The sequence below is a fragment of the Aegilops tauschii genome, chromosome 5 (genome assembly GCF_002575655.3).
Source record: "Aegilops tauschii subsp. strangulata cultivar AL8/78 chromosome 5, Aet v6.0, whole genome shotgun sequence".
NCBI classification, from domain to species: domain Eukaryota; kingdom Viridiplantae; phylum Streptophyta; class Magnoliopsida; order Poales; family Poaceae; genus Aegilops; species Aegilops tauschii.
In genome coordinates, this window is record NC_053039.3 from 571,928,175 (window position 1) to 572,000,263 (window position 72,089).

At 47.4% G+C, this 72,089-nt stretch overlaps 2 protein-coding genes across 2 annotated transcripts; one reads left to right on the forward strand and one right to left on the reverse strand.

Moving 5' to 3' along the window:
* Positions 1–15,517: 15,517 nt before the first annotated feature.
* LOC109787171 (uncharacterized) lies at positions 15,518–28,466 on the forward strand. The gene is made up of 3 exons (XM_020345727.3): positions 15,518–16,709; positions 18,111–18,201; positions 27,987–28,466. The coding sequence occupies exons 1-2, from the start codon at positions 15,581–15,583 to the stop codon at positions 18,152–18,154; spliced, it is 1,173 nt and encodes a 390-aa protein (XP_020201316.1). The 5' UTR covers positions 15,518–15,580; the 3' UTR covers positions 18,155–18,201; positions 27,987–28,466.
* Positions 28,467–28,981: 515 nt separating this feature from the next.
* On the reverse strand, positions 28,982–31,571 carry LOC109787172 (uncharacterized). The gene is made up of 5 exons (XM_020345728.4): positions 31,357–31,571; positions 30,727–30,813; positions 29,835–30,111; positions 29,529–29,733; positions 28,982–29,347 (listed from the first exon to the last, which is right to left on the reverse strand). The coding sequence occupies exons 1-5, from the start codon at positions 31,569–31,571 to the stop codon at positions 29,223–29,225; spliced, it is 909 nt and encodes a 302-aa protein (XP_020201317.4). The 3' UTR covers positions 28,982–29,222.
* Between the last annotated feature and the right edge of the window lie 40,518 nt (positions 31,572–72,089).

Genomic DNA, 72,089 nt, shown 5'->3' on the forward strand with positions numbered 1-72,089 from the left:
TAGCGCTGCGTCGAGCCAGAGAAGGGTGTAGCAATCCTCAAGGATATCCACCAAGGCGAATGCGGCCACCACGTAGCCTCAAGATCACTTGTGGCCAAAGCTTTCCGCCATGGTATCTTCTGGCCGACTGCTTTGGAAGATGCCAAAGAGATAGTCAAACGCTTCAAAGGATGCCAAGTCTTCAGTTCCAAGCAACACCTGCCGGCTTCTGCACTCAAGACCATCCCCCTCACCTGGCCCTTTGCCGTCTGGGGGCTGGACATGGTGGGCCCATTCAAGACAGCCCGTGGCGGCCTGACACATCTGCTTGTCGCCGTGGACAAATTTACCAGGTGGATCGAAGCGAAGCCGATCAAGAAGCTGAACGGGCCGACTGCCGTGACATTCATTGCCGACATCATTACTCGGTATGGCGTGCCGCACAGCATCATCACCGACAATGGCACAAACTTTGCCAAGGGAGCACTGGCACGTTTCTGCGCGACACAGGGCATCCGACTGGACTTAGCGTCCGTTGCTCACCCGCAGTCAAACGGCCAGGTCGAGCGAGCAAACGGCCTCATCCTTTCCGGCATCAAGCCCCGACTGGTCGTACCACTGGAGCGTTCGGCCCGCTGCTGGCTCGACGAGCTGCCGGCTGTCCTTTGGAGTCTGCGTACTACCCCAAACAAGTCAACCGGCTTCACTCCGTTCTTCCTTGTATATGGTGCCGAGGCTGTCATCCCAACTGACATCGAGTTCGACTCGCCTCGGGTCACCATGTACACGGAGGCGGAGGCCAAGGAAGCGCGAGAAGACGGTGTCGACCTGCTGGAAGAAGGCCGGCTGTTAGCACTCAGCCGGTCCGCCATCTACCAGCAGGGTTTGCGCCGTTACCACAACCGGAAGGTCAAGCCAAGATCCTTCCAAGAGGGCGACCTTGTGCTTCGGCTGATCCAGCAAACAGCCGGCCAGCACAAGCTCTCGGCCCCTTGGGAAGGCCCTTTCGTCATCAGCAACGACTCCTACTACCTGATCGACGCACAAAAACCAAGAGCACGCAAGAGGGATGGTTCCGGCAAGGAGTCGGAACGACCATGGAACGCAAACCTCCTGAGAGGATTTTACAGTTGAAAGCAGTATGTATCAGGCTACCGCTTTTGTGTTAAATATGAGACAAACGGGCCCCCCGAGGCGCACTCGGGGACTGCCCTCCTTTATCTATGAATGACGAGTGTCATACTCACTGGCCGCCTTAAGTTATATTAAAAGTTCTACCTGAAGTCAGACAAGTAGTGTGCCGGCACCCGAGCCCTCTCTTGTTGAAAGTCGCAGCTCGAAGAACCGACTGTCCGACTGGCAAGAGCCAAAGGCAGAAAGGATGCCCACACGAAAAATGGTAAGGACTAACGAACTTATATAACGCAAAGACGGCCTCCAACCACGCCTACCGGCTGTCAAAACAGCCGGCTGGCCGGCCTCCCAGTCACTTCGCTATAATCCAACAAAGCTAGAGTACTTGCCCTCCAAACTGGCCAAGCACTTCTCCAGCCACAGATTGCAGAGCAGCTGCCCGGCTGGGAAGGCGGCAACCAAGGGAGGGCGGCAAAGGAAACAGACGAAGGATGAATAGCAAAGAACAAGGGAAAGCCAAACGCATGCATAATTATATTTACACATAAGGCCCCCAACAGGCCGGCAGTCAATATAGTTCGAATACACCCCCAGTGGGTGTGCAAACTTAACAAAATACTGTTCCAAGAGTGGTAAAACAGGAAAGTAGAGGCAGTAGACTAGACTAAGGGCGCAGCAGGGGAGCCGGGCTGGTCGGTGGAGACGGCGCCGCCGGCTGGAGGAGTGGCCGGCTGGCGGGTCTCGGCTTGATCATCGCCGGCTGCAGGCGGTGCACCCGCACGTGCCTTGTTGCTGGAGGCACGGTCAAGCTGAGGCTGACCGGCCGCTCCACCATCTGGCGCAGCGTCTTCACCCTCCTCCTCCTCCTCCTCCTCCTCCTCGCCCTCGTCGCTGGAGTCGATCTCCTCCGCCGAGTCCTCGCCATCTACCGGGTTCAGCCCGAACCACTCCTCCGGCTGGGCAACACCGTTGTCGTCCACCTCAGGAGCAAAGGCGCTAGTGTCGGTGTAGTCGGCAATCGCCGAAGCCCGCTGGATGATAGCCGGCCACGCCGGCTCCAGCTTCGTGTCGGCCTCCTGCCGCTAGGTGGCCAGCTGGTCCAAACTCAGCTCGGGATACCAGGCCTTGATGAACTCCAGCGCCCGCCTGGCGCCGGACCGAGCCGCAGAAGCCTTCCAGACCTCGAAGCGGCCGACCGCCACCTCGATCCAGTCGGCAGTTCGACTAGGGGTGCGGGGAATCACCTCACCAGGCCAGAGAGCGGCCAACACCTGCGCCCCAACACGCTGAAGCCGGCGGAGCATGCGGTGAGCCGGCTGGAGGCGGGCTTGAATCGCCAAGAGCTGCTCCTCCAGCGACCGGCGAGCGTTCGGCGCGATCTCGGCGCCAGCCTGCCTTCGTGCCTCGCGGTGGGCCTCGACGACCTGGTTGGCGGCAGTAGAGTAGCCAGGGAAGTACTCTGCGCAAGAAAGAAAGAGAAAAAAACACCAAGTCAGAAAATGAGCCAAACGGCAAGCGGCAAGCAAGGACGAAGAAGAGGGTGGCCTACCGTCAACCAAGTCTTCGATCTGGCCGTAGCCGTTGGTCAGCGACTGCCTCGCTTCGGCCCAGCTTGCCGCCTCTGTCTCATATTCGGCTTGGAGGGCGGCCTCGCTGTCCTGCATCGCCTTTAGGGCCGCCTTGTGGCTCTTCTCCTGGTCGGCCAACCTCTTGGCCAGGCGGTCTCGCTCCTGGGCCAAGGCGTCAAACTCGGCCTCCTTAGCACAGAGGGCGGCCTGAGTCCCACCCAGCTGCTCCCTCAGACTGGCGTTGGCCACTGCAGGGATGGCAGAAAAGAAAGAAGCAATAAGGAAGAAGTCGTCAAGGAAGATCCGACCTGACTGCTCAGCAGTCGGCCCGAATCTCGGGGACTACACCCAGTGGGTGCGCTGACACGCCCCCACGTGAGATAAAAGACGAAGCACTTACCCCGGCTCTCAGATAGATCAGCATTCTTCTGGGTCAGCTCCCGAGCCTGGGAGTTGAAGGCAGCAGTGCGGAGGTTGTGGTAGTCCTGCAAGTCAGGCAGAGGAGCGAATGAGAACAAGATAGCAAAACAAAGCCCGCTAAGAAGTTCCAAGCCGCCTGCTCAGCAGCCGACTCGGAACTCGGGGACTACACCCAGTGGGTGCGCTGACGCGCCCCCACGGAAGAAACCTAGATCAAAAATAAGCAAAATAGGAAGACTAACCCGAATGGCCGCTCGCGTCGCAAGGAACTCGTCATTATATTTCCTCAGCGCCGCAGCCTGGGACTGAAGCCGGTTCCGGACTTCTTGCGCCGCCATGTTCACCACGGCCGTCCCTCCACCCGGCGTCCACCCCGAGCTGATGCTGGCCGCCTCCACGTCCCAGGCCGACGAGCCGGAGCCCGCGGCCTTCTGCGGGTTCGATGCGGCCTTCCCCGTGCGCTGGCGCGATGGTGACTGGACCACCAGGTCAGTCTTCGCGGCCGGTTCGCCCCCGGCCGATTGCGCAGGCGGCACGATAGGCTGGCTGCCTTGAGCCGCCCCAGTCGGCAGGGCCGGTGCCGCCTCCCTTTCCGGGACGACGACGTCGTCCTCCCTCTCCAACCCCGACTAGTCGCTGCCGGCTTCCTCCGGCGGGGGCTCCGGGACCTCGGGCGCCGCGACACGCAGAGGGGTGACGAGCAAGGCCCCCTCTGCTGTTGCTGCGGCCGCAGCCTCCGCTTGGGCCTTGGTCACTGCGTCGGCACGCGCCTTCGCCGCCTCCTCCTCCTCCTTGGCCGTTTTGGCAGCAGCCGCCCTCAAATCCTCTGCCTTCCGCTCCTCCCGCGCGTTTCGCTCCGTCGCTGCCTGAAGCTCGGCGCGGGGGTCCACGCGGCGGGTGCTCCCGGATCCTCCCGGCGATCCAACGACGGAGGCGGCAGCAACCCGCTCAAGCGAAAGCGGAGCCCTGATTTTCGAGAAAGGACAAAGATTCAGAAATCACCAAGAAAAGAAGAAAGAATGTACAAAGGAATATACACTTACAACGACACCATCTGCGGCTGCTTCGCTGCCTTGCAGAAGCGGGCCGCCTTCGCGGCCGCCTCATCCCGCCTGGTCGCCGCCGCCCCGCCCTTGGGCTTCTTCGGCCGACTGCCGAACAAGCCCGACGCGGCACGGCACTTCTGCCCGCCGCCCCGAATAGGCGGCGCGGCGGAGGAACCCGCGCCGTGGCCGGACGCCGGCTGGCGGCGTGGGACGATTTCCGCCTCGTCGTCATCCGGCCAGTCGTCGAATCTGGCTCCAAGCCCGGAGCCGCCCGCTTCGCCGCCCGCTTCGCCACCACCCGCCTCGGTGTTTTCATCCATGGCGGCCGCCCCCAAGTCGTGGTCTTCCAGGTCATGCTCCGCCCGGTCGGGGAGGAATCGGCGCTCCGCCTCTGACCCGGCTGCAGTCCGAAGGAGAGGGCTCTGCCAAGACGTGCCGACTGGTCAGAGTCGGCCAAGAGGAACTCGGCGACAAAACTAAGAGAAGAAAGGGAAAAAGAGAACATACCGTGGGCGGAGGATGTGCACGGGAATATGGCTCCTTGCCGAACCGCCAGTCTGCGGAGAGCTTGCAGTTTGCAAGATAATTCACCATATGGGCCACCTCGTCGTGCGGCATGTCCTTGGTGCACATCCGACTCGGATCGAGTTGGCCGCTCATCTGACAGATCCGGTGAGGGCGGCTCTGAAGCGGAAGCACCCGGCGCGCGACGAAGGCGGCCAGCAAGTCGGACCCAGTCAGGCCCTCCGACTGGATCATCACCCATAGTCGGGCGACGGCCGCGGCTCCAGCCTGCGACAGCGTCACGGCCCGATAGGACCACTGGGGCCGCCTCCCAGCCGGCGGGTCGGCTACGTAAGCCGGCAAGTTGACATAGTCGCCTTGTGGGGCGACGTTCTTCACGTAGAAATATGACTTCTGCCAGAGCTTCACCAACTGGATTAACGTGATGACGGGGAAGGGGTTGTTAGCCGCCGGCCTCCGCATCGCGATGAAGGCGCCGCTCTGGGCCGGCACGCCCTGCATGCGGGTGCCCAGCTTAGATTGGAAGAACTCCCCCCAGAGCTCGAGGGTGGGGAGAACGCCAAGAAAGCCTTCGCACAAGGTGACGAAGGCGGACAACAGCACCACCGTGTTCGGGGTGAGGTGGTGCGGCTGGAGTTGATAGAAGTCGAGGAAGGAGCGGAAGAAAGCGCTCGCCGGCAAGCCGAGGCCGCGCAAGAAGTGCGAGCGGAAGATTACCCGCTCGCCTTCCTCCGGCGCCGGCGTGCTCTCCTTCGCAGCCGCGAGATGGACCCGCACCTGGTCTGCGCCGGGCAACCGCCGCGTCTTGCGGAGGAACTCGATGTGGTCCATATGGACGTTAGAGCCGTCCCAGTCCCCGCCGTACTGCATGGTGGCGAGAAGCTAACGAGGAAGAGTGCAGCAGCGGAGAAAGCACGGCCCTGCGGCGGCAAAGCTGCGGGGCAGAGTGAAGATTGGTGGGATGGCGCGGCGGCAAGGCGCTGCTGCGAGGGAAGGCAGGAAGAAGAAGATGGCGGAGAGGAGAGGAGCGTGCGAGCGTCTGCCGCTTCCCCTCCTCCCCCTACTTATAGCCTCGTGCGGTGAGGCCGAGGAGGCGAGGCGTGGGGAGGAACGTGGGATTAACTGCGCCCACTCCCCCACGTCCCGCGATTATTGCACCCTAACGGCGCGCAGAAACCGCCGCCGAAAGACGTGCGGACAGCTTTGGGCCACAAAGAATCCGCGCCTGGGCCTAGGCGTAGGAGTGGTGGGCCCTCGGCCTGCGGCGACGTCTTGTCGCGCGCGTGGGTTGGCAGGCTCCTTTCAGCCAAGGGACGCCACGTGGTTCGCAGGCGGCGAGCGGCCGGCCCGCGGCCCGGTGCACGCACCAACAGACTCCCGCCTTCCGACTTCAAAAATTTCGCCAAGACGGCGCGCCCAACCGAAGCCGGCTCCCAGCTGCTGGCTCGTCAAGATAAGAAGCTGACCGAGCTTCTCGACCTCCTCTCAGCCTCGAAGACCAACCAGCTTCGGGGACTACTGTCGGAGTAAATGGCCACGGGTAGCCAAACCGACTCCCCCTGGCTCTTCGAAAAATTATCAGGCCATTCAAGCCTTCAAGCATACAAAACATAGGGCCGCCTTCCCCAGGCCGACAATCCCCAGGGCCGACTCCCAGAAGGCGACCCAGCCTCAGAAATCTCCCCCAAGAAAGATACGAGATAGCCGACTCCAGGGAGCCGGCCCCAAGAGGACCAACTCCCAGAAGCCGGCCATGAAGAAAGCCGACTCCCAAAAGCCGGCCAAGACTGCACCCACTAAGACTGTACCCACATAACGGCGATAGGATGGGGCGTGGCCACAGTACAACCTACTACCCCCGAATCCCGGAACAGGCATGGCCACAGGGCACCGTACGGGCCAGCCATCCCCCGTCCGGTGCGGCACTGTAGCCGTGTTGGCCTCGATGTCACCCACGACAGGCGCCAGTACGGCCCGTAGGCGGCGGGCCCCTTTTGCCAGAGAGACTCCCGAAGGCGGCCTGGCCTCCTCTAATCGGCCAGGGATGTGGCCGGCTCCCAATAGCCAGCTACCTCCCTCCCTCGAAGCATGTGCCTCATTAAGGAGACAACACGAGGTAAGGCTACAGTGAGAGCCCGCAAGGCGGCGACACTGTAGCCACGCTTACCTCAACAAAGCTCTCGTCATCAGAGGCGAGGCAACAGTAACCAGCCGCCGACAAAGCCCCCAAGCGGTGGGGCCGGCCTGTCGGCCAAGAGGCCGGCAGCCGGCGGGACCCACTAGTCAGCGGGCCCCAATGACCGGCGGAGAAGCCGGCGAGTATAGAGGCTGACGGCTGGGACCCGCGCCCAGCCGGATTACCATTGTACCCCTGTGGGTAGGCCTATATAAACCCCCCGGGACACCCATGCAAAGGGTTGATCTCATAGAATTCCGCACACCACCTAGAGAGAAAGGGAGAGCTAGCCTCGCCCTTCTTCTTCCTCTAGCCAAACAGCTCAAGGAGCGCTTGTAGCTACTTGTATTGATCTAGTGATCATGCAGAGACCCCGCAGAGCAGGACTAGGGGTGTTATCTCCACGGAGAGCCCCGAACCTGGGTAAGATCCGCCGGCGTGCATGTCTTCGCCTCATCCCGTTTCCAGGCACCGGTGATGTTTACTGGCTCCCACAATGATAAGCCACCCGTTGGCATATGTCGCACCTACCACCCGACACCGACTAGGTGGAGGCCGGCCCCGGCAAATAGCCCTGGAGGCTGTCGGGCACGCATGCGTTCGTGACGCCGATTTTTACTACCAGCTCGTCAAGTGGGTTTCCCGCTTAGAAGCCGAAGCTTCGGTGGACCACGCCGGCATGGAAAGGGCCAACGCGCGCGAGCAACGCGCCCTATCGCACCTCTGGCAAGTCCGAGGCGAGGCGGAGGACGCCGGTGCCGGCGTTTAGCGTGTACCGCAGATGGCGGCCGGCATCGTCTAGTTAGCTAAGAGTAAGTTAGTACTTGTACGCTACTAGAGTATTAGTGGAAGTAGATAGTTAACTTGGCTATGATGGTTGTCAACGTGGAAGTTCAGTACTCTATATGTGGATCAGACCTGTTACTTTGCTCTGAATGTTGAACTTTCCGTTTGAACATATGGAATGGGCTGTTATTTTTTTAAATGGGTTGTATTTGTCCTCCACGGGTTTAGAGGCTGACTTGTGGGCCTACCAAGTTGACGCGTACACAACCAGGAGATGATTGTACGTGGAGAGGATGACAGCAGGGACCCGCCAAGGTCATGGCGGTACGCAAGCAAAGTGCCCCCTTATTTCAATCCAATAAAAAAATGGCTCCTCGTAATGGATTTCTGACATCTAGGTCCCATGCCATTGTCAACGTAGTCAATAAACGAGAGAGTTGCACAACGAGCGGCTGACATCAGGGACCCAGCAGCTCGCCCAGTTATTTTTGTTTTGGGTTAATTTGATAAATGCCACTCCAAATCTGGTGTTTCTAAGAAATACCATTGCAATTTCCAAACTTTGAAAAATGCCATTTCATGCCATCCCAAGTGGCATTTTTCGAAGTCTGGAGTGGCGTTTTTCAAAGTTTGCAAATTGCAGTGGCGTTTTCCAAAGTTTGCAAAAATTGCAGTGGCATTTTTCAAAGTTTGGTAATTGTAGTGGCATTTCTATGAATCGCCATATTTGTTGTGGCATTTATCTAATTTGTTTTTGAGACGGAAGCAGGGTGTCAACTGGGCTGTGCGGGGCACTCTGGCATGTCTAGACAACCTTCTCTTTTATGTTTACCACAGACCAGCCCAGTAGTTTTTTTTCTTTCTGAAAATGGCTAGCCAGTTTTTTTGTCATTGGTCAAGTAAGTCGCTTTGTCAGGCCTATTGGGCTGCAAATCTTTCAAGACGAGGAGAGCTTCATTCGGCTGGACGAGAAAATGGCCTATCAGTAATGAGAAATGGGCTGTACATTTTTAAAACACATCAAACCGGCAATTACTTTCAAATTTCTTTTTTTCATTTCAAGATTTTAAATTGCATTAATTTTTATGCGTGGAAAATTTGTTGGATTTTATATTGATATACATTTATTTTTAAAATCAGTTTGAATGTGACTCGAAATTTCGGGATTAAAAACAGTTCAAATCGCACCGAAATATGCAACATTTCATATAATATTTTAACCGTGGCCACAATATGGGCTGTAATGCTAACAAAAAGAATATGGGCTCCAAAAAAACCTTCAGAATTAGCAAATGGGCTGTAAATTATTAGAAATAATGGCAGATGGGTTGTATGCTGTTTTCCACAGATTTGAGGCTTTCCTAAAAAAAGGTTGACGCACAAGCAGTGACTGTTGGATGTCCATCCAACGGCCGTCGTGCTTCTTCAATCTCTGCTCTCCCTGCTCCAGCCGCTCAAACAAGCGCCGGCGGGACTGCCTGCTCCCTCCTCCCCGCGGTCGGCTGTGCTGCCGCGCAGGCTTCACCGCCCCACCGTACTCCCATTGCTGGCCTAGCCATCCCTCTACTCACCCACACCTGTTGTTATTCTCCGGCGACGGCAGACGAACCAGTAAACCCTCGTATAGTCGTACTCCCCTCCGCGTGGGAAACAACTGCCGAGTCTTCCCTGCCTCCGTGTCGTTCCCTTCCTAGGCCTCGCCGTCGTCCACCGCCCTGGTGCTCCCGGCGCGGCCTGGTCAACGTGGTCAACGACCGACATGCATATGAAGTGGACTGTACGTGGAGAGGCTGACAGCTGGGTCCACGGCCGCACGCAAGGAAATGCCTCCTTATTACGCGCAAAATAATAATTCCTCCACCTGACATCTGGGACCCACCGAAAGGGCCTCTGTATTTCGCGAAAAAACGTTACCACCGCTGACAGCTCGAACCCACCAGCTATATCTTCGCACGCAAGGAAGTGCGTCCTTATTACGCACGAAAAAATGAATACTCCCCCTGCTAGCTGGGACCCAGTATAGTGGCAGGCTGACTTGTGGGCCTACTAAGTTGACGGGGACGGAGGGCTTTGTCAACTTAGTCAATATGCACGATTCTAGCTCCAGTGACCGTATGATGTCCATCCAACGGCCGTAGTGCTTCTTCAACCTCTGGTCTTGTTGCTCCAGCTGCCCAAAGCAGCGTCGGTCGTGCCGCATGCTCCTGCCTCCCGTGGCCGGCTGTGCTGCCGCGGAGAACTCACCGCCCCCTACTATTCCCGTCGATGGCCAGGCCCTGCGGCGACGGCAGCCTCACACCGCAGCCGAACCAGTGAACCCTCGTACTCCTTTCCGCGCGGGCTTCCACTGCCGCGTCTTCCCCGGCTCCGCGTCATCCCCTTCCTAGGCCTCGCCGTCGTCCACCGCCCTGGTGCTCTCGGCGCGGCGTGGTCAACATGGTCAAGGAACGGCTTCCATCGGACGTGGACTATATATGGAAAGGCTGACAGCTGGGTCCACAGCCGCAGCAAGGAAGTGCCTCCTTATTACGCACAAAATAATTATTCCTCCAGCTCACAGCGGGGACCCACCGGACGGGCCACCGTATTTCATGAAAAAAACATTCCCCCCTGACTGCGGGGACCCACCAGCTACATCTTCGCACGCAAGGAAGTGCGTCCGGGCAAAAAAAATGATTCGCCCCCCTGACTGCTGGGACCCACCAGCTACATCTTCGTAGGCAAGGAAGTGCCTGACAGTCGGGACCCACCTGGTCGAAGCGTACGTAGCATTGTCATTCTGGTCGCGAACGTGTACGTACATACTGGTCGATGTAGAGGCACGCACGTGTCGTCGTAGAGGCGCACGCGTAGCATGTACACGTACGTACAGCGGCCAGTGTGCAAGAAAGAAAATACGGCCACGTACGTACATACGGGCAGGGTCTCGAACGCCTACTCGCGCATACGTATGGCCAGGGCTCGTGTACATGGCTGGGTCGGAACGGAGAAACAGCGTCGTCGTCGTGTTCATGGGGAGCCAACCGGCTGGGTCGGAACAGAATGCGTCGTCGTGTTCATCGGGAGGGCTTGGATGGAACAGCCGATGGAAACGAGGCCTGGCGTACCGCAGAACGGAGGAAACGGCCTTGTGTTCGACCGGCTACGTTTGAAACGGGATCATGTTCATCGGGAGGGGTCTGGCGTACCGCAAAATGGAGGAAACGGACCTCCTACGGTCGAAACGGGGGTCCTGTTGATTGGGAGGGGTGTGGCGTACCGCAAAACGGAGGAAACGGACTTGTGTTGGAGCGCTACGGTCGAAACGGGGGTCCTGTTCATTGGGAGGGGTGTGGCGTACCGCAAAACGGGACTCCACGGGATACTGTTCATCTCCACCGTCGACCCTTTCCAGCCTCCACAGGCTACTGTTCATCCACCGTCGACCTCCTCCAGCCTCCACCTACGACTGTTCATCCACGGGCTCCTGTTCATCTAGCCTCCACCACGCGCTACTCCACCGGCTATTGTTCAACCAGCCCTCTCCACGGGCTCCTGTTCAACCACCCCTCCACGGGCTACTGTTCATCCAGCCCTCCACCGTCTACTGTTCATTCTGCCCTCCACGGGGTGATCCTGTTCATCCTGCCCTCCACGGGATCCTGTTCATCCAGCCCCAACCAGCTCGATCGATCGGGGTCCTGTTCATCCAGAGGCAACACCACGGGGTCCTGTTCATCCACCCCCACCGGGAACTGTTCATCCAAACCCCCCCAGCAACGCTCACTATTCATCCAGAGGCAGCATCGATCGGCTTCAGTTAGCAGCAGTAGCGAAGGAATCGCTCGATCGGGTTCAGTTAACAGCCATCGATCGATCGCTCGGGTTCAGTAACGCGTAGCCTGCAGTGCAATCACTCGGGTTCAGTTAGAGCCCAACGCCTCGCTCGGGTTCAGTTAGAGCCCAACGCCACGCACCCACGCGCGTGCGTGTACGAGAGAAACGCGCATCGCTCGGCCCCGACCACCCACCGTAACCGGGAACACCCCGATATTTTCCTCGCCCTCGCTTCTACCACGGTTTTTTCCGTCATGGACGGCCGAAAGAATGTCATGCAGCTGCGTCTCCGGCCCGCCCAGGACGAAAAGCCCATTTTCTGTCATGATTTTTTGTCATAGAAGTAGGACCCCACCACGTCTATGATGATACCGGGTTTTGTCACAATTATCATCATAGAAGTGTCATAAGTATGACAGAAAAAATGTCGTTCGGCCCAAAATGTCACAGATGTGTCTTTTTTTGTAGTGTGGAGGTGACGACGAGCACACACTGGGAGAGGCCATACATCGTATCATCCTATGGAGAAAGGATTGCATCATCTTTCGAAGTCCACCAACACCGCGTCTGCCGACTCCTCCTCGAAGTCCGCCACCGAGTCAGCAGAGTCCCGCTCCTCCAAGTCCACGAACGCGTGAGTCGACTCCTCCTCGAAGTCCGCCACCGTGTCAGCAGACTCCCGCTCCTCCAAGTCCACGAACGCGTGAGCAGACTCCTGCTTCAAGTCCGGCACAGCGTCAGGCCACTCCTCCTGTTTCAAGTCCGACACCGTGTCAGGCCACACCTCCTGCTTCAAGTCCGGCACAGCCTCAGGCCACACCTCCTGCTTCAAGTCCGGCATAGCGTCAGGCCACTCCTCTTGCTCCAACTCAGCCACGTCAGCCGTTTCCACCGCCTGAGCAATCGCAGAAGAGACACGCCGCAGCTATGGTGCGTAGCGGTACGAGTCGAGGTAGTACAGGAAGTACAGACGGAGACAAGCGATATAAATATGGTCCAAGCCTCGCTCCTCTTCCTCAGAGACCTTACGACATGACCGAGGAGCAAAACGCAGCCATAGTGAAGGCCCAAGTGGACGCCCATTTTGGACCAAAACCGGCACCGTCGCCGAGGGAGAAAGTGCCTGAGGAAAAGATTGACCACTTCATTCGTATGGCTAGACCACCAGCTCCCAAGCCTGTTGACTCAAACTATGAGCGCCAAATCGGGAAGGCACATCGAGCACGACTACAGAAAGAAGCGAGCTCGAGCTCGAGCCAACAAGCAGCTGTCAAAAAATGCGGGAAAACCGTTCCCCAGCTGGGAGAACAGGCGGCGCAATCGACCCCCCCGCTTGTTGTGCCAACAACACATGAGAGTACGTGCGCCCAATATTATTGTGGGCAAACCGTTTACGTTCCCGAGCTGGGCAATGTGGTAATAACTGAGGATCATATAATGCAGGCTGAAATGCTCAAGATCACTATTGGACAACTCCTCGATATCGAGCCCATGTCTCCGCTTAAAGAGGAGGAAATAAAACGGAAATATGTCCGGGGCCAACCTTTGGTCGAGCCAGACGAGGTCAAGAACCTCCCAACGAGAATGTATGAATTGCATCAATGGTACATGAACATTACCAAGATTTCCAATCGAGAGTCCCTCATGGTGAATGTCAAGGAGGAGCATTACTTCCATGAGAAAGTTGTGTCCGTTGAGTATTCAGAACTATTTCAGTTATACAATCAAGACGCACTGGACAAATCTATCGTCAGTTGCTATTGTCTGTAAGTGATTTTTTTCTGTAACCTAAGTCTCAAGCTAGCTGTAGTGATCATTTTGATCAATCATTACCTGTAATTATCCTCATTATATTCTTTTCTGTGATATTATGCAGGATGAAGATCTATGAAATGAAAAAATCTGGACGCTATGGCATTGGGTTCATTGACCCAAATACCATTAATGAGTACACATGGAATATTCCAAGTTGTCGAGCAAGTTTAGAGGAAAGCATGCTAGAGTTCTTCAAGCGCCTCAATACCAATGAAGATATACTACTTCCTCACAACTTCCTGTGAGTCACACTGTCTTGTACTACAAATTCCGTTTTTGCTTACTAGATAGCTAGATGTTAATAATTAAGTGTATATGGTTTAGGATATAGTTGATTAGTGTTATGCACATGCCCGCTTAATTAAGACATGCAAACGTGTGCGCATGCAGTTTCCGCTGGATCTTGTTAGACATTAAAGTTGACAAAAGAAAAGTTGAAGTACTGGACTCACTACTTAAAAAGAAAGTGACTACACCATCTTGTTTGGGATAGTCAACAGGTAATTTCAATTATTATTAACTATATCTCGGCCTATTTAGTTCGTCATTTTCCTGATATGAACTATTTAATAACCCCTTTATTAATTTTCTTTGCCGGCGGGCAGGGCTTGGGCAAAGTTCATCAAGGTGACTCCAGGCAAATGGCCAAAAAAGCTGTTCTGGTATCGACCCAAGGTAAGTAATTAAGTAGTACTAGCTAGCTAGCTACCATCTCTTTAATTCCGGTTTCAATAGCATTAATTAAATATATCATGCTTGATTAATCATTATCTGATTCAATTCCATTCTTGTAAAGGCCCTGAAGCAGGCGTCGGGGACTGATCTGTGTGCATACTACGTTTGCGAGAACATTCGCATGATGGCGTCCGAAAGGAGCAGATCTGATAGACAGCAATGGGTACGTTTCACAAAACACTATTCACAATTTTTACATGATTATCGATATTGATCTCCTACCAACGGAGCGCATACGAGCACTTCAAGAGGAAATAACGGGATTTTTGCTCGACCGGGTCATAGATCTCAAAGGAGAATACTATTACCCGCTACCGCCCCCATGAACCACTTGTCATCGTGCTCCGAAGGCACCAAGGCAACATGTACGAGAAATTGTATATATATATACATGTGTATGTGTGAATAATTAATGGTGGTGGTTGTGAGACATTCGATGATATATATTTATATATATGCGGTTCTACAAGAAAATCTATTTATATATATGCATAACGTGTACAGTATGTAGTATCCTAAAATACCAGCAAACAAAAAAGAATTAAATGGAAAACACAAAATTAATGGAAAAATAAAAAATAAAACCAAAACCCCCAAACATTTAGTACCGGTTGGTGTTACCAACCCATACTAATGGTCTACCAGCACCCGGGCCTGGCTCGTGCCACGTGGTGGCACTTTAGCGCCGGTTCGTGCCGAACCTGTAGTAAGGGGGGGGGGGGGGCTTTAGTCTCCACTCTTTAGTGCCGGTTGTAGAACCGGACTAAAGGGTCTTACGAACCGGCGCTAAAGCCTGGTTCTGCACTAGTGTAGTGCCACTGGTCACCAGCTTTAGGTCTCTTTAGGTCACTAGAGAAGAGAATTATGACACCAACCGTCGAGAGCGATCTTTGGAATATTGTCTCATGGATGGCCTTCCTTTTCACAGAGATCAGGTGAGCAAAAATCTCCAGGCCTTTAGCGTCAGTCTGATTGTTTGATGTTCACTTCTATCAGATGATGATGATAGCTTGAAGCGTTCAACCTATGGGCACCACGCAACTACGGAGATCAAAAGTTTGATGGTTGGAAGAGAGTTTATTCCCTGGAAGCTTGGACGGGAACATAATAGAGTTGCATATCATTCGGCAAATCGCAGTCGCAACAAATGTAGCACCCATGTTTAGCTACACAGAGAAACCCATAAATAGATGAAATTTTACCTCTGGGTTATAATCCTCTAATTATGGAATAAAACTCTCATATTCCTCGCAAAAAGTAAAATAAAAAAAGGGACGGAGAGTTAAAGTGTCGATCAACTTTTTTTTAGAACTTATATTCTTCTTCTTTATTTTTTTAGGGGATTTTTTTTTGAGACAATTTAGGGGATTTTTTTTGAGACAATTTAGGGGAAAAATCCATCGTCGTGGGCTTTGTCGTCGCTTTCACGGCCCGCACTACGTTTCATTCACTAGGGCAAGACGAGCCTCAGGCCCTCAGCCCACCACACACACCCCGAAGCCGCATGAGTAGTAGGGCAAGACGAGCCTCAGGCCCTCAGCCCACCACACACACCCCCACAGCCGCACGAGTAGGGCGAGATGAGCAACGCCCGCTCGCCGTCGGCGGCGCCGGCGCCGCTGGACGACGACGACCTGCTGCCGGAGATCCTCCTCCGCCTCCCGCCGCAGCCGTCCTCCCTCCCCCGCGCATCCCTCGTCTCCAAGCGCTGGCGCAGCGTCGCCTCCGACTCAGCCTTCTCACGCCGCTTCCGCCGCCACCACCGCCGCAACCCTCCCCTCCTCGGTTTCTTCCGCATCGAGCTGAGGGGCCGCTTCGAGCCCCGCTTCGAGCCTTCCCTCGACGCCCCAAATCGGGTCCCACCCGAACGCCTCTCCTGGCGATGGAACGAGGGTGACGACTGCTACGACCTTGTTGGATGCCGCCATGGCCTCGTGCTAGTCCTCAACAGAGCGCACACGCAGGTCCTGGTCTGGGACCCTGTCACCGGCGACCGGCACCGCGTCGCCGTTCCCCCGGGGTTCAAAATTGCTGGAGCCCCGATCAGCGGGACGGTGCTTCCGGGTGCCGGAGACGACGACCACTTCCAGGTGGTCTTGGTAGGAACTGATGGTGAGGAGGGACAAATTACAGAAGCGATTGCCTACGTTTACTCGTCGGAAACTGGTGCGTGGGGCGATCCCATCTCGACACCGCTTCCATCCAAGCATGCCATAGTTTCTGTCAACAAGACTGCTGTGATGGTTGGGGATTTCATTTACTGGTTGCTCAAATCGGATGAGATTCTTGAGTTTGATCTTGATAGGAAGAGGCTATCCTTGATACCTGTGCCTGCGTGCTTGGATTTAGGGAGCGGCAGTTTCTTCTTCTCAGTTATACGGGCAGATGGCGGTGGGCTTGGTTTCATCTTTTTGTCAGGCTTCAATGCCCAATTGTGGAAGAGGAAGACCGATTCTGATGGTGTTACTTCATGGGTGCTGGAAAAAACTATTGAAATTGATAGGTTACTTCCTCCGGAGGATGTAGAGGCGAGACGGTCCCTAATGATACTAGCGTATGCCGAAGACAATGACACGGCTCTCATGTGGACAGGTGTTGGTCTCCGTGGTCGTATCTTCACGATGCAGCTTAAGTCATTGAAGTTTGAGGAACTCTTGCGAAACACCACCTTTGGTTACTTTCACTTATTCGAAAGTGTCTACGCTGCAGGTAATAGCATGCTTTACATCATGGGTATAAAAAACTAAGTTGATTTTCGATAATTGATTGAAGGAATTGCCATGCACACCCTTTCGTGTTAAGCTAACAATTTTAAGCAGTGACATATTACTTCTTTTTCTTTTGCTGCTTGATGACCTTTCAAAATATTGTGATGATGTTCTCTAGTGTTCTATTCTGATGCTTGCACGGTGCTGTTTATGTAATGATTATGATCTAGAAAATACATGTTAGTGCTATCTATTTTATTTTATGTTCAGGCGGTCAGCTCAATTGACCTACAGTTAGCCATTTTGTAATACTTGTGGTTCAAGTCAGAGCTAGCAAACTATATTTCACTTTACTACATGAACATTCTTTACTACAAGTATAGGTAGCTCAATCACTTTTGTTGCTAGGATTATTAGCTTGTTCCTTTCAGGCTAATCACTTTAGCCATTTTGTAATACTTGTGGTTCAAGTCAGAGCTAGCAAACTATATTTCACTTTATGACATGAATATCCATACAATAAAATAATGAATACACGGATTGGCAAACTCTTTTTGTAATAATCGAACTAAATTTGACTGTTGCATGCGTATTGACATATGCAAGAACTGTATAATGGTCGTTTAAGCGTATAGCTGCTGTGCAGTTTCTCTCTCAAGATAAGATACTACAACAGTGTGAAGTTGAAGACAACTCCATGAAAACTTGCTTGAACAAACTGAAATGTCAAGTAGGTAGCTCAATATGTACATTGGAAGCTTAAAGCTAGTTCTATTTCTTTCGTTCAATATTGTTATCTCTGACCATGCTACTAATCTTAAATTCATTATGATGCTTTTGTTTGAAATTTGCATATGATAGTTCATTTTATCACTTTTAGGGGAGTCCCTGCTTTGAGTAGCAAGGTACCTGGGAAAACTAATAATTTCATTTCATTTTTCAAGCCAAATTTACTCGAAAAAGATAATCTAAATCTGAATAATGAATAATCTCAATCACTTTTGTTGCTAGGATTTATTAGCTTGTTCTTTTCAGGCTAAATTTATTTGAAGATTAATTATATCTGAATAGTCTTGTTCACTTTTGTTACTAAGATTTATTGGCATAAATATTTTTTTTGTTTTTCCAATTTTGTGTGGAGTGAGCTTAATAAATTCTTGATAAGTTGTCTATCCACACAAGGTAATAGTTCGAGTGTGCATCTTCATTTTTACATAATCAGTTTGTTTTTGAAATATTCAGTAAATTTGTCAGTAGGTCTGGTTTTGTTTACCTTTTCGTAATATTGTCTCAAAGTTTTTTTTAAACTACAACTCTGAGTTACTGAGTTTATCTAAATATTGTGATGTCGTATCATGTATGTTTGGCTTTTCATTGATCATTTGAAAGTTTACGTTTGCAGAAACATGCATTGGTGGTGGAGCTGGTATTTTGCACAACACATAAGATGATTGCCCTGTTAGATATGCTATTGTGATGTACTAGTTGAGCAGGTAAGCCTATCTTCTACATGTAGGTTGGGGTAGTTGAGCTCTTAAGAAAAATGTATTAGTTTCCCTTTTATTGCCATTTCTCAAGTACATGAGAGGAGTCAAAGACTTTCTCTACAACTCTTTGCTTAGTTGTTGCCCACCCACTTGGCCACCTCTTGTCACGCTTTCATGGCAGACTGCATATTTGATCTTTTCTTGACACCCTGCTTCCTCACCCCTTCATAAGCAGCTCTCCATTCTCTTCCTCATGCCTTTGCCCACCTACCTTCTCTTTTATTTGCTGATGTTCTACCCCCACTCCAATGGATGTGCTCTTTCCTTACCTTCCATGTCCCTGTCCATCCAGCTACCTTGATTTTGGTTACCCCTTCCTTAGTACTCCCCCAGTTCCTTCTGTTAGTGCAGGTTCTTCTCCCTCCAGCCCCTCAGATGACTGATGCCTTAGGATCCTTACCCTTTCTAGGCATATGTTCATCTCTGCTCATAGATGAGAATGTTGTCATGTTACTGCGGATGCATCTGGTCCGCCCGATGGCCAGGCGCGCTCTATGAATGGGTCCGTAGGTGCAGATGGTGACGGCCGAGATGGCTCTCGTCGGGACCACTCCAGCTCGCCTGGTGCGAGGACGACGCCGACGAGTCCCCGGGGCCAGATGGGCTCCCAGTGGCTCGTCGCGGGGTGCGGGACCGGCGGCGCCCACAGAAGACCTAGGGGTGGATGACTTATCGCGATTACTGCACTCCTGGAGGAGGAGTCGGTCCTTCCTCTTTGGCGCCTCGGTCGCCTTGCTCCATGCCTCTCCCGAGCCCTCCGGCCCCATCGGCGATGTGGGTGGTTGCTTGGGGGCCGAGAGTGACACCAGCAGCGTCTGCCTCGACGTCTGCCCCCCGTCCTCGCCACAGCTGGCGTTGCCCGTGGCCGCGGCGGTCTCCTTGCCTGCCCCGCCGGTCCCTCCTTCGGCGGCTCTGGTGTCTACAGCGCCGGCGGCGGTGGCGCCGCCGAGTCGTCCTTCACGCGGCAAGGGGCGTCCATGCTCATCTTCGTCGCCTGCCATGCTGACGCGTAAGAGCGCTCGTCTGGTGGCTCGCCCAACGCGGTGGGGAAGGCTCTGTGGCGTGTCGCGACACGCAAGCTCGACCTAGGTCCGTCTCATTCGCTGTCTTCTGTTCCTGCTTTGACTGATGATGATGTGCCCGACTTCTCTGTCCTGGCGGGTGTGCCTCTCGGCCATTTAGCCAAAATTGCGGTGGACTCCGCCATTGTTTTTCGAGGGGAGAAAGGCCCTGCCCTGGAGTAGATCGCGGCCATCCAGGCCAAGGAGGTACTGGAGGGTTGCCTCGTGATGGCTAGAGCGAGGGCCACTTAGGAATCCTTGGAGGTGGCTCCCAACACGCCTTGGCCCCCGGTCCGTGGGATGCCCGACCCTCTTCCTCCGGACGAGGTCCGGGGCCACACTAGGTCTCGTACTGCCCAACTCCGTCGCGCGCTTAGCCGTCCACCACTGTGGGGGTCTAGGGAGGACCCCTTGGTCGACTAGATGCTTGCTCTCTTTTGGAACCTGCGGGGCTTCGGGAACGAGGGCCGCTGCAGGCAACTTGTCGAATACATGAGAGAGGAGAACATAGACATCGTTGCTGTTCAGGAGACTATGAGACTTGAGTTCTCCTTAGCAGAACTGGAAGGTCTAAGTAGGCACTTGTTTGCCTGGCACTGGCTGCCTTCTAGTGGAGTGGCTGGACACTCTGGGGGCATCCTTCTAGGTGTGAAGGATGCGACCTTCGAGGTTGGATCCATGGACTGGCGCGAGTTCCTCGTGGGCATGGAGGTCTGGGAAAGAACGATCAACTTCAAGTGGGAAGTGATCGTGGTGTATGGGCCCACGGACCATAGGCGATCCCAATCTTTCCTCAACAAGGTCCACACGGAAGTATCGGCCGCCTGTCTCCTGGTCATCATAGGAGGTGACTTCAACCTCATTAGAGCTTCGTCTGATAAGAATAATGCCCGGATCGACGGCCCGGGCATGCAGCGTTTCAATGATTTGATCGCTGATCTCAGTATACGAGAGTTGGATATGGTTGGGGCGAGGTTTACATGGACAAATCGTCAGTTGGACCCGACTCAGAGAGTCCTGGACCGAGTGTTAATGTCCCCGGAGTGGGAACTTCGGTTCCCACTTGCGTGCCTGCAGGCCATCACCCGCATCGGCTCGGACCATGTACCCCTACTTCTTTCCTCGAGTGATGACCGACCTCGGCCGCCCCCGCGGTTCCTCTTCGTGTCCTATTGGCTCCGGCAACCCGGGTTCATTGAGGCGGTGAATAGTCACTGTATGGCCGCGCGGTTGGAGCCACATCGTCAGATGTCGGTTGTGGACGAGTGGCACTTCTTGGCCAAGCGATCTAGACAGTTCATGAAGGGCTGGGGTGCCAATGTGGGACGGGACCTCAAGATCCAGAAGGGGGCCCTTCTCGAGGAGATTCGGGTTTTGGACCTGAAGGCCGACACTGCATGCCTCCCCCCGGAGGAATGGGCTCTCCGCTATAGCTTAGAAGACGACTTGCTGGAAATCTATCGCAAGGAGGAGGAATATTGGCGCTAACGAGGTTCCATTAATTGGATCCTATTCGGGGACGCAAACACATCGTACTTCCAGGCGATTGCCAATGGCTGGCGTCATAGATGTACCATTCCCCTTCTTTGGAAAGGGGATCGGTTGATCCAAGATCCGGACGAGATTCGGGACTCATGTGGATGGCTTTTATAAAGCCATGTTTGCCGCAAGAGATCGTGGCGGCACAGCGTTTGCTGACTCTATCTGGGAGGGGCCCCAACGAGTCTCGCAGGAACAGAATGGGATGTTGTTGGCGGAATTCTCAGAAAAAGAGGTGGCTTCCATAATAAAAGGGATGAATCCCGCGTCGGCCCAGGGACCGGATAGTCTCCCGGTCCGGTTCTTCCAGGTGTTCTGGCATGCTATTAAACACCAAATCCTTGCGTTTTTTAGGGAATTCGCTCAAGGCGTGCTCGACCTGACCCGGTTGAACTATGGTATCATCTCTCTGATCCCTAAGGTGCCTATCACAGTGATCAATGTGATATTTTCGGATTCTTGCTAAAGGGTACGCCAATAGGGCAACCCTTCTAGCTTCCAAAATCACCCACCTGAACCAGTCCGCGTTCATTAAGGTTTGGTATATCTTGGATGGGATCCTGGTACTCCATGGGGTTATTCATGAAGTGAAGAGGAAACATCTCAAAGAGGTCTTCTTCAAGATCGACTTCCATAAAGCCTCGATATGGTCCATTGGTCCTTCCGTCGGGAGGTGTTAGGAGGATGGGTTTTGACCCCCACTGGACCGGGAGGGTCATGCAGCTTGTGATGAGTGGCCGGTCGGCCGTTAACATCAATGGGGAAGTATGCCCTTACTTCCAAACGGCGCAAGGGGTGCGTCAAGGGGACCCGCTCTCCCCCTTTTTATTCAACTTGGTGGTTGATGCCCTCGCGGCAATTTTAGACTCGGCCAAGCGAGCAGGTCATATCAAGGGTATTTGCGTGCACCTGCTCGCGGGAGGGGGTCTCACCCACCTCCAATACGCGGATGACACGATCTTGATGGTGGAGAGGTCGGACGCAGACATCCAACACCTCAAGTTCTTGTTACTATGCTTTTAGGAGATGTCCGGCCTAACGGTCAACTTCAACAAGAGTGAGGTGATGGTCTTGGGATAACCCGAGGAGGAGAAATGGCGAATCGCCAACCGACTGGGCTCCTTCCCGACGACTTACCTTGGTATGCCCGTTAGTGACACCTGTATATTAGGAAAGGACCTTTGACCGACGGTGTCCAAGGTCCAATATCGGGTTAAGTCGTGGCAAGGGAGCTGGCTCTCCAAGGCAGCTCGGTTCATTCCAATCAACTCTTCGATGACCAGCTTGCTTATGTACCCCATGGGATTCTATAGTTTGAACGAATCCCTTCATCAAGATATAGCTAAGTACTAGTCGAGGTTCTTCTGGGCGGGAAAGGATAATAAGCAGAAGTACCACATGGTGAAATGGTCGGAGATTTGCAAACCAAAGGACCAGGGTGGCTTGGGCATTATCTCATCCAAGCAGATGAACATTGCACTCCTTTCCAAGTGGCTATGGAGGATTACTTCAGGGGAGGGCGGGCTCTGGTTGGATATCATCAACGCAAAATACTTGCGTGGCCAGGGCCTAGCGTTTGCGCAGAAATCGGGGGCTCCCAGTTCTGGCAAACGATCATTCAGCTATTGCCGGTCCTCCGCATCGACTCTTCCATTTCGGTTGGTGCTGGTACCACCACCCTCTTTTGGTTAGACCGATGGTCCGGCCCCCAACCTTTCGCCATCCGATTTCAACCACCGTTCAACATATGTGTGGATCCTAACCTCACCGTCGTGGCTGCCCTGCATGATCTAGGCTGCATCGCATTCCGGCATACCTTCGGTCCCATAGAACGGGACCTCTGGGATGACCTTATCGCCTGTGTGGCTCTCCACACCCCGACGCTTGGGCCGGATTCGACGCAGTGGGACCTCGAGCCGACATGTCGATTTTCCACTAAATCTCTTTATCGGGCGATCCTCACCACCCCAGGCCCGATAGAGCTTAATCTCCTTTGGGAGATTAAACTGCCACTGAAGATTAGGATCTTCATGTGGCAGTTAGTTAGGGGCTGCCTACCCTTCGGCACGGAGGTTCTTAAGCGCAACGGCCCTTCCGACGGGCTATGCCCCCTTTGTTCGGTCCCTGAGGACTCGAACCACATCTTCTTTGTGTGCCCCTCGGGAAGATTTTTGTGGAGCTGCCTTCGTGAGACGGTGGGTGGCGGTTGGTGCGATGACAACATCCCAGATATGTTTGCGGAGGTGCTCACATTTCCTAGTATTGAGCAACCCTCCTTATGGGTGTTGGTGGGGTCGCTCTTATGGACATTATGGAATGTCCGTAATAAGCTGGTGACTGGGCATATTATCCCGCTGCATGTGACTGACGCAATTTACAAATTGTGTGGCTTTCTACAGCTCTGGAGGCCGCTTAGCAAGCGCCATGACCGCATCTACATCGACAGGACAATCGCCGCGCTCCGCTCCTCCGCATCCTGGCTCACGCCACCGCTCCCACCGCTACTTCCGCCGCCTCCACCAAAGCCAGCCTAGATTTCGTTTATGCTTTTGGGGCTTCTTGTGCTGATCCGCCAGCAAGACCTTTGTCCCTCGTACTACTTTGTGTGTGTTTGCTGTGGTCCGCTGGACGTAACCTTGCTACCATGCTTTTGTCGTGGCCGTTGCTTTATAATATAAAGCAGGGGAACCCTTTTTCATCGAATGCTGTCATGTTTAGTGGTAGTATAACTAAATACATCCTTTTTCATGTGCTTTATGGAGCTCTCTACTGTTTAACTTGTACCATTTGCTAACATTGCCTTTGATTACTTTTCTTGGTTATGGATCTTTTGTTTCCTCTCATTTACTTTATAGTTTATTTATACGGGTTCATAGCTATGCCATTTTCTCAGCATGTCTCAGAATGTGTATGTGTAGGCATGTAGCTATGCTTTGTGGCAGTCTATTTTCTCACATTCGATCATGTTTCAACACTTCATATTAAATAGATGGTCAAAATGGCATATGGCTAGATTCACCCTAAATATTTCATCATGAATTGCATCTTTGACTAACCTATTATCATTAAAAGTGGAGAAAAGTCCACATTTCAATCCCGAACTAACCAGTCGGTTCGGTTTACAACCCTTATATTCAAAACCAGTCACATTACACCCTCAACTTATCACGTAGTTCAAAAGACAACCTTTGACTTAGTTTTAGGCTAGTCAAACCGGTTTTGACCGAGTGAAAACTGACTAGGCAGCCAAGTCAGCAGCCACACACACACATATTCTAACCTAGACCCCTCTCTACCTCTGTCTCTTTGTTCGTTCACCCCAGCCCCAACCCAATCTCGCTGCCGCTTGGGTCACCTAGTACGCTATGGTCCGCCGCTGCACCACCTCCGCCGCCGGTGACCGAAGACCAGCAGCGCTGCCACACCACCGCCAGGTCCCTTCTTTTCTCCCCCCTCTTCTCCTTAACCGCAACCCTGACAAGCTGCTACAGCTGCTGCCGCCGGTGAGCTGCTGCTACTGCTAACCTGGGTGAGCTGTTGTTCCTTCTTCTGTTGCCGCCGGCGAGATGCTGCTGCTGCTAACCTGGGCGAGCTGCTGCTACTTCTTTAGCTGCCCCCGGTGAGCTGTGGTTGCTACTGCTCCCGCCGCTGTTGAGGTACTGCTGCTGCTGCCCCCGTCGCCGTTGAGGTGCTGCTGCTGTCACCCCCCTGGGGTGGGCTTGTCCGGTTTGTCGAGGTGCGGAGATCGCATCCACGAGTGCTCATCGTAGTCGATGAAGACTGAGGGAGTCCTGGACTAAGGGGTCCTTGGGCTGCCGGCCTATCTCTTATGGGCCGGATAGGTGGGCCGCTCTGGATCCGTTGCTAAAGGGCCGAACTACAAACAACTCTGTATTCAAGAAGGAAGCCTCTAAAGCCTTGGCGTATCCTCCAAGTCAAGTTGGCGTGTTTATTCCGTAACGATATAACTGACCATGTGTAACCCTAGGCACCCTTGCTGTCTATATAAACCAGAGGGTTTAGTCCGTAGAGGCTAGAAGAACCATCATCCTACTCACCTAGGGTTTAGTTCATCTGATCTCGTGGTAGATCGACTCTGTAACCGTCATATACATATCAATACAATCAAGCAGGACGTAGGGTTTTACCTCTTCGAGAGGGCCCGAACCTGGGTAAATACCGTCTGTGTGTTCTCATGTTCCCATCGATCTAAGATCCACAACTCGGGACCCCCTACCTGAGATCCGCCGATTTTGACACCGACATTGGTGCTTTCATTGAGAGTTCCGCTGTGTGACCTCCGAAGGATCGATGGCTCGCCTAGTCATCAGCAATGGCGTCCGCAACAGGGATGTTTTCGTCCCCGGACAGATCTTCGCATTCGGCAGCATTGTGTTGCACGCCGATCCGACCGGCCACCTCGGCTAGGTCGAAAGTTTTACCCCCGATCAGGAGATCAAGGTTTGGGAACCTAGAGTTTGTCGCCAACTCCCGGGGAGATCTTATTCTGACAAAGTTTTCGGCTCCCCTTGAAGAGCCCGCAAATCCCGACGCCTCGACTTCGGGAACGACAAACCCCACAGCTGAGACTGCCTCCACCTTGGGTCCGGCCTTAAAGCCCGGTCCAGACGATGCGACCGAATCTGCTTCGGCCGTATACTATCCGGACGCGACTTCGAACGCCCCGGGAACAACAATACTACGGGTCGACCCCAAATACTCCAAGGGCATGGACGCAGCTGACCTTTCGTCATCAAACGAGATATTAAACCGGATTCAAGCCATGGGGATTTCTGACGGCCGATCCTCGGTCTATGACCAGATTGGGCATAGACCCGACTTTAGGGAAATTTACGCCACGCCTATCACACACCTGGTCGCCATCGTCGAAGATTTGGTCGAAGGCTCCCCCTCACGATCACCGGAGTTGAATACGGATTATGTTCGGATTTCCGACCATCAGGTCCAAGCCTCTAGCTCAGAATCTGATTTTCGTCTCGAAAAGAGCCCGGGATCAAGCCCCGATTCAGCGCGTGACCTTGAGTCCATGCGACCGTGCCCGGTCGACAGTCCGGATCCCAAGCCTGGCGCGCCGGATTCCGCGATGGTGCAAGACACAGCTGCCAAGGCTCCGGACTCGCAACCTTTTGACATGCAATTTTTTGCCACCCACCCCCCATGTCGAGTACTCCCCAAGTAAGTCGGGGAGACCCGGCATATGGGATCTGATGTATGTAAAGCAACATCCCGACGAAACGGTCCACCACTTCTGGGCCAAATTCCTCCTTGTCAAAAACAGGATGGCGGACTATAGCGGCCAGGAAATCATAGCGACCTTCCGGCACAACGTCCGAGACGAAGGAATCTTAAACTGCCGAGACTAAGGGGTCCTCGGGCTACCGGCCCATCTTTGATTGGCCGGTTAGGTGGGCCACTCTGGATCTGTTGTTGAAGGGCCAAACTACAAACAACTCCGTATTCAAGAAGGAAACCTCTAAAGCCTTGGCGTATCCTCCAAGTCAAGATGGCGTGTTTATTCCGTAATGATAACTGACCATGTGTAACCCTAGGTACCCCTGGTGTCTATATAAACCAGAGGGTTTAGTCCGTAGAGGCTAGAAGAACCATCATCCTACTCACCTAAGGTTTAGTTCATCTGATCTCGTGGTAGATCGACTCTGTAACCGTCATATACATATCAATACAATCAAGCAGGGCGTAGGGTTTTACCTCTTCGAGAGGGCCCGAACCTGCGTAAATACCGTCCCTGTGTTCTCCTGTTCCCCATCGATCTAAGATCCACAGCTCGGGACCCCCTACCTGATATCCGCCGGTTTTGGCACCGACAAAGACGACAAGGCAGCGCAGTTGTCGTTGGGGTCAACGCTCCCATGGTCACTTACGTCCGTTGGGTGGCCGGGGCGTTCGCAGCGACGAGGCAATTACGACATGGTTGTTGGAGGCACCGATTTCCGTCTACTCCGGCGGCAATTGCTGGCCGGAGTTGGACGAGGTTAGGCGGCGGAATAGAGCAGAGCAACGAGACATGGGGATGGGAGGGCGTGCACTTCATGATGGAGGTGAGAAGTCTAAGAGACTGCCGGATTATATACTACTCTCTCCGTTCCTAAATATGAGTGTTTCTAGAGATTTGAATATGGACCACATACGGATGAATATAGACATATTTTAGAGGGTAGATTCACTCATTTTGATGCGTATGTAGTCCAGATTAAAATCTCTACAAAGACTTACATTTAGGAATGGAGGGAGTACACCGGATAGTGGAGGAAGAAGCATATTAGACTGACATGTTGGACCCACCACTCCTTTATTAAATTATACAATATATGCTTACTACAATGCCACATCAACATTGACTTGGTCAAAACCGGTTTGACCAGCCCAAAAGCTAGTCAAGGGTTGTCTTTTGAACTACGTGGTAAGATGAGGGTTTAATGTGACCGGTTTTGAAGATGAGGGCTGTATGGTTAGTTTGGGGTTGAAATGTGGACTTTTCTCTTAAAAGTGGTAGGCAGTATTTTTTTCTGGTGTACAGAGCAAAAAAGATGACATATTTGTAGATTAAAGGAATTGTATGTACTGATAGGATGATGCACGATCATTTTCTTGAGGCTTCTACTGCATGTATTTTGTTAAATTTGATCTGTTAGCAAATAGCTAGCTCGTACATATCTGAAAAGTACGATTACGTTCTCAAATCCAAATGTTTCTCCTTTTCTACTCAATGAACCCCTCATATGCCCATGATAACAAAGAATGTTCCAAAATGATTTGATAAAGCTAGGCTGTTCAGAATTCCCCTCTAATGGACTTATTTTAACCACTAATATTTAGCCTATACTAAGATCAAATGTAGGCAAAAACTTGATGGCGGCATCAGAATTTCCTAGCATGCCACTATTCTACAAATCACCTATCGCTTCTTTATGTCTATATTGTTGGCATTGTGTTAATGCTGAGGGGATCCACAACTGGAGCTTTTGGTTCAAGTCCATAATACTAGTGAAGCCAACTTTTACTGTTTGAGTCATACAAAAATTGTGAGATATAATTTTAACAGCCTCTGCGTACAAATTGATTTGATTGATTAAACTGATTGCTCCACAGGTACCTAGAATTACATTCTGGTGGCTGATCTGCGGAAGTGGATTTGTTTTGCTCCATTGTGGTCCTTCCATTCTGCATGATGTGCATGTGGGGTCTTGTGTGGACACTAGTCAACTGCTTGAAGACATATCTCGCAAAAAAAAAAAACTGGTTGAAGACAAAGTATTGGCCCTGTCAGTAATCTCGTCGATCATTTTTTTATGCTTGCAGGACGTTTTGTGGCAGGCAGTCAAAGTGTCGGTTGCGTCACTGTTTGCTTATGTGCCCGTTGTGTCATATCGGGATATGAAATTTAAATCACTGCTTGTGTTTTGTTCCATGACGCCATTTATGGCGGTGTGTGTACATGCATGTTGTTATATTCTTATTAGATGAAACTTTGTGTCGAAAAGGTATCATTGCTGCAGTGATGCTATTATGACTTGAATTTGTATTATGATCAAGCTGGTGTCTGAAACTCTGAATCACATTGCTGTTTTAGCCGTCTGCTGTTGCATGTGCTTTTTTTTCCTAGCCCTTGATTATGATGCTGCTGCTGCATAATATCCAACGCATGATCAAAATCCATATGGATCGGAGGGAGTATTATTTATAGCTATGCTTTATGTGAAGTCTAATTTCTCCAGTTTTGGGCTTTTGGCCAGGCCACTATGCATATTTAATACTTATTAATATCCAACACATGATCAAAATTGGATGACTATATATGTTTACTGATTTATTATCATCAAAGCAGTCATGAAAGTATACGTACTACTTGATGCTGTGTAGACAACAACAACAATTATTTTGGGTCATATTAAACTTAATATGCGGAACAATGATTCTTAAACTAGTGCACTTGTCGAATAACAAAATAATACGAAACACCTTTCAGAAAAGTTGGGAAGTTGATTTATGCGAGATTACATGTATCATAACATTAGATGGAGGAACACAAAGGTGTATAGTTTTGTGTAGACAGAAATGTCAGGAAAAAAAATCAGTTGCAAGTGTAATCGAATTGAGAGAGGAAATATGACACTGTCGGATGACACAACAACATTCAATTAAAACCTCATTTACTCATTGCAGCATATATTCTCCAAAGGCTAGCAGCAAACCACGAGAGCAAATATGACATTATCTGATTATTCACAACACCTAGTTTTCCATCCCACGATACGTCTCTCAACTTCATTTACTCCGCGGAAACAAGCCAGCGGTAGCCACCAAGCAGCTTCAAGTGCTACATTACTAATCGCTGTCTGAGCTCTCGCTGTCCGGATACGGGTAGTCAATACAAGTACTACTACCGCCGCCATATGCTTGGCTGCTTGGGTGAATAACAGGCTGATAGTTTTCGCATCCATAGCAATGGCCTAGAACGTAACATACAAGAAATAAAGAGTTAAACAAATATCAATACGAGGAAACAATGTAAGATTGCACTTAAAACATATTTGTGAACAATTGCAGCTGATGCAAACCTCATCAACAATAAGAAAACATGGGAATAATAATCAGGAAAGAAGCAATAGGAACAACTGCCAAGAAACGTACCTGCGTCATTTTCCCCAACTATACAGCACATGATCACATCATTCTCACTCCGAAAGTCGAGGTTAACTTCAGAGAAGAATAGCAAGGTATTGTCGGCATCAGCAGAATGCTGGTCCTCAGGCTGCTTAGCTGTGAAGTTATAATGGGCCCCGGCTCCTCCAAACTCGGAAAATATAGATATCACTTTTACCTCCACCAGTTCAAACTGAAAAATCAGAATGGAAAGACACGTTTAAAATGGATAATCAGGCTGAAAAGCCATCCCAATTGCTACAATCTCACATACACAGAGATAGAGAGGAAGACCTTGGTGTTGTTTGCTCTATTGTATTTACGCAGGGCCACCTCCGCGTGGTAGCGTGCAGCCTTTTGTTTTGCCGCGACTCTTCTTTCACGGCGAGCATTCCTCACCTCCAGAGGTTTCCTTTGTTTCATTACAACTGGCCTTCCAAGGGAATTCAGGTCACCATGGTAAGTCGACTTCGGGAGTTCAGGGAAAGGGAACCGAAACCTCCAACCATGTTCCTTCATGTTGATACCTTCAGGAGTGCTCCTCTCCTTGGACATCCAACCAGCTCGACTACTGGGTCATTATTGTGGACAGATTGTTATGCCATAAGGAAAGAACAAATCACACGCACTGCACCGTATTGCATTAAAAATGTAAGTGTAGCATTTACCCAGTTGCTTTTCGTTCATGATGAAGGTGCATGCAGAGTTCTTGAAACATGATTAAAACTTGTCGGGTATGTTTGGAATCAAAATTTGACATGATGAATTGGACAGCTGCCAGGTGTGGATACTGGATAAAAACAGCTGAATGGAAGAAACGGGCGTACCACAATGAGAGCAAAACATGAGGTTCTGATATCATCATCTTGGAACTAGTTGCTGAGCCTTTCAGCACAATTCTAAGCCTGTCATCGATGCAGTTTGCAGTGTAGTATGGTTTTTAGAAGGAACAAAATTCAGCTAACATATGAGTTACGGGAGGAATTGTGTTAACCATTTTGCAGGAAAAATAGTTTGGAATATAAACAATGATGGACCACTTAATACTGGGAACCAGAGAATTTGCGGTGTCAATCTTGCAATGACATTCCAGAATGCCGAACGAAGATGCACAATGGTGTTGAAATTTGAATAGAGATCAATCGAAAAAAAAAAGTAAAGAGGTTATGTGTTTTAACTTTCATACCTCCCTTTTGAAGGGGCGCATGAGACGGCAACTTGATGGTGGTGTTGCTTTGTCTCCTCTGCCTTGGCATTCAAATTCTCTTTAAACCTGAAACAGACATATGAGTTACATTTCAGAATGTCAAATGAACATTTCACCGATGCCGCCGCCCGCCCGACCTGCGGGTCAACCAGAAGTCGGGAGATTTGTACGTAGCTGACGCGTACAAGGGGCTCATACGGGTCAGGATAGACGGCGGGGAGGCCAGTCCGCCGTGCTGGTCAACCAGGTTGATGGTATTCCTCTCCGCTTCACCAATGGGGTCGACGTCGACCAAGTCACCTGCCAGGTCTGTTTCACTGACAGCTCGGTGAACTTTCAAAGCCCGCAACATGAGATGCTCATCATGACAGGGGACTTGACAGGCCGCCTCATTCCCGTCAAGTCCCGTCAGGCCGCTACGCCGCCCCGCAATTAGGCCCGCAAAACGCCCCGCTGGGCTGACCGCGTCGTTTATAGCGGGATTAAGCGGTCTGACCGCTTTGTCCAGCGGGAGTCCCGCATGTCCCGCTTCGCAAAAGAAAAAATGTTTCTTATCTCTCTCTTGCTTCCTCCGATCGGGACGACAGCCCTGCAAAATCGACGACCTACGTCCGCCTCCAAGTTGCATCCTCCGTAAGCGCGAGATTCATGTAACTCGGCTGTCCTGATGACACGGCCGTCGGGGGCGGCGGCGGCGCCAACTCCACAGCGAGGATGTTCTTCACCGACTCCCTCACGCGCGGCGGCAGCGGCCGCATCATCGAACAATTTCCTTTGTCAAGCAGTTCCAGCAGCCGAACAGCGTCGTCATGGCGCCACACCATGATGGACAGAGTGACAGACACGCCATGCACGCACGTAGGTCCAAAGTCCAAACTGACACCGGAGCATCTCAGTTCATTGGGCCTAGTTTACTGAATGACAGACACGCCACGCACGCACGCCATGCACGCTGCCCCGTTCATCGCAACTCGTATGCTCCCTGAGTTTACTGAATGGATCAGGTTCGGCTGCCTGACGGGACTTTGGCGGGATCATGCGGGCTGCCGCGCTGTCCACCAAAAGTTTAGCGGCGTGAGGCGGGCTGCCCGCGGTGGCCGCTAAAAACGCAGCCTCCCGCTTCGGTGTTTGGCGGGCAGCCGCAACCCGCCCCGCCTGCAACCTGATGTACGATCCATAGACATCGGATGTCAATGTGCTCCAAGCTGGGATGGCGTATCCAAATGGCGTCGCGCTCAGAGCCGACCGGATACACCTCATGGCCGCGTCTACTAGCCAGTGCAAGTCGTTGAGACACTGGATCAAAGAGGTCAACATAGGCACATCCACGCCCTTTGGTAAACTGCCAAGCTACCCACATAACATGAGGCCTGATAGGAAAGGAGGTTATTGGATGGCGTTACACCATGAGAAGAATGAGCTGCCCTTTGATCAGTGATAACCATCTTTTCGCTGTGAGGACCAAAGAGCCTGAAGCCAACCATGATAATGGAGAGAAACAATGGCAAACTTGGTTCGGTGGAGCTTTCTTAGAGCAACTTCAGCCACGCCCCCAACAGCCCCCACCCCCTCCCCGGACGACTTTTACGCGCCGGCGTCGAAAAAACGCCCCAGTCGCATCCCCGAGATGCCGAAATCCGCCGGCTCGGCCCGTTTTTGGGCCCGGCGATCGCAGGCCGAACCCGGCGCACTGGGGGCCCCTCAAGGGCTCCGGCGCAAGGGAAAAACACGCCTGGGCCACACTGTCAGGCGAAAAGTCAAGCCTATCGTCCAGATTCGCCTCCCACCCCCCCACGCGCTCGGCCACTGCCCTGCCGATCCCGGCGCCACCCACCGCCCACCACCGCTAGATAGGCCATTCCCCGCCGGAAAAGAGAGGAGGTTTTGCCGCGGTAGCCTCTCCACCACCGCCCGGGCGATTTTTCCGGCATTCCGGCCGCGCAGGGCAATGTACCGACGGATGTGCGCCCACCACGCCTGCAAGGTGTTCGGCGATTTGCCTGATTGGCAATGGACTCAGACGACGAGGAGGCGCTCACCGTGCTGCTGGAGGAGCAAGCCGATGCCGACGTCCAGGAAGAGGAACATCTCATGGTCCTCGCCGCCCTCGCTGGCCTGCTCGCTAGCAATGAAAAGCCGCGGCGAGGTGGCTCGGCGCCGGGGCGGATGAAAGCAAAGCACCGACAGCGTCTGGAAGGCTATCACATGCTCTACTCCGACTACTTCGCCAACGCTCCATTGCACGACGCCAACGTATTTTGGCGCCGTTATCAGATGAGCCGAAAGCTTTTCCTCAGGATTGTGAATTTCATCCGGGAGTTCGACAGCTACTTCGAGTGCAAGAAGGATTGCACCGGCAAACTTAGATTCACCTCAATCCAGAAGTGCACGACAGCGATGAGGATGCTTGCAGACAGAGCTCCCGGTGATTCACTCGACGACTATGGGCGCATGGCCGAGTCCACGGCCATTGAGTGTTTCTACAAGTTCTGCAGGGCAGTGGTGGCAGTGTTTGGACCGCAATACTTGCGAACACCCAATGCGGAAGACACTGCTCGGATCCTAACACAGAATGCAGCAAGAGGATTTTCTGGAATGCTTGGAAGCATCGACTGCATGCATTGGAAATGGAAGAACTGCCCATTTACTTGGGAGGGGATGTACAAAGGCGCCAAAGGTGGGTGCAGTGTGGTACTTGAGGCGGTGGCCACACATGACCTCTGGATTTGGCACTCCTTCTTCGGTATGCCAGGAACTCACAATGAGATCAACGTGCTACAGTGCTCCCCTGTCTTTGCCAAGCTTGTTGAAGGTCATTATCCTCCGGTGAACTTCAAGGTCAATGGGCGGCACTACAACAAGGGGTACTACCTAGCTGATGGTATCTATCCGAGATGGTCTACATTTGCGAAGACTATCTCAAACGCTGTGCCAGGAGGCAAGAAGTCCCACTTTGCCAAGGTTCAGAAGGCTTGCAGGAAGGATATCGAGCGGGTATTTGGTGTGCTCCAATCTCGATTTGCTGTTGTCCGGTACCCTGCTCAGACCTGGTCGAAAGATCAAATGTGGGAGATCATGACTTGCTGTGTCATCTTGCACAATATGATCATTGAGAGCGAGCAGGAAGAGTCAGTGTTTGACACTGAACCATACTACAGGCAGGGTCCTCTTGCCCAAGTTGATCACTAGCTACCGGCACCCTGGACTGCCTACCTCAATATGTGTCAGGAGATCCGAAACCCACAGGTGCATCAACAACTGCAGCAGGATCTGGTGGAGCACCTATGGAGGATCAAGGGCGACGCCTAGCTTGACGTGTGATGAAATATGAGTTTTTATTTGTTGAACTATATAATTTGTATTGACTATTTGTTGTTGAACTATTTGTTTTTTATTATTTTTTGTGATGAACTATGTGATAAAAAATTACTTATGTTGAGAATTCGCGCCGAACCACGCCGAATATGGGCCGGTTCGTGTCGATATCGGGCCTTTTTTCGCTGAAAGTGGGCCGAAAAGCGGAAAAAAATGGGCTGATATCGGCGCCTGTGGATGACCTGGGTGCGACGGCTGGGTGCCCAACCACCTCCAGAGCCGATTATACCGCCGGCTCGCCCACAGGCGGCGATTTTTATGCCTCCTGGGGGGCCAACGGGTGAAGATGCTCTTACATCGGTATATTTTTTTAGGAAAGCCATCATGGCGGATTTTTAGTTAAATGCGTGTAGAGAACAGTAGATATATGATGGATTTTGTTTCTTATTCTTACCGATAGATGTAATTTCCAATTTCTTTTTCGGTCAGATTACCTATTGTAATCCACATTTTTCGTTAGCAAATCATTTGTTATTTCCTTCAATTTAACGTGCAGAAAAGGTAATTTCTACCACGTTCTTGTAACTTGCTACCATGCCACCTTCATTCGGATGAATCTTTCAGATGCAAAGCAAAAATTGCTTGTTCTTGTGGTTCCTGTAGCTGAGCAGAGAGAAATTACTATGACACACTGAGTCAACTAACAAAAAAGATTCCCCTCACAAAAAAAAACTAACAAAAAAGATTCGCCACAAAACAAAAAACTAACAACACCCTGAAGGTCTGTTACTTTAAACGGCTAGTGTGAACGAGAATAAAAAAGATGTTAAATAAAGCGGCGAAGGTTGACATAACCATCCGATGGATAGACAGACCCGATAAATTATTTGTTCGCACAAATAACATGCAAGATATGTGAATAGTAGTGAGATGCCGATACGCACATACATAAATACATACATACATAGACACACATATATATTCCAATATGGTAAATGCTTGATCGATACAAATTCATACCACTACACAATGTACGATACAATTAAAATAGCAAGGTATTCTCTGTTTTTAACACAGTACAGGCACAGACGCTCATACAAATGCACATACACTCACCCAGAGCATTCTCCGTTGTGGTATATACATTTAGCGCCTCTGTAGGATCGGCCAGCTGCCTGAGCGCAGCTGCCAGAGCACGCGGGGTGGTTTCTCACTAGGGGCTTAAAATCGATACCCACCGCGGCTGCGAGGAGGAGGAGGAGGACGATGGCCGCCAACAGGGCAGCACGGCTCTTCCTCTCCATGACTTGCTCTCGGTCTGTCGATTCTAGTAGCTAGCTAATAATCTGGAGACGCTTGCTTCAACGGGGCTGCCGTTTATAAGGAGGAGAGGTGAGGTGAGCTAGCAGAACGGTGGCATGTCATATTCCACCGACGGAAGGCCTCGTGACCATCTGCCAGCCTGCATGCAGCCACGGCACGTGGCGCACCCGTCGTCCTTAGCGGAGTTAATTGCACGTTGGTATCACACTTGCGCACCTACTCACGAATCAATACCATTAGTCATTTTTTTTGCCATGCAGTACCAACTCTAAGCCTAAGTGTTGCAAAACAGTCTAAATCGCGTATAACAGTGTATTGACGCTGTATCTGACCGACGGGACCCCCTGACAGGTGATGACGTGGCAATTTTTTTGCAAAAAGACCCCGAGTTTTTATTTAATCACTTATATATCCCTGGTTAGCCAGAAAAGGGTCCTGCCGAAAAAATAATTAACCAGAGCACGCAGCCGGGATTCGAACCAGCGACCAGGCTTTCGCACAGAGCGCTCGGTACCGCTGCGCTACAGCACCAATTGTGTCATATTGCACGCGTATGTCCTCTTATACAATCGGCCGTTTTTTGTATTTTACAAACTACAGAATTAAAATTTAATCGCGCGCTCGCCTGCCGCAAATCGAACACTTGCCAATCTGCTCGCAACATGCGCTCGCTACCGCTGGACCACTGCATCACTTGCGTCAACTCGCACGCGTACGACTTTGTATACTTTCGACTGTTCCGTTTTTCGTATGACACTAAAAAAAATACTACCCATATTCGAATCCGCGCACTCCCTGCCGCTGCACTACTGCAACATTTGCTTCATATAGCACACGTGCAACTTTTTATACTTTGGGCCATTCCATTTTTGGAGTCCGAAATTGTTCTGGGAGTACCGGGTGACGACCAGCGTGACCGAAAGGTGTTTCGGAGGCCCCGGCAAGCGTTGGGGGGCCTTATGGGCCAAGGGGAGGGGGCACACCAGCCCACTAAGGGGTTGTGCTCCCCTCCCAACCCCTCTCACATAACTTGGAGAGGTGGGGGCGCCTCCCCTAGGGCAGCCACCCCTCCCGGCTTGGGGGGGCAAGTTTCCTAGGGGTGGGGGCGCCCAAACCCATCTAGGGTTTCCCCTGTGGCCGTCGCCCCTCCCCTAGGAAACCCTAGGGTGCCTCCTCCACCCCCCTTCCCCCTATATATAGTGAGGGAGAGAGAGGGCAGCCGCACCCCTTCCCCTGGCGCAGCCCCTCCCTCCTCCAACTCTTCCTTCTCCTCCGTAGAGTTTGGCGAAGCCCTGCTGGAATACCACAAGTTCCACCACCACGCTGTCGTGCTGCCGGAGTCCTCCCTCAACTTCTCCTCTCCCCTTGCTGGATCAAGAAGGAGGAGACGTCCCTAGGCTATACGTGTGTTGAACGCGGAGGCGCCGTCCGTTCGGCGCTAGGATCGGATCTTCCGCGATTTGAATCGCCGCGAGTACAACTCCATCAACCGTGTTCTTGTAACGCTTCCGCTTAGCGATCTTCAAGGGTATGAAGATGCACTCCCTCTCTCTCGTTGCTAGCATCTCCTAGATTGATCTTGGTGATACGTAGGAAAATTTTGAATTATTGCTACGTTCCCCAACAACATCACACTTGCATGGGACACGTAGAACTCATACAAAGCTTTCACGGAATCAGGATCATCCATTTAACCGTCTTGCAGTTAACAGATGAAACATTGAATGAACTAAAAATCGGAACAAATAAGCTACCAAACAAGAATAAAAGAAATAAAAAATTTAAATTAGAAATATAACCTCCGAAGCTTGAAAAGGATCATCCTCAGCAAAATCATTGGGGACAAAAGGATCCCCATCTGAATCATCAGAATCTTCAACACAAGGAGTAGAAGTGCCCTTACCAAAAGCTTTTATGAATCTCCGCATACTTTAATCTATAACCTAAATATATACAAACACAAAGGAAAGGACAAAAAGTCTGAGATGAAATGGCAGAAGGGATAAAACATAACAAAAATATAAAGAAGAAATGCATTGATAGCATTTACAGTCTACATCTCTTTTATTTCACTACATAACCACTATAAAACCCACTACCCATCTAAGAAGATTTCAATGCTTACAATGCACATCCACTATTTCTTCCAAATCTATCGAATGGGGGAGAATCTACCTAAAATGATTTCTACTAAGAAATGGGGGAGAATCTACTGAATCTATACACTCAAGCATGCGAAAACTAGGATACAAAAAGGGAAAGGGCATGGGCTAATAGGAAATACATTGCAAGCCCACTAAGTTAATTTTTTTTTGAAAAAAGACACTGACAATTACACTGTAAATACAATGACAAAAACATTGAAAGTCCAATATGAATTACGCTGAAAATCCACTCGCAAGTACATTGTAAATCCACTTGCGAATACACTGTAAATCCAAGGCAATTACACTGAAAAATCCACTCGCAAAAAGCACTGTAAATCAACTACCAATTACAGTGAAAATCCACTCACAAATACACTGTAAATCCCAGGAAAATTACACCGGAAATCCACTCGCAAATACACTATACATCCACTCGCAAAATACACTATAAATCCAAGGTAATTACACCGGAAAATCCACTTGCAAAAAGCATTGTAAATCAACTACCAATTACAGTGTAAATCCACTTGCAAAATACACTCTAAATCCAAGGCAACTTACACTGGAAATCCATTCGCAAAATACGCTGTAAATCTGCTCGCAAAATACACTGTAAATCAAAGGCAATTACACTGTAAATGCAAAAAGGAATTACACTGTAAATCCAAAAGGAATTACGCTGTAAATCCGAAAAGGAATTACACTGCAATGAACTGAGAATTACAGTGGAAAATAAACAGAAATTACGCTATAAAAATCTACTGCCTATCCAGTAGAAAACACTACTAAGTTACACTGAAAATCCACTAAGAGTAAATCACTGTAAAGCCAAAAAGGAATTACACTGAAGTTACAATAGAATTACGGTGTATTTGTTGTAGATAAATAGTGTGGTTTACACTGTAATTTCATCAGATTAACGGTGTAACTTATAGTAGATTTACAGTGTAATTTACAAAAGAATAATTCCAGTAGATTGACCATGTGATTTGCAATGTAATTTCAATTTACAGTGAAATTTCTAGTAGAATTATACAATAGAAATGCGGTGAGTCTAGTGTAATATACAGTATAACTAATGCAATTACCAGTGACACTTTACATTAGATTTACAGCGTAAAAGAACCATAGTATTTTAGTGCAAATTACAGTTGAATTACAGTGAGTTCTGCAGCAGATTAGATTAAATTCGATTGGTACGAGGGTGATGTTGAGCGAGGAAACAATTGAGGATCCCATCCACCCATCCATACAAGCAAAGCAAGGGATCTGAACTGAAAGAAACAACATCCCATCCGACAGGGACATGGACACAGATGAAATGAGGATCCCTGCATGTCCAGGCGCATGACAACTAGCCGAATTCAACCCAATAATCTAGCTCACACAACTGACAAGATTCAACACAGCTGCGGAAAATTATCACACACGACGGTCGAAAAGGAGCATAGATCTGACCGTGAAATCCTACACACAGCTGACAACAAACCATAGAAAGTGGGGGATAGATCAAGTAAAACTCGACAAACATAGCGAATCACAGGACCAGAAACGCCGTCAGGGGAAAATGGAGGCCGGGGTGGGTTTACAATGGAATTCCACTTAGAATTACAATGTAAAATCAACTAGATTCTAATTACAGTGGAACTCCACTAAGAAAAACGTTGTAAATCTAGTAGGAATTACAGTGTAAATCTACAAACAGACGAAAAGGGGTATAGATCTGACCGTGAAATCTTACACACAACGAACAACAAACCATTGCGAGTGGGGGTAGATTAGGTAAAACTCGACGAACATATCGAATCACATGACCAGAAACGTCGCGGGGAAAAATGGAGGCCGGGGTGGGTTTACAGTGTAAATCCACTTAGAATTATAGTGTAAATTAAATCCACTGGATTCTAATTACAGTGGAACTCCGGTAAGAAAAACACTATAAATCCAGTAGGAATTACAGTGTACATCTACTTAGAATTGTAGTGGAACTCCACTAAGAAAAACATTGTAAATCCAGTAGGAATTACAGTGTAAATCCACTTACAATTACACTGTAAAAACATGAATTACACTACAAATCCAAACAATGAGAAGTACAGTGTAAATCTACTAGGAATTACACTATAAATACAGACAGAAATTACACTGCAAACCCAAAAATGACAAGTACGGTGCAAATCTACTAGGAATTACACTCTAAATCCAGACAGGAATGACACTGCAAATCCTACAAGGTTTACACTGTAAAATCCATTGAGAAATGCAATCACAATTCCCAAGGCGACCAGCATACCAATCCTGACAACAAACCATTGAGAATTACAATCCCCATCTCATAGACTGATAGAACTCACAAATTACAGGAGGGATATGATAGGTACAGAGAACAGGGGAGAAGGTTCAGACTAAAACTCACACATCACACACGGCATGCCAAGCTAAAAAAAAAGCGCACACACCCTGTAATGTTGGCGCATCAGCCAGCCTACCACACCCACTCATATGCTACACCCTGTGCAAACAAACAAACTGACTGTTGTGTGCTACACCAAGGCCTGGATCTTCAGGTTTCAGGCGACTCTGTTGTCCGCACTCGGCAAATCAAACTCAGAAACATAAATCGATTGAAGGCGTGACACGCATACAGATCAATGAAACTAACAAACCAACCAGAAAACCCTAATCAAAAATCGCATGCACATAGGAGATTCAAACACAGGAACGGCGCAACCTCACATATCTACACGACAAGCTGCTGGAGATTAAAGCAAACAGATCTGATTGAGAAAACACTACGTGCTAACATACAGAGCTGAGAATCAAAGCAAACAAGGGGGGAACATACCAAATCGAACAAAATCGACGAGCGGATGCGGGCGGGGGTGGGGTGGATGCGGGGCGGAGAGATGTTACAGGCCTTCGGCTGAAGAAACGACGACGAGGCGGACGGAGCGAGGCAGCAGGAGGGGGAGCTCCAAATCGCCATGGCTATCCCTCACAGTCGCCTCCTGGGTTGCGTGTTCGAAGACAAAGGGGATCGAGCGGCGAGACGAAGAGAAACAGGAAGGAAAGAAAAAAAAAAACACCGACGCGGGACTGCGGGCGGTAGTGACGGGTCTGCTGAAAAAATTCAAGCGGGCCCGATAAGAAACTCAGCGCCAGCAACGACGAAAGAAAAGAAGAGCATGAATCTCGCGACAGAGATCGTACGGCTCAAAAAACGACTGAAAGCCAATTATTTTCATCCGTATGTAAATTAGCAGATCCGTACTTTAAAAGGCGAAAAGAGAGAAATATCCGATAAAAGGTTAAGAGAGAAATATGTTTACCATCCAACAGATATATAGATGCAACAAATAAACTTCACGCACAAATAACATGCAGGCTACGTACATACTATATAAAGTAGTGAGATACTGATACATACATACATACACACCGATACGACTAGCTAGTGTCCGATTACAAATTCATACCAGTAAACAACGCAGGACTAGCTAGTGTTACCACCATGTAGCAGTACGTACTTACACAAGAGTTAAATGAGCGTGCATGCATCATGGCCACCGCCCACTGGAGTAGTAGCTAGCTAGCTAGCCGAGACATTCTCCGTTGTAAAATATACATTTAGCGCCCCTGGTGTAGGAGAATCCACGCGGAGCGCAGGTGCCATGCTTCGGGCACGCCTGGTGGGCTTGGTCTAGGGACTTATAACTGATCGACTGTTCGCCCACCGCGGCTGCGACGAGGAGGACGATGACGGCAGCCAACAAGGCAGCATGGCTCTTCCTCTCCATGACTTGCTCTCGGTCTATCGATTCTTTCTGTGTTACAGTAGTAAGCTAGCTAATAATCTGGAGACGCTTGCTTCAACGGGGCTGCCGTTTATAAGGAGGAGAGGTGAGGTGAGCTAGACCGACGGAAGGCCTCGTGACCATCTGCCAGCCTGCATGCAGCCACGGCACGTAGCGCACCCGTTGTCGTTAGCGATACTACAATGATCTGTTGCTGTTGTCGTTGCAGCATGCAATGGTTGTCTTCGTCCGTCTTTGTGCATGCATGTGATGTGTCTACCTCGTCGGTATCTGTCGCCGAATGTCGACCAAGGAAAGCGAGACAATTCGGCCAGCTCATTTTGTACGTATAGTTCATTAAGGGAGCGAATAACAACACGTACATCTGTTGCTACGGAAAAATGAATGTGTGAAAAAGAGAAGATTCTGTAATTTAAGTGCATCTTAGTTGCATGCAAAGGAGACACTGACATCCGAGCTCCATACTCAGTGATCTTGACGGATTGTTTTAATTATTTAGCACATGGAATATCGCTGCTGAAATTTCAACATTGCCCTAGGGAACCAAATAGGTCGGCACACTTACTAGCTAGACATGCTTATGATTCCCAATTGTCTTACTTATGGGATGATGAACCTCCAGATTTCTTATTACCGCATGTACTCAATGCTGTAACTCTTTCATCCTTGGAATAAAGTGCCAACAGGTTTTCCCTAAAAAAAGCATCTCTAGTCCGTCTCCTTAATTTTAACTCTTCATAAAAAAATACCTCTCAAAACTCAGAGTTTTTTTTCGAACTCAGCCCCTAGGATCTCATTTTCTTTAAAAATAAGAGGTTGCCCAGTTGATTAATGGGAAAACGGGGCAAAACTGTCAAAACCGCCCACAAAGGGCAAAACTGGCCGACCTGGCCACCCAAACGAAGATACACACACGCTGCAAAGAAGAAACACAAAGTAGAGGTTGTTACCAAGTGTCATTGTCATCACTCCTCCATGAGCCAACGACCCCGACTTCACCATCGACTTCCGCCATTGAAGCCCTCATCACCACAAACATCGAAGACTAATAGCCACTTGTCATCGTCAACCAAGCAACACCTCCTCGAAGACTAATAGCCACTTGTCATCGTCACCACCTAGGCCCCTCCAGGGTAGCTTTGACTCCACGATGGCATGCTGAGACCCAGACGAGACTTGTCGAGTACACTGGGAAATAACCGACAACCGAAGCCTTGCCGCGAACCTCCATTGTTGGCCATCATCATCTCGGCCAAACTACACGCCACACCACTACATTGCAAGTCGGGCACCTTCCTACCGCAATGCCATGAGGGTCTAACACATGGAGAGCGCAAACGGGGTCCAAAGGATTTCAAGATGATGCCCCAAGGGAAGCGACAGTGCCAATGCCGTCGCCAGACCCGACCGGGCCTTAGGCTTTCACCAGAAGTACTGGATCCAAGGGTGTACAGAGGTGGACTCCTCGAGGGCACCTCCAACTAGGTGCCATGACGTCCACGACGTCTCCGCCGTTGGTGAGGCCATCAAGCTTTCACCTGGAGCACCGCCCAACACCACACCTCCATGCATCACACCTTTGCTAGCCTACACACCTCCCATGTAGCAACCGCGCCATTATCATTCAGGAGCCACCACAACCCTCGCTGTTGGCCAGAGACGCTGAAAAGCCATATCCGACCATATCATGGCATTCCGACTGACCCCCAAAATCCGTTTTATGTAAATTATGTTCAAACTATACTGAAATACATCGTGTTAGATAAAATTTGTAAAATTTATTCAAACTTGTTTTGAAATGGATATGACCACGATTGGATGGCCGGCTCCTGCATCACTCTCCGCTCCCCACCAGTCCACGGACGAATGCAATGTCTAATTTGGGGATCAGTGTTAGAGATGCGATATATGCCCCAATCACCTATGGGCGTCCTCGTCGTAAGCGATGGCCGAGTAGCATGTTTCTTGTGATTTTCTTTCAGATCAGGTTTTTGTCGGTTTGTTTCCCTAGCATTTTTTGTTGGTTTTCGGGTTCAATTATTTCATTTGAATTTCTTTTCTATTCATATTTTTATTTCCCTATTTTATCATTTTTTTCTTTATTTTTTATTTTGTTTCAAAAAAATCATTTTCTGTATTTCCCTTTTTGTTTTATTCTTTTCCATTTGCAGATATTTTTTATACATGAAGTGTGTTTTAAAAATGTCCATCATGAAGCGTGTTTTAAAAATGTTTTTGTTGTGAAAAAACAATTATTTCGTGCTTCTAAAATGTTCATCGTGCATGTTAAGAAATGCTGGTTGTTTATCTAGAAAATGTTTGTGCTGCATTTCAGAAATGTTTATCATGCACTTTTCGAAATTTTCATCCTGTATTATAAAAACTTAGAAGTACATGATTTTTTTAATATCTCGAACATTGAAACAAAATAGCACAAATATTTAATTTCATTAAAACTATGTGAATATTCTTTTTCTATTTTCTCCATTTTTCTAGTTTTTGTCTTCTTTCTTTCAAATATATAAGCATTATCATAAAAATACATGAATAACTCTTAGTATACAGTGAAGATTTTAAAAATGATGATTTTTTTGTAATACACAATGACTATATTTTGAATACACCATGAACATGTTTTAAATACAAGTTGAATTTTTGAGTATTTGTTTCACGATTATCGGCGATGCATGTTTAGTGGGAGGAGACGTTCCCGTCGACTACGAGGGACCAACGGTGACTTCGTACAATCTAAAGGGCTCAATATCTCCTAGGTGCTCATAGGGTTAGGGTGTGTGTGCGTGTTCATATGAGCGCTTTCGTCTGTATTGTGTTAAAAGGAATATACAATTAAAAAAATTATTTTTTATGTTATAAATGCATATATTTCATAAACTGAAAGTCACTTAAGACACTGCAAACCATGACTTTGGAAAAAATGTCAACATAGTATAAACAATTTGTTTGCGCGGTTTAAAAAAATGTTGATAAATTTTAAAACAAAATGTCGTGACAATGAAAAATGTTCCCATTTTCGAAAAAATGCATGAGATTTTTTTTAAATGTGGGTACTGCGTAATTTAATATTTGCATAATGTAAAAATATAATTCGTTCTATAAGGAAATATACGTGACATTTTTTTGAAATATTCTCACCTTTCTAAAACATGTGCTCATGTATTAGAAAAATGTAAATAAAACCAAACTATAACGAATAAATTAAGAAAAACAAAAAAAATAAAGTATAATGAAGAGAAACGGAAAAAATAACCGGTGAAAAAAGAAATAGAACCAAAGAAAATTAAAAAAAGGAAAAACAGAGAAAAAGAGAGCAAGGCGAAGCTACAGTGTGCAGCAAACTAACTGGACTAATAAGGTGACCCTCTAGTCATCGTTCTCAAGCGATTCATACAAGGAATCAATACGGGCTATGTATGTCCCTGGTAATTGTTGGCGCCCACGGTCAGTCCTATTTGCAGTTTACTGCATCATACTGGCAAAGAAACACACATGCACTGCTCCGATGGCCCGGATTGGTTCTCTTTCACATCGTTCTGCAATTTTTCTTCAGTTTGTGATTCTCTTCCTTGCTGGGTAATTTCTTCTTTTGTGTGTGTGTGTGTTTCTTTCTAGTTGGTTTTATCCATTTTTTTCTAGTATTTTTTATTTTCCATCAGCTTTCTATGCGTTTCTGCTGCATTTTTATTTATTTTCAAGAAATTTTCAAAATAAACAAATGATTCATTGATAATATTATTAAAATTTGAGAATATATTCCAAAATAGATAAAAATAGTATACATGCAAGAACAATTGCGAAATTTGTGGACATTTTCTAAAAACAAGAACATTTCTTAATAACATAGATATTCTTTTACTTTAAGAATTGGTTTCGAATTTTGAGAAAATTTTCTATATACACGATCATTTTTTAATTCAGATATTTTTTTCTTCTAAATTTGCGAATCATTTTATTGAAAACAGCAATAGTAGTTTAATTCAAGAATGGTTTGAAATTCACAAATGAGTTTATGATTTTCGAACAGCTTTTTGTCATTCAAGAGAAAATTTAAAATTTATAACATTTTTACTTTTTAAATTTTTCTTATTAAAAAAATCCAGCAGTCGTTTGTTTAAACCAGAAGAGAAAAACTGTGAGAAGAAAATCACTTGGTAGGGTCCAGCGTCTAATGGGCCGGGGTGTTCCAGACTGCTTGACGCGTCGAATAGGAGCTCCCCAAAGCCGGTGGGTTGCAGCACGTGTTAGTGTCCTAACGGTGAGGACTGAAGAAGTAAATATGGCGAGACACATTTGTAACAGAACAAAAGAGAGGAGAAGACATAGAAACGAAGATGGCATGTCGTCACGGTCCTACCAGTGAAGATTGAAGAAATAATTTGTAGATAGTATGTTGTTGTTTCTTTATTCAAAGATGTCTCAATAGGATAAACATAGTATACGATCTTATTTATTTTGTTTTATGTAAGAACATAACTTACATTCTGCATTTTGTGACATTTAAAAATATTCGTGCTCTACAAAAATAAATTACATGACATTTAAAAAATCTGTAAACATTGTAAAAATATATTTGTGTAACTAAAAAATGTACACGCATTAAAAAATGTTTAAACATTGTAAGAAATATTTGCATAATCTAAAAAAATGTATGTTGCATTTAAAAATGTTCGTAGCATTTTTTAGTATTGAGAGAGATTTAGGGAATATGCTGGAATGGGATTCCGTATGAAACGTGGTCATTCATTCTCTAGAAAAAATACGACCAAATGTTGATTTTCCAAAGAATTCCATCAGTTTTCCAGCGGGGTTAGCTAAAGCATGAACATTGCCCATCAAACACATAAATTAGCATCCAGAAATGAAAATTAATGGTCAATCTAGCAGTTTTGCTTTGTTGCCCTCGGATGTCCGCAACTAGTTAATAGTCTGTAATTCCAGTCAAAGAATTAATCAACACTAACTCGGGTGGCTATGAAGTGAAAAAAAAAACTAAGACTGTACTGGCTAGTAGAAATAAAAGTAATGGTTTATACAGCACATAAATTGAAGATACTTTTGGTCAAAATTCTAGATAAAATGGATGTTCCGGGTTAACAATTTTTTTTATGTCTTACGTATGATGCGTCATGCGCGAGTACAACAGACTTTTAGTTTTGACCAGCAAAATTGCCGATGCATTGTAACGGGAGAAGAAAATACCACATGGCCCTAACCATGAGTCAAGACACCAATAGGTCTTGCCAAGGCGTCTCTCTATCTCGTCATAAGAGAAATCTACTTTTTTCCATGCATGTTTTTGCCGAGGCGTGCTTGCATGGTTATCGACGGTTTCCTTCATCTCCAATTTGGTTTTGCTGAGGTGTTCATTTGCAATCCGGGTCAGTGTCGGTACACAAAAAAGATGGATCATGCGCTATTGATTAAGGTTGCACCCTAAATAGAATTTTAAATATGTTTAACATGTAAAATAACATCATATTCATATTCTACACGTTTTTCTAATAAAATTCGCATATAACATGTTAAAATTGGAGTTAGGGTTTAAAAGATATGAATATTTTAAAAAGTATTATTTGTTCTACATGGACTGCGGGTTAATTATAGAAATGACAGGTTTTTTTTGCTAAAACGCAAATGTAAACTATTCATTTTCTGTCATGGAGTGCGGGTCATTTTACCAGAAAAGCGAGGGGTTTTCCATAAAAATGTAAAAAGACAGTTCATTTTCTCTCACTTAAAGGTGGACGGTAGGTTAATTACCAGAAAAAGAGATGAGGATTTCTGCAAAGTTGGGCGACAGACGAGCAGAAACACATATATATTTATTCCTTTGTTGTTGACAAGAGCGAGCATTTTTTTTTAAATATTTTTGTCAAAGTTCTTACAACAATCGATTCCATGGTCAAGTGGTCAGTGTGGTGTGCTATTTGCGTTCACGTCAGGCAATCAAATAACATAGGTGCCATTTTTTCCTTTCTATTTCTTCCAAGCCAACATATACAGAAAAGTGAGTAATTAAATAATTTGAGGGTGTTTTTGCAAAAAACATCACGTGCCTGCAGTGGACCTTGTCCATGCTGGCATGCCACGGCGCAACTAGATACGCCCGCGTATGGCATATGGGGCCCGTATTTGCACGCTCGTGCTAGTTCGATGACCACAATCACGTATTTTACAAGTTTGCGCATCAAACTGACCGCAGTGCGCAGGTTCTAGGACTCCTAGTATATTTACCTCTCTGCAATTCTACATATAAACTAGATATGTAGGAAAATTAATGTAATTACTACCACCACATGACAGCAAGATAAATCCAGAGAAATTGCAAATTTACAGCAAGAAATGTCATGCAAAACCAAGCTTAAAGTGGAACAACATCAGCCTACCGCGAGCATAACATATTCAAACAGAGATGACACTCAGTGACATTTTTACCTATTTCAAATTTGCACTCAAAATATTTTTCATCGCGGTGGTGCTGTGTGTATAGAGTATAGAAACTCTCACTTGTATGTATGAAGGCTTGAAGCTGGTCAATCGGTTGGGATGCAACAATGTTCTCATACGCATGGATAATATTGAAGTGGTTCAAGCTCTGAATCAAGACGAAGGATACTCTATGGTTGTAGCCCCTACTCTAGAAGACTGTCGTCGAGATTTAAGTGAGTCCGGGAAGGCTTGTGTCGAGTTTTGTAATAGGGAATCTAATGTAGTAGCGCATGTGCTAGATAGCCGGGTCGTGAAAACTAACCATTGGTCTGGTTTGATTCACCCCCGGGGTTTATCGTTAAGTTCCTTACGAACGATGTAGCATTGATTTGAGTTTAATAAAGCTAGTCATGATGGTCTTCCCCTCATGAAAAAAGACCAAGAGCACGAAGCGCACGTGCCAGACATATGCTATGTCTTCCGCCATTGGTCCACTCCACACTTAATATTCTCCACACCACCGAGCACAACTCAATAAATGGATAAGTGTAATAACTATGACATGAATCCCCGATAAATGGTACAACTATTACATGATGGATAAAATCAAATTTCCATCCATTCCATGTGCCCGCCAAAAATTACTCGCGCATGAATGAGGAAAATATGATGGTGATGATGGAGAAGGAGGTGGTGACATCACTGGTCAAGATTCCACCTCTCCGAACCAAACAATCCCCTGGAAAGAAGATCAAAGGTGGTAGCTGAAGGAAATATGCCCTAGAGGCAATAATAAAGTTGTTATTTATATTTTCTTATATCATGATAAATGTTTATTATTCATGCTAGAATTGACCGGAAACTTAGTACATGTGTGAATACATAGACAAACAGAGTGTCCCTAGTGTGCCTCTACTAGACTAGCTTGTTAATCAAAGATGGTTAAGTTTCCTAGCCATAGACATGTATTGTCATTTGATGAACGGGATCACATCATTAGAGAATTGTGTGATGGACAAGACCCATCCGTTAGCTTAGCACTAGGATCGTTTAGTTTATTGCTATTGCTTTCTCCATGACTTATACATGTTCCTATGACTATGAGATTATGAAATTCCCGAATACCGGAGGAACACTTAGTGTGCTATCAAATGTCACAACGTAACTAGTTGATTATAAAGATGCTCTACAGGTGTCTCCGATGGTGTTGTTGAGTTGGCATAGATCGAGATTAGGATTTGTCACTCCGATTGTCAGAGAGGTATCTCCGGGCCCTCTCGGTAATGCACATCACTATAAGCCTTGCAAGCAATGTGACTAATGAGTTAGTTGCGGGATGATGCATTACGGAATGAGTAAGGAGACTTGCCGGTAACGGGATTGAACTAGGTATAGTGATACCGACAATTGAATCTCGGGCAAGTAACATACCGATGACAAAGGGAACAACGTATGTTGTTATGCGGTTTGACCGATAAATATCTTCGTAGAATATGTAGGAGCCAATATGAGCATCCAGGTTCCGCTATTGGTTATTGACCGGAGATGAGTCTCGGTCATGTCTACATAGTTCTCAAACCCGTAGGGTCTGCACGCTTAACGTTCGATGACGATTGGTATTATGAGTTTATGTGATTTGATGTACCAAAGGTTGTTTGGAGTCCCGGATGAGATCACGGACATGACGAGGAGTCTTGAAATGGTCGAGACATAAAGATTGATATAATGGACCATGTTGTTCGGACACCAGAAGTGTTTCAGATAAAACTGGAGTGCCGGAGGGTTACCGGAACCCCCCCCCCCGGGAAGTTAATGGGCCACCATGGGTCTTAGAGGAGAGAGGGCCGACCAGGAGGTGGCGCGCGCCCCCTAGTCCGAATTGGACAAGGAGCGGGGGCGACGCCCCCCTCCTTCCTTCTCTCCCCTTCCTCCTTCCTTCCCCTCCTTGTTGGACTAGGAAAGGGGGGAACCTACTCCTAGTAGGAGTAGGACCCCCCTGGGCGCCCCCCCTTGTGGCCGGCCGGCCCCCTCCTCCCCTCCTTTATATACGGGGGAGGGGGGCACCCCATAAACACACAAGTTGATCTCTTAGCTGTGTGCGGTGCCCCCCTCCACAGGTTTCCTCCTCGGTCATATTGTCGTAGTGCTTAGGCGAAGCCCTGCGTCGGTAACTTCATCATCACCGTCACCACGTCGTCGTGCTGACGAAACTCTCCCTCGGCCTCAGCTGGATCTAGAGTTCGAGTGACGCCACCGAGCTGAACGTGTGCAGATCGCGGAGGTGCCATGCGTTCGGTACTTGATCGGTTGGATCGCGAAGACGTTCAACTACATCAATCGCGTTACTAAACCCTTCCGCTTTCGGTCTATGAGGGCACGTGGACACACTCTCCCCGCTCGTTGCTATGCTTCTCCTAGATAGATCTTGCGTGATCGTAGGATTTTTCTTTTGAAATACTGCGTTCCCCAACAGTGGCATCTGAGCCAGGTCTATGCGTAGATGTTATATGCACGAGTAGAACACAAAGAGTTGTGGGCGATAATAGTCATACTGCTTACCAGCATGTCATACCTTGATTCGGCGGTATTGTTTGATGAAGCGGCCAAGACCGACATTACATGACCGCGTTCATGAGACTGGTTCTACCGCCGTGCTTCGCACACAGGTGGCTAGTTGGTGTCTGTTTCTCCAGGTTTAGTTGAATCGAGTGTGACTACACCCGGTTCTTGTTGAAGGTTAAAACAACACACTTGACGAAAAATCGTTGTGGTTTTGATGCGTAGGTAAGAACGGTTCTTGCTAAGCCCGTAGCAGCCACGTAAAACTTGCAACAACAAAGTACAGGATGTCTAACTTGTTTTGCAGGGCCTGCTGTGATGTGATATGGTCAAGACGTGATGATATATAAACTGTTGTATGAGATGATCATGTTTTGTAACAGTTATCGGCAACTGGCAGGAGCCATATGGTTGTCGCTTTATTGTATGAAATGCAATCGCCGTGTAATTGCTTTACTTTATCACTAAGCGGTAGCGATAGTCGTAGTAGAAAAAGTTGGCGAGACGACAACGATGCTTCGATGGAGATCAAGGTGTCAAGCCGGTGACGATGGTGATCATGACGGTGCTTTGGAGATGGAGATCAAAGGCACAAGATGATGATGGCCATATCATATCACTTATATTGATTGCATGTGATGTTTATCCTTTATGCATCTTATTTTGCTTAGTACGGCGGTAGCATTATAAGATGATCTCTCACTAAATTTCAAGGTATAAGTGTTCTCCCTGAGTATGCACTGTTGCTACAGTTCGTCGTACCGAGACACCATGTGATGATCGGGTGTGATAAGCTCTACGTTCACATACAACGGGTGCAAGCCAGTTTTGCACACGCAAAATACTCGGGTTAAACTTGACGAGCCTAGCATATGCAGATATGGCCTCAGAACACTGACACCGAAAGGTCGAGCGTGAATCATATAGTAGATATGATCAACATAGTGATGTTCACCATTGAAATGAAAACTACTCCATCTCACGTGATGATCGGACATGGTTAGTTGATATGGATCACGTGATCACTTAGATGATTAGAGGGATGTCTATCTAAGTGGGAGTTCTTAAGTAATATGATTAATTGAACTTTAATTTATCATGAACTTAGTACCTGATAGTATTTTGCATGTCTATGTTGTAATGGCCCGTGCTACTGTTCCGTTGAATTTTAATGCGTTCCTAGAGAAAGCTAAGTTGGAAGATGATGGTAGCAATTACACGGACTGGGTCCGTAACTTGAGGACTGTCCCCATTTCTGCACAGAAGAATTACGTCCTGGAAGCACCGTTGAGTGCCAAACCCGCTGCAGGAGCAACGCCGGACGTTATGAACATCTGGCAGAGCAAAGCTGATGATTACTCGATAGGTCAGTGTGCCATGTTTTACGGCTTAGAACCGGGACTTCAACAACGTTTTGAACGTCATGGAGCATATGAGATGTTCCAAGAGTTGAAGTTAATATTTCAAGCAAATGCCCGGATTGAGAGATATGAAGTCTTCAATAAGTTCTACAGCTGCAAAATGGAGGAGAATAGTTCTGTCAGTGAACATATACTTAGAATGTCTGGGTACCACACTTGACTCAGCTGGGAGTTAATCTTCCGGTTGATAGTGTCATTGACAGAGTTCTTCAATCACTACCACCAAGCTACAAAAGCTTCGTGATGAACTATAATATGCAAGGGATGGATAAGACAATTCCCGAGCTGTTCGCGATGCTAAAGGCTGCGGAGGTAGAAATCAAGAAGGAGCATCAAGTGTTGATGGTCAATAAGACCACTGGTTTCAAGAAGAAGGGCAAAGGGAAGAAGGGGAACTTCAAGAAGAACGGCAAGCAAGTTGCTGCTCAAGTGAAGAAGCCCAAGTCTGGACCTAAGCCTGAGACTGAGTGCTTCTACTGCAAAGGGCTTGGTCACTGGAAGCGGAACTTCCCCAAGTATTTGGCGGATAAGAAGGATGGCAAAGTGAAAGGTGTATTGGATATACATGTTATTGATGTGTACCTTACTAATGCCCGTAGTAGCGCCCGTAGTACCTTACTAAGGAAATATAAATAACAACTTTCTTATTGCCTCTAGGGCATATTTCCTTCAGTCTCCCACTTGCACTAGAGTCAATAATCTAGTTCACATCGCCATGTGATTTAACACCAATAGTTCATATCAATGTGATTTAACACCAATAGTTCACATCACCATGTGATCAGTTCACATCGCCATGTGACTAATACCCAAAGGGTTTTACTAGAGTCAATAATCTAGTTCACATCGCTATGTGATTAACACCCAAAGAGTACTAAGGTGTGATCATGTTTTGCTTGTGAGAGAAGCTTAGTCAATGGGTCTGTCACATTCAGAGCCGTATGTATTTTGCAAATTTCTATGTCTACAATGCTTTGCACGGAGCTACTCTAGCTAATTGCTCCCACTTTCAATATGTATCCAGATTGAGACTTAGAGTCATCCGGATCAGTGTCAAAGCTTGCATCGGCGTAACTCTTTACGACGAACTCTTTATCACCTCCATAACCGAGAAATATCTCCTTATTCCACTAAGGATAATTTTGACCGCTGTCCAGTGATCCACTCCTGGATCACTATTGTACCCTCTTGCCAAACTCATGGTGAGGTTCACAATAGGTCTGGTACACAGCATATCATACTTCATAGAACCTATGACTGAGGCATAGGGAATGAATTTTCATTCTCTTTCTATTTTCTGCAGTGGTCGGGCATTGAGTCTGACTCAACTTCACACCTTGCAACACAGGCAAGAACTCCTTCTTCGACTATTCCATTTTGAACTACTTCAAAATCTTGTCAAGGTATGTACTCATTGAAAGAAAAAAACTTATCAAGCGTCTTGTTCTATCACTATAGATCTTGATGCTCAATATGTAAGCAGCTTCACCGAGGTCTTTATTTGGGAAACTCCTTTCAAACACTCCTTATGCTTTACAGAAAAATTCTACATTATTTCCGATCAACAATATGTCATTCACATATACTTATCAGAAATGTTGTAGTGCTCCCACTCACTTTCTTGTAAATACATGCTTCTCAAAAAGTCTGTATAAAACTATATGCTTTGATCACACTATCAAAGCGTATATTCCAACTCCGAGATGCTTGCACCAGTCCATAGATGGATCGCGGGAGCTTGCACACTTTGTTAGCACCTTTAGGATTGACAAAACCTTCTTGTTGCATCATATACAACTCTTCTTTAAGAAATACATTAAAGAATGTAGTTTTGACATCCATTTGCCAGATTTCATAAAAATGTGGCAATTGCTAACATGATCCGGACAGACTTAAGCATCGCTACGAGTGAGAAAATCTCATCGTAGTCAACACCTTGAACTTGTCGAAAACCTTTTGCGACAATTCCAGCTTTCTAGATAGTAACACTACTATCAGCGTCTGTCTTCCTCTTGAAGATGCATTTATTCTCAATGGCTTGCCGATCATCAGGCAAGTCAACCAAAGTCCACACTTTGTTCTCATACATGGATCCCATCTCAGATTTTATGGCCTCAAGCCATTTCGCGGAATCTGGGCTCATCATCGCTTCCTCATAGTTCGTAGGTTCTGTAGGAGATATGCCCTAGAGGCAATAATAAATGATATTATTTATCTCCGATTTCATAATTATGTTTATGTTCCATGCTATAACTGCAATGATTCTCGAGTCTGCAATATCCACGAGGCTCGGAGGAAGACTCATATGCACGTGTGGAATAATAAATGGTAAGAAGTATTCCTAGTCTGGCCTCTAAGACTAGCTCAAGTGTTGCATGATGGTTCTATTTTCCTGATCATGGGCATGTCAATGCCAGCAACTTTGAGGGCACAATGTTAAGAGAACATTTGTGTTGAATCGACCCGGATTGATGTTATGCTATGAGATACATTCGTCACAAGTTAATGGTTTATAACACAGAGATAGTTAATGTTTGCATAATTCCTTAGACCATGAGAGTATCGAGTTTCTTCATGCTTGCTTCATGAACTTTGGGGTTTGTTAAACGTCATCCGTAACTGGATGGCTATTACGGCGGCTTACGGGTTCATGGGAAAGTATGTTAATTAACTTGATAGCTCGAGATTGGGATTTGCTCCTTCGACGATGGAGAGATATACTCGGGCCCTCTCGGTGTTATGGTGTCCATCATCGTCAGTCCAGACACTTTGTGATTTGATCACGGGGATGCCGGAACACGAAACGAGAAAAGAGAACAAAACCGGTAACGAGGTAACTAGCATAGTGGACAAGTTGTTGATCCACGGGAATGCCAACATGTCTCACCTCGGGTATTTGTAACATATCGCGAAGCAACAGGAATAGCACACGGCAACTGGAGGTTCACTCAAATATTTATTTGTGTGGGTATAGGGGTCAATATGGGTGTCCACGGCTCCGATGTTGATCATTGATCGGAAGGGGTTCCGGATCATGTCTATACTTCACCGAACCTATAGGGTCACACGCTTAAGGGTCATCTATCTGCTGAATACTAGACAGGGAGTCTGAGAGAAAATCACCGAAAAAGTTTCAGACACCGAAAAGTTTCGGACAGCGGAATCGTACTGCACAGAGAGGTCATCGGATAAGTTTCGATGATACCGAAAAGTTGTTTCGGGATACACCATTAAGTCAAATTTGTTTCGACACATGCCTGATAATTCTTGGAGGATGCCAGAATCATTCTGGAAGCTTTTTGGAATTTTCTGAGATAAAAACCGGAAATGTTCCGGAGCTGCCGGAGCCACTTCAGATGCGTTTCGCAGATGAAAATCACTAAAACTGGAATTGTTTCGGAACGCATTGAAAATCATTTTAGTGGGTACTGGAAATGTTCTAAGCCCACATAAATATTTTCAGTTCGAACGGACGCTGAAAAATGTCGTCATGAATAGTGAAAGTGCTTTTTGGGATATTTTTGGATAGCCACCTTTTTGGACTTGGTCAAAGTTCTAGAAGGAAGTGGCTTACAAGGGAAGGAACCCCATTTTGGGGGGCCCCCTAGGGGTGGCCGGCCATGGGTGGTGGAGCTCCTTGGAGCTCCACATGGCATCCCATTTTGTCCTTAACACCCTCATGTGTGACCTAATGCATGGGGGTTTTTGGTAAATTGTGGAGGCACACTACCCCTTGGTTTTCCTATAAATAGAGGAGGTGAGGGCTGCCATCTCTTCATCCCTTGCTCTCATACACATGCCATGCATTATCTGGCTTCTTCTCTCCCTCCCACGAAAAGAGTTCTGTAGAGCCGTAAGGCTGTCTGGGTTCCGGCAGGAACTAGTTCTGGACGGCGAAGCCCTGCCGGATAGATGACACCGTATGTGTGCAACTCTGTAGAGAGATCGTAGTTTCGGTCTTAGTTCGTGAGTGCCTCCCGAAGGGCTGTCCGTGTGACCGTCGAGTTTCGAAGGTCCACCCGAAGGGCTGTCCGAGTGACCGTTCGAGTTTCGAAGGTCCTCCCAAGGGCTGTCCGCGACACCGTCCGGGGTGGGGGGGAGCTGTTCGACCGCCTCCCGGAGGGCTGTCTGAGGAGCAGATGAGGGTATACATCCTCGCGGTTGGGAGGTTGTAAATCCTAGCTGCGGGGATCTGCACCGCCGATCGTCATCGACTCTACTTCCAGCTGCGCTACGAGTCGGTAACGAAAAAGATCAAACCATGTATGCAGTCTCCATAGTGGTCCTGGGCTGGTGCATAGGTCGGAAATTTTTTGTTTTCTATCGCGTTACCCTACAGGTTCGTCATGGTCAAGTAACATGACCTCCAGAATAGGATTACTGTACCACTCTGGTGCGGATCTTACTCTGGTTGACCAACGAGGTTCGGCAGTAAGTTGATCAGAAGTTTCATGATCATCATTATTAGCTTCCTCACTAATTGGTGTAGGAATCACTGGAACTGATTTCTGTGATGAACTACTTTCCAATTCGGGAGAAGGTACAATTACCTCATCAAGTTCTACTTTCCTCCCACTCACTTCTTTCGAGAGAAACTCCTTCTCTAGAAAGTATCCATTTTTAGCAACGAATATCTTGCCTTCGGATCTGTGATAGAAGGTGTACCCAACAGTCTCCTTTGGGTATCCTATGAAGACACATTTCTCCGATTTGGGTTCGAGCTTATCAGGTTGAAGCTTTTTCACATAAGCATCGCAGCCCCAAACTTTAAGAAACGACAACTTGGGTTTCTTGCCAAACCACAGTTCATATGGTGTCATCTCAACGGATTTAGATGGTGCCCTATTTAACGTGAATGTAGCTGTCTCTAATGCATAACCCTAAAACGATAGTGGTAAATCGGTAAGAGACATCATAGATCGCAACATATCCAATAAAGTACGGTTATGATGTTCGGACACACCATTACGCTGTGGTGTTCCAGGTGGCGTGAGTTGCGAAACTATTCCACATTGTTTCAAATGAAGACCAAACTCATAACTCAAATATTCACCTCCACGATCAGATCGTAGAAACCTTATTTTCTTGTTACGATGATTTTCCACTTTACTCTAAAATTCTTTGAACTTTTCAAATGTTTCAGACTTATGTTTCATCAAGCAGATATACCCATATCTGCTCAAATCATCTGTGAAGGTCATAAAATAACGATACCCGCCGCAAGCCTCAACACTCATCGGACCGCATACATCAGTATGTATTATTTCCAATAAGTCAGTTGCTCGCTCCATTGTTCCGGAGAACGGAGTCTTAGTCATCTTGCCCATGAGGGATGGTTCGCAAGCATCAAGTGATTCCAAAAGTCCATCAGCATGGAGTTTCTTCATGCGCTTTACACCAATATGACCTAAACGGCAGTGCACAAATATGTTGCACTATCATTATCAACTTTGCATCTTTTGGCATCAATATTATGAATATGTGAATCATTACGATCGAGATTCAATAAACCATTTATATTAAGTGTATGACCATAGAAGGTTTTATTCATGTAAACAGAACAACAATTATTCTTCGACTTAAATGAATAACCGTATTGCAATAAACATGATTCAATCATATTCATGTTCAACGCAAACACCAAATAACATTTATTTTGGTCCAACACTAATCTCGAAGGTAGAGGGAGTATGCGATGGTGATGTTATCAACCTTGGAATCATTTCCAGCACACATCGTCACTTCGCCCATAACTAGTCTGTGTTCATTCTGCAACTCCTGTTTTTAGTTACTACTCTTAGCAACTAAACCAGTATCAAATACTAAGGAATTGCTATAAACACTAGTAAAGTACACATCAATAACATGTATATCAAATATAATTTTGTTCACTTTGCCATCCTTCTTATCCGCCAAGTATCTAGGGCAGTTCCACTTCCAGTGACAATTTCCCTTGCAGTAGAAGTACTCGGTTCAAGGCTTGGGTCTAGCTTTCGGCTTCTTCATGGGAGCAGCAACTTGCTTGCTATTCTTCTTTGAAGTTCCTCTTTCTTTCCCTTTGCCCTTTTCTTTAAACTAGTGGTCTTGTCAACCATCAACACTTGATGCTATTTCTTGATTTCTACCTTCACCGATTTCAGCATCGCGAAGAGCTTGGGAATTACTTTCGTCATCCCTTGCATATTATAGTTCATCATTAAGTTCTAGTAACTTGGTGATAGTGACTAGAGAACTTTGTCAATTACTATCTTATCTGAAAGATTAACTCCCACCTGATTCAAGCAATTGTAGTACCCAGACAATCTGAGCACATGCTCACTGGTTGAGCTATTCTCCTCCATCTTGTAGGCAAAGTACTGTCAGAGGTCTCATACCTCTCGACACGAGCATGAGTATGAAACACCAATTTCAACTCTCAGAACATCTTATATGCTCCGTGGCGTTCAAAATGTTTTTGAAATCCCGGTTCTAAGTCGTAAAGCATGGTGCACTAAACTATTAAGTAGTCATCATAACGAGCTTTGTCAAACGTTCATAATGTGTGCATCTGCTCCTGCATAGGTCTGTCACTTAGCGGTGCAACAAGGACATAATTTTTCTGTGCAGCAATGAGGATAATCCTCAGATCGCGGACCTAGTCCGCATCATTGCTACTATCATCTTTCAACATAGTTTTTCTGTAGGAACATATCAAACATAAACGGGGAGCTACATCGTGAGCTATTGATCTACAACATAGTTATGCAAGTACTATCAGGACTAAATTCATGATAAATTAAAGTTCAATTAATCATATTACTTAAGAACTCCCACTTAGATAGACATCCCTCTAGTCATCTAAATGATCACGTGATCCATATCAACTAAACCATGTCCGATCATCACGTGAGATGGAGAAGTTTTCAATGGTGAACATCACTATGTTGATCATATCTACTATATGATTCACGCTCGACCTTTCGGTCTCAATGTTCCGAGACCATATCTGCATATGCCAGGCTCGTCAAGTTTAAGCCGAGTATTCTGCGTGTGCAAAACTGGCTTGCACCCGTTGTATGCAAACGTAGAGCTTATCATACCCGATAATCACGTGGTGTCTCAACACGAAGAACTGTAGCAACGGTGCATACTCAGGGAGAACACTTATACCTTGAAATTTAGTGAGAGATCATCTTATAATGCTACCTAAGCAAAATAAGATGCATAAAGGATAAACATCACATGCAATCAATATAAGTGATATGATATGGCCATCATCATCTTGTGCCTTTGATCTCCATCTCCAAAGCACCGTCATGATCACCATCGTCACCGGCTTGACACCTTGATCATCATCGAAGCATCGTTGTCGTCTCGCCAACTATTGATACTACAACTATCTCTACCGCTTAGTGATAAAGGAAAGCAATTACATGGCGATTGCATTTCATACAATAAAGCGACAACCATATGGCTCCTGCCAGTTGCCGATAACTGTTACAAAACATGATCATCTCATACAACAATTTATAAATCATCACGTCTTGAACATATCACATCACAACATGCCTTGCAAAAATAAGTTAGACGTCCTCTACTTTGTTGTTGCAAATTTTACGTGGCTGCTACGGGCTTCTAGCAAGAACCGTTCTTACCTACGCATCAAAACCACAATGATTTTTCGTCAAGTGTGATGTTTTAACCTTCAACAAGGACTGGGCGTAGTCACACTCGATTCAACTAAAGTTGGAGAAACAGACACCTACTAGCCACCTGTGTGCGAAGCACGGCGGTAGTACCAGTCTCATGAACGCGGTCATGTAATGTCGGTCTGGGCCGCTTCATCCAACAATACCGCTGAATCAAAGTATGACATGCTGGTAAGCAGTATGACTATTATCGCCCACAACTCTTTGTGTTCTACTTGTGCATATAACATCTACGCATATACCTGGCTCTGATGCCACTGTTGGGGAACGCAGTAATTTCAAAAACTTTCCTACGCACACGCAAGATCCATCTAGGTGATGCATAGCAACGAGAGGGGAGAGTGTAGTCGTACGTCTTCACGATCCAACCGATCCTAGCACCGAAGGTACGGCACCTCTGCGATCTGCACACGTTCAGCTCGGCGACGTCCTACGAACTCTAGATCTAGCTGAGGTCAAGGGAGAGTTTCGTCAGCACGATGGCGTGATGACGGTGATGATGAAGTTACCGGCGCAGGGCTTCGCCTAAGCACTACGACGATATGACCGAGGTGGAATATGGTGGAGGGGGGCACTGCACACGGCTAAACAATCAACTTGTCTGTCTATGGGGTGCCCCCTCCCCCGTATATAAAGGAGTGGAGGAGGGGGAGGGCCGGCCTCTCATGGCGCGCCCAAGGGGGGAGTCCTACTCCCGGTGGGAGTAGGATTCCCCCTTCCCTAGTTGGAATAGGAGAGGAAGGAAGGGGGAGAGAGAGGGAAGAAAAGGGGGGGACGGCTGATACGTCTCCGTCGTATCTACTTTTCCAAACACTTTTGCCCTTGTTTTGGACTCTAACTTGCATGATTTGAATGGAACTAACCCGGACTCACGTTGTTTTCAGCAGACTTTCCATGGTGTTATTTATGTGCAGAAACAAAAGTTCTCGGAATGACCTGAAACTCCACGGAACGTCTATTTGGAAATAATAAAAAATCCTTGCAAAAGATGAAGACCAGGGGGCCCACACCCTGGCCACGAGGGTGGAGGGCGCGCCCTCCCCCCTAGGGCGCGCCCCCTTACCTCGTGGGCCCCCTGTAGCTCCTCCGACCTCAACTCCAACTCTATATATTTGCTTTCGGGGAGAAAAAACCAGAGAGAAGAAATCATCGCGTTTTACGATACAGAGCCACCGCCAAGCCCTAATACCTCTCGGGAGGGCTGACCTGGAGTCCGTTCGGGGCTCCAGAGAGGGGGATTCGTCGCCGTCGTCATCATCAACCATCCTACATCACCAATTTCATGATGCTCACCGCCGTGCGTGAGTAATTCCATCGTAGGCTTGCTGGACGGTGATGGGTTGGATGAGATCTATCATGTAATCGAGTTAGTTTTGTTAGGGTTTGATCCCTAGTATCCACTATGTTCTGAGATTGATGTTGCTATGACTTTGCTATGCTTAATGTTGTCACTAGGGCCCGAGTGCCATGATTTCAGATCTGAACCTATTATGTTTTCATGAATATATGTGAGTTCTTGATCCTATCTTGCAAGTCTATAGTCACCTACTATGTGTTATGATCCGGCAACCCCGAAGTGACAATAATCGGGACCACTCCCGGTGATGACCATAGTTTGAGGAGTTCATGTATTCACTATGTGCTAATGCTTTGTTCTAGTACTCTATTAAAAGGAGGCCTTAATATCCCTTAGTTTCCGCTAGGACCCCGCTGCCACGGGAGGGTAGGACAAAAGATGTCATGCAAGTTCTTTTCCATAAGCACATATGACTATATTCGGAATACATGCCTACATTACATTGATGAATTGGAGCTAGTTCTGTGTCACCCTATGTTATGATTGTTACGTGATGAACCGCATCCGGCATAATTCTCCATCACCGATCCAATGCCTACGGGCTTTTCACATATTGTTCTTCGCTTATTTACTTTTCCGTTGCTACTGTTACAATCATTACAAAACACCAAAAATATTACTTTTGTTACCGTTACCACTACTATCATATTACTTTGCTACTAAATACTTTGCTGCAGATACTAAGTTATCCAGGTGTGGTTGAATTGACAACTCAACTGCTAATACTTGAGAATATTCTTTGGCTCCCCTTGTGTCGAATCAATAAATTTGGGTTGAATACTCTACCCTCGAAAACTGTTGCGATCCCCTATACTTGTGGGTTATCAACGACCCCCACCCAATTCGGATTGGGCTTGGGGGCGCCCTCCACATGGCCGCCTCCTCCTCTCTCCCACTAAGGCCCATACACTCCCCGGGGGGTTCCGGTAACCCCCCGGTACTCCGGTAAATGCCCGAACTCACCCGAAACCATTCTGATGTCCAAACATAGCCTTCCAATATGTCGATCTTTATGTCTCGACCATTTTGAGACTCCTTGTCATGTCCGTGATCATATCCGGGACTCCGAACTGCCTTCGGTACATCAAAACACATGAACTCATAATACCGATCGTACCGAACGTTAAGCGTGCGGACCCTACGGGTTCAAGAACTATGTAGACATGACCGAGACTCATTTCTGGTCAATAACCAATAGCGGAAACTGGATGCTCATATTGGTTCCTACATATTCTACGAAGATCTTTATCGGTCAAACCGCATAACAACATACGTTGTTCCTTTGTCATCGGTATGTTACTTGTCCGAGATTCGATCGTCGGTATCATCATACCTAGTTCAATCTCGTTACTGGCAAGTCTCTTCACTCGTTCCGTAATGCATCATCCCGCAACTAACTCATTAGTCACATTGCTTGCAAGGCTTATAGTGATGTGCATTACCAAGAGGGCCCAGAGATACCTCTCCGACAATCGGAGTGACAAATCCTAATCTCGATCTATGCCAACTCAACAAACACCATCGGAGACACCTGTAGAGCATCTTTATAATCACCCAGTTACGTTGTGACGTTTGATAGCACACTAAGTGTTCCTCCGGTATTCGGGAGTTGCGTAATCTCATAGTCATAGGAACATGTATAAGTCATGAAGAAAGCAATAGCAATAAACTAAACGATCATTATGCTAAGCTAATGGATGGGTCTTGTCCATCACATCATTCTCTAATGATGTGATCCCATTCGTCAAATGACAACACATGTCTATGGCTAGGAAACTTAACCATCTTTGATTAACGAGCTAGTCTAGTAGAGGCATACTAGGGACACTCTGTTTGTCTATGTATTCACACATGTACTAACTTTCCGGTTAATACAATTCTAGCATGAATAATAAACATTTATCATGATATAAGGAAATATAAATAAAACTTTATTATTTCCTCTAGGGCATATATCCTTTACTAATGCCACCGGAATATCACAGCGTAATGGTGTGTCCGAACGTCGTAACCACACTTTATTAGATATGGTGCGATCTATGATGTCTCTGACTGATTTACCGCTATCGTTTTGGGGTTATGCTTTAGAGACAGCTGTAGTCACGTTAAATAGGGCATCATCTAAATCCGTTGAGACGACACCATATGAACTGTGGTTTGGCAAGAAACCCAAGCTGTCGTTTCTTAAAGTTTGTGGCTGCGATGCTTTTGTGAAAAAGCTTCAACCTGATAAGCTCGAACCCAAATCGGAGAAATGTGTCTTCATAGGATACCCAAAGGAGACTACCGGGTACACCTTCTATCCCAGATCTGAAGGCAAGATACTCGTTGCTAAGAATGGATTCTTTCTAGAGAAGTAGTTTCTCTCGAAAGAAGTGAGTAGGAGGAAAGTACCATTAGATCTGATGAGGTAATTTTACCTACTCCCTTATTGGAAAGTAGTTCATCACAGAAATCAGTTCCAGTGATTCCTACACCAATTAGTGAGGAGGCTAATCATGATGATCATGAAACTTCTGATCAAGTTACTACCGAACCTCGTGGGTCAACCTGAGTAAGATCCGCACCAGAGTGGTACAGTAATCCTGTTCTGGAAGTCATGTTACTTGACCATGACGAACCTACGAACTATGAGGAAGCGATGATGAGCCCAGATTCCGCAAAATGGCTTGAGGCCATGAAATCTGAGATGGGATCCATGTATGAGAACAAAGTGTGGACTTTGGTTGACTTGCTCGATGATCGGCAAGCCATAGAGAATAAATGGGTCTTTAATAAGAAGACTGACACTGACGGTAATGTTACTGTCTACAAAGATCGACTTGTTGCGAAAGGTTTTCGACAAGTTTAAGGAGTTGACTATGATGAGACCTTCTCACCCGTAGCGATGCTTAAGTCCGTCCGAATCATGTTAGCAATTGCCGCATTTTATGATTATGAAATTTGGCAAATGGATGTCAAAACTGCATTCCTTAATGGATATCTTAAAGAAGAGTTGTATATGATGCAACCAGAAGGTTTTGTCGATCTAAAAGGTGCTAACAAAGTGTGCAAGCTCCAGCGATCCATTTATGGACTGGTGCAAGCATCTCGGAGTTGGAATATATGCTTTGATATTGTGATCAAAGCATATGGTTTTATACAGACTTTTAGAGAAGCCTGTATTTACAAGAAAGTGAATGGGAGCTACGTAGCATTTCTGATATTATATGTAGACGACATATTGTTGATCAGAAATGATACTGAATTTCTGAATGGCATGAAAGGGTACTTTAATAAGAAACTTTCAATGAAAGACCTCGGTGAAGCTGCTTATATATTGGGCATCAAGATCTATAGAGATAGATCAATATGCTTAATTGGACTTTCACAAAGCATATACCTTGATAAAGTTTTGAAGAAGTTCAAACTGGATGAAGCAAAGAAAGGGTTCTTGCCTGTGTTACTAGGTGTTAAGTTGTGTCAGACTCAATGCCCGACCACTGCAGAAGATAGAGTGAAAATGAAAGTCATTCCCTATGCTTCAGCCATAGGTTCTGTCATGTATGCAATGTTGTGTACCAGACCTGATGTGTGCCTTGCTATTAGTTTAGCAGGGTGGTACCAAAGTAATCCAGGAGTGGACCACTGGACAGCGTTCAAGAACATCCTGAAATACCTGAAAAGGACTAAGGATATGTTTCTCATTTATGGAGGTGACAAAGAGCTCGTCGTAAATGGTTACGTCGATGCAAGCTTTGACACTGATCCGAATGACTCTAAGACACAAACCGAATACGTATTTATATTGAATGGTGGAGCTGTCAGTTGGTGTTGTTCCAAGCAGAGCGTCGTGGCGGGATCTACGTGTGAAGCGGAGTACATAGCTGCTTCGGAAGCAGCAAATAAAGGAGTCTGGATGAAGGAGTTCATATCCGATCTAGGTGTCATAGCTAGTGCATTGGGTCCAATGAAAATCTTTTGTGACAATACCGGTGCAATTGCCTTGGCAAAGGAATCCAGATTTCACAAGAGAACCAAGCACATCAAGAGACGCTTCAATTTCATCCGCGATCAAGTCAAGGAGGGAGACATAGAGATTTGCAAGATACATACGGATCTGAATGTTGCAGACCCGTTAACTAAGCCTCTCTCATGAGAAAAACATGATCAGCACCAAGACTCCATGGGTGTTAGAATCATTACTATGTAATCTAGATTATTGACTCTAGTGCAAGTGGGAGACTGAAGGAAATATGCCCTAGTGCAATAATAAAAATGTTATTTATATTTCCTTATATCGTGATAAATGTTTATTATTCATGCTAGAATTGTATTAACCGGAAAGTTAGTACATGTGTGAATACATAGACAAACAGAGTGTCCCTAGTATGCCTCTACTAGACTAGCTCGTTAATCAAAGATGGTTAAGTTTCCTAGCCATAGACATGTGTTGTCATTTGACGAATGGGATCACATCATTAGAGAATGATGTGATGGACAAGACCCATCCGTTAGCTTAGCATAATGATCGTTTAGTTTATTGCTATTGCTTTCTTCATGACTTATACATGTTCCTATGACTATGAGATTACGCAACTCCCGAATACCGGAGGAACACTTAGTGTGCTATCAAACGTCACAACGTAACTGGGTGATTATAAAGATGCTCTACAGGTGTCTCCGATGGTGTTTGTTGAGTTGGCATAGATCGAGATTAGGATTTGTCACTCCGATTGTCGGAGAGGTATCTCTGGGCCCTCTTGGTAATGCACATCACTATAAGCCTTGCAAGCAATGTGACTAATGAGTTATTTGCGGGATGATGCATTACGGAACGAGTGAAGAGACTTGCCGGTAACGAGATTGAACTAGGTATAGTGATACCGACGATCGAATCTCGGGCAAGTAACATACCGATGACAAAGGGAACAAGGTATGTTGTTATGTGGTTTGACCGATAAAGATCTTCGTAGAATATGTAGGAGCCAATATGAGCATCCAGGTTCCGCTATTGGTTATTGACCGGAGATGAGTCTCGGTCATGTCTACATAGTTCTCGAACCCGTAGGGTCTGCATGCTTAACGTTCGATGACGATTGGTATAATGAGTTTATGTGATTTGATGTACCGAAGGTTGTTCGGAGTCCCGGATGAGATCACGGACATGACGAGGAGTCTCGAAATGGTCGAGACATAAAGATTAATATATTGGACCATGTTGTTCGGACACCAGAAGTGTTTCGGAGAGTTTTGAATAAAACCGGAGTGCTAGAGGGTTACCGGAACCCCCCTGGGAAGTTAATGGCACACCATGGGCCTTAGAGGAGAGAGGGCCGGCCAGGAGGTGGTGCGCCCCCCAGTTCGAATTGGACAAGGGGTGGGGGCGGCGCCCCCCTCCTTCCTTCTCTCCCCTTCCTCCTTCTTTCCCCTCCTTGTTGGACTAGGAAAGGGGGGAATCCTACTCCTAGTAGCAGTAGGATTCCCCCCCCCTTGGGCGCGCCCCTTGTGGCCGGTGTTGGAAATATGCCCTAGAGGCAATAATAAATGGTTATTATTATATTTCTTTGTTCATGTTAATTGTCTATTGTTCATGCTATAATTGTATTGTCCGGAAATCGTAATACATGTGTGAATACATAGACCACAATGTGTCCCTAGTAAGCCTCTAGTTGACTAGCTCGTTGATCAACAGATAGTCATGGTTTCCTGACTATGGACATTGGATGTCATTGATAATGGGATCACATCATTAGGAGAATGATGTGATGGACAAGACCCAATCCTAAGCATAGCATAAAGATCGTATAGTTTCGTTTGCTAGAGCTTTTCCAATGTCAAGTATCTTTTCCTTAGACCATGAGATCGTGCAACTCCCGGATACCGTAGGAGTGCTTTGGGTGTGCCAAACGTCACAACGTAACTGGGTGATTATAAAGGTGCACTACGGGTATCTCCGAAAGTGTCTGTTGGGTTGGCACGGATCGAGACTGGGATTTGTCACTCCGTGTGACGGAGAGGTATCTCTGGGCCCACTCGGTAATGCATCATCATAATGAGCTCAATGTGACTAAGGCGTTAGTCACGGGATCATGCATTGCGGTACGAGTAAAGAGACTTGCCGGTAACGAGATTGAACAAGGTATTGGGATACCAACGATCGAATCTCGGGAAAGTAACATACCGATTGACAAAGGGAATTGTATACGGGATTGATTGAATCCTCGACAGCGTGGTTCATCCGATGAGATCATCGTGGAACATGCGGGAGCCAACATGGGTATCCAGATCCCGCTGTTGGTTATTGACCGGAGAGGCGTCTCGGTCATGTCTGCATGTCTCCCGAACCCGTAGGGTCTACACACTTAAGGTTCGGTGACGCTAGGGTTGTAGAGATATATGTATGCGGAAACCCGAAAGTTGTTCGGAGTCCCGGATGAGATCCCGGACGTCACGAGAGGTTCCGTAATGGTCCGGAGGTGAAGAATTATATATAGGAAGTCAAGTTTCGGCCACCAGGAAAGTTTCGGGGGTTATCGGTATTGTACCGGGACCACCGGAAGGGTTCCGGAGGTCCACCGGGTGGGGCCACCTGTCCCGGAGGGCCCCGTGGGCTGAAAGGGAAGGGAACCAGCCCCTAGTGGGCTGGGGCGCCCCCCTTGGGCCTCCCCCCATGCGCCTAGGGTTGGAAACCCTAGGGGGGGAGCTTCCCCCTTGCCTTGGGGGGCAAGGCATCCCTTCCCCCCCACTTGGCCGCCGCCCCCCTTGAGATCCCATCTCTTGGGGCTCGCGCACCCCCCCAGGGGCCTATATAAAGGGGGGGGGGAGGGAGGGCAGCACACAACAGCCTTGGGCGCCTCCCTCCTCCCTGCTACACCTCTCTCTCTCTCGCAGTAGCTCGGCGAAGCCCTGCCGGAGACCCGCTACATCCACCATCACGCCGTCGTGCTGCTGGATCTCCATCAACCTCTCCTTCCCCCTTGCTGGATCAAGAAGGAGGAGACGTTGCTGCACCGTACGTGTGTTGAACGCGGAGGTGCCGTCCGTTCGGCACTCGGTCATCGGTGATTTGAATCACGGCGAGTACGACTCCGTCATCGACGTTCATTGGAACGCTTCCGCTCGCGATCTAAAAGGGTATGTAGATGCACTCCCTTCCCCTCGTTTCTAGTATACTCCATAGATGCATCTTGGTGAACGTAGGAAAATTTTAAATTATGCTACGATTCCCAACAGTGGTATCAGAGCCAGGCTATGCGTAGTTACTATGCATGAGTAGAACACAAAGCAGTTGTGGGCGTTGAGTTTGCCAATTCTTCTTGCCGCTACTAGTCTTGTCTTGTTTCGGCGGCATTGTAGGATGAAGCGGCCCGGACCGACCTTACACGTACGCTTACGTGAGACAGGTTCCACCGACTAACATGCACTAGTTGCATAAGGTGGCTAGCGGGCGTCTGTCTCTCCTACTTTAGTCGGAACGGACTCGATGAAAAGGGTCCTTATGAAGGGTAAATAGAAATTGGCAAATCACGTTGTGGTCATACGTAGGTAAGAAACGTTCTTGATAGAAACCTACAAACCACGTAAAAACTTGCAACAACTATTAGAGGACGTGTAACTTGTTTTTGCAGCAAGTGCTATGTGATGTGATATGGCCAGAAGATGTGATGAATGATATATGTGATGTATGAGATTGATCATATTCTTGTAATAGGAATCACGACTTGCATGTCGATGAGTATGACAACCGGCAGGAGCCATAGGAGTTGTCTTTATTATTTTGCATGACCTGCGTGTCATTGAATAACACCATGTAAATTACTTTCTTTGTTGCTAAACGCGTTAGCCATAGTAGTAGAAGTAATCGTTGGCGTGACGACTTCATGAAGACACAATGATGGAGATCATGATGATGGAGATCATGGTGTCATGCCGGTGACGAAGATGATCATGGTGCCCCGAAGATGGAGATCAAAGGAGCATAATGATATTGGCCATATCATGTCACTATTTGATTGCATGTGATGTTTATCATGTTTTTGCATCTTATTTGCTTAGAACGACGGTAGTAAGTAAGATGATCCCTTATAATAATTTCAAGAAAGTGTTCACCCTAACTGTGCACCGTTGCGAAGGTTCGTTGTTTCGAAGCACCACGTGATGATCGGGTGTGATAGATTCTAACGTTCGAATACAACGGGTGTTGACGAGCCTAGCATGTACAGACATGGCCTCGGAACACACGCAATACACTTAGGTTGACTTGACGAGCCTAGCATGTACAGACATGGCCTCGGAACACGGAGGACCGAAAGGTCGAGCATGAGTCGTATAGAAGATACGATCAACATGGAGATGTTCACCGATCTTGACTAGTCCGTCTCACGTGATGATCGGACACGACCTAGTTAAAATCGGATCATGTTTCACTTAGATGACTAGAGGGATGTCTATCTGAGTGGGAGTTCATTAAATAATTTGATTAGATGAACTTAATTATCATGAACTTAGTCTAAAATCTTTACACTATATCTTGTAGATCAAATGGCCAACGTTGTCCTCAATTTCAACGCGTTCCTAGAGAAAACCAAGCTGAAAGATGATGGCAGCAACTATACGGACTGGGTCCGGAACCTGAGGATCATCCTCATGGTAGCCAAGAAAGATTATGTCTTAGAAGCACCGCTAGGTGAAGCACCAATCCCAGAGAACCAAGACGTTATGAACGCTTGGCAAACACGTGCTGATGATTACTCCCTCGTTCAGTGCGGCATGCTTTACAGCTTAGAACCGGGTCTCCAAAAGCGTTTCGAGAAACATGGAGCATATGAGATGTTCGAGGAGCTGAAAATGGTTTTCCAAGCTCATGCCCAGGTCGAGAGATATGATGTCTCCGACAAGTTCTTCAGCTGTAAAATGGAGGAGAACAGTTCTGTTAGTGAGCACATACTCAGAATGTCTGGGTTGCACAACCGCTTGTCTCAGCTGGGAGTTAATCTCCCGGATGATGCGGTCATTGACAGAATCCTCCAGTCGCTTCCACCAAGCTTCAAGAGCTTTGTGATGAACTTCAATATGCAGGGGATGGAAAAGACCATTCCTGAGGTATATTCGATGCTGAAATCAGCGGAGGTGGAAATCAGAAAAGAACATCAAGTGTTGATGGTGAATAAAACCACTAAGTTCAAGAAGAGCAAGGGTAAGAAGAACTTCAAGAAGGACGGCAAGGGAGTTGCCGCGCCCGGTAAGCCAGTTACTGGGAAGAAGTCAAAGAATGGACCCAAGCCTAAAACTGAGTGCTTTTATTGCAAGGGAAGTGGTCACTGGAAGCGGAACTGCCCCAAATACTTAGCGGACAAGAAGGCCGGCAACACCAAAGGTATATGTGATATACATGTAATTGATGTGTACCTTACCAGTACTCGTAGTAGCTCCTGGGTATTTGATACCGGTGCGGTTGCTCATATTTGTAACTCAAAACAGGAACTACGGAATAAACGGAGACTGGCGAAGGACGAGGTGACGATGCGCGTCGGGAATGGTTCCAAGGTCGATGTGATCGCCGTCGGCACGCTACGTCTGCATCTACCTACGGGATTAGTTTTAAACCTCAATAATTGTTATTTAGTGCCAGCTTTGAGCATGAACATTGTATCTGGATCTCGTTTAATTCGAGATGGCTACTCATTTAAATCTGAGAATAATGGTTGTTCTATTTATTTGAGAGATATGTTTTATGGTCATGCCCCGATGGTCAATGGTTTATTCTTGATGAATCCCGAACGTGATGTTACACATATTCATAGTGTGAATACCAAAAGATGTAAAGTTGATAACGATAGTCCCACATACTTGTGGCACTGCCGCCTTGGTCACATTGGTGTCAAGCGTATGAAGAAGCTCCATGCAGATGGACTTTTGGAGTCTCTTGATTACGAATCATTTGACACGTGCGAACCATGCCTCATGGGTAAGATGACCAAGACTCCGTTCTCCGGAACAATGGAGCGAGCAACCAACTTATTGGAAATCATACATACCGATGTGTGCGGTCCAATGAGTGTAGAGGCTCGCGGAGGATATCGTTATGTTCTCACTCTCACTGATGACTTAAGTAGATATGGGTATGTCTACCTAATGAAACACAAGTCTGAAACCTTTGAAAAGTTCAAGGAATTTCAGAGTGAAGTTGAGAATCAACGTGACAGGAAAATAAAATTCTTACGATCAGATCATGGTGGAGAATATTTGAGTCACGAATTTGGTACACACTTAAGGAAATGTGGAATAGTTTCACAACTCACGCCGCCCGGAACACCTCAGAGAAATGGTGTGTCCGAACGTCGTAATCGCACTCTATTGGATATGGTGCGATCTATGATGTCTCTTACCGATTTACCGCTCTCATTTTGGGGCTATGCTTTAGAGACTGCCACATTCACTTTAAATAGGGCTCCGTCGAAATCCGTTGAGATGACACCGTATGAATTATGGTTTGGAAAGAAACCTAAGCTGTCGTTTCTAAAAGTTTGGGGATGCGATGCTTATGTCAAGAAACTTCAACTTGAAAAGCTCGAACCCAAGTCGGAAAAATGCGTCTTCATAGGATACCCTAAGGAAACAATTGGGTATACCTTCTACCTCAGATCCGAAGGCAAGATCTTCGTTGCCAAGAACGGGTCCTTTCTAGAGAAGGAGTTTCTCTCGAAAGAATTGAGTGGGAGGAAAGTGGAACTTGATGAGATGATAGTCACCCCTTCCGAGCCGGAAAGTAGCGCAGCACGGGAAAATGTTCCCGTGGTGCCTACACCGACTGGGGAGGAAGTTAATGATGATGATCATGAAGCTTCGGATCAAGTTACTACTGAACTTCGAAGGTCCACAAGGACACGTTCCGCACCAGAGTGGTACGGCAACCCTGTCCTGGAAATCATGTTGTTAGACAACGGTGAACCTTCGAACTATGAATAAGCGATGGCGGGCCCGGATTTCGACAAATGGCTAGAAGCCATGAAATCCGAGATAGAATCCATGTATGAAAACAAAGTATGGACTTTGACTGACCTGCCCTGCCCGATGATCGGCGAGCCATAGAAAACAAATGGATCTTTAAAAGGAAGACGGACGCGGATGGTAATGTGACCATCTACAAAGCTCGACTTGTCGCTAAGGGTTATCGACAAGTTCAAGGGGTTGACTACGATGAGACTTTCTCACCCGTAGCGAAGCTGAAGTCCGTCCGAATCATGTTACCCATTGCCGCATACTATGATTATGAGATATGGCAGATG

Bases quoted from the DNA above. Each gene is read 5' to 3' on its own strand.
- LOC109787171 (XM_020345727.3), top strand. From the start codon at position 15,581: ATGAGCAACGCCCGCTCGCCGTCGGCGGCGCCGGCGCCGCTGGACGAC. The intron at 16,710-18,110 runs GTAATAGCATGC...TTACGTTTGCAG, and splicing joins CGAAAGTGTCTACGCTGCAG to AAACATGCATTGGTGGTGGA.
- LOC109787172 (XM_020345728.4), bottom strand. From the start codon at position 31,571: ATGGTGTGGCGCCATGACGACGCTGTTCGGCTGCTGGAACTGCTTGAC. The intron at 30,814-31,356 runs GTAGGTCGTCGA...TGTCTGTTTCAG, and splicing joins GATGCAACTTGGAGGCGGAC to GTTTAAAGAGAATTTGAATG. The intron at 29,734-29,834 runs GTCTTCCTCTCT...CTGATTTTTCAG, and splicing joins ATAGAGCAAACAACACCAAG to TTTGAACTGGTGGAGGTAAA.